The following is a 72089-nucleotide window of genomic DNA, read 5'->3' as shown; positions in this document are numbered from 1 at the left end:
AAATTCCACTATAAATATCATAAAATAGAATAGATATTAACCATATCTATAATTTAATATCGTTTATTTCCTCCATGAGTAGTGCCTATTGAAGGATTAGACCTTGAAATGTGAATTTATTCAGCCAATATTTATTGGTCAACTGCAATGACCTAACGTTTGTGCAATGTTCACTACTAGCTCTGTGCTCCCTCAACTCAGAATTAGCAGCATATTTTGCAAGCTGCTGGAGTAGGTGTGTGCAGATCACAGCTCTTGGACGATATTTAGCCTGACACTTGTTTTAGTACAGGACTTGAGCTAAGAATGGTTTTAACATTTTTAAATTCTTGAAAAATCTCAAAAAAGAAGAAAAATTGTGATGTGCAAATTACATGAAATTCAAATTTCAATGACTATAATTAAAGTTTTATTGGAACATAGCCACACTCATTTTGCACACATTTTCCATGGCGGCTTTTACACTACAGTGACAGAGTTGAATGACATAAATCACATGACCCTGAACACCTAAAATTATGATTTGGCCATCACAGAACATGTTTGCTGACTTCTTACTGGATACTGATTTTGGTTTTTGACCAAAACAACATAAATTATATTATGAAACTAGATTTCTTGGTTAGCATACAAAAATAAAACTTTTGTTATATAAACCTTTTTGAAGAAGCATTCTATATTTTGATTTTTTTTGCTACCAGTAAAAACTCAGAAAGCATGTCCCCATTTTTATCTTTGTGGCTACACATTGGCAATGTGGCTTTACATTTTTGCATTCTGTACATAAAGTCCTTTAAGGTTCACCTTTAAAAAATCCAGTTTCATTTTTGTAGGAAAAGTTATCCTCATAAACCGTGTCGACTTGCCAACTCGAGCTCATTGATTCGCCTAGTTTCCTAACCTGTATTTATCTCATTCTCCAAGATTACAGAAAATATCTTTTAAAATACTGCAGCAATTATATGTGTTACTTTTCAATGTAAAATGTCACACTTATTTGAACATGCATATTTTCTTTACAGTTATTTAGAAAGTTATTATTCTTTTATTTCCTAAAAAAAAAATCTACATATAGAAAAATGCCTTGATAGCAACTTCCAGAAATAGCTGCAAGTAAGAATAGCCTAAGACAGTTTGGCTGGTGGGAAACCAGATAAAAAACTGGTTTTTAAAATTTATTATAGCTTATCTAGTGCACCTCAAAAGTTTAAAAGATCTGCTTTTCTCTAGTGTGGCATTAAGTTTTTAAAAAATAAATTTACCAGACAACTTCTATAATTTCAAGCTAATGATGTGTGATTGAGGTCCAAATGTTAATCTAAGCTTTAATATTACTAATTAATTAACCTTGGCTACAGCAGCTCTAAACTGCAAAGAAAGGGATTGTTGGGTGACTTACCTGAGAATAAAACAAATCCATTACCTGGGCATAATATCTTTTAAATTAAATGGTCACCCAAAACCTAAAAAAGCTTCGAAGCATATCAACATAAAAATCACTCTCAAAAGCCATTTAATTCCCTCATGATACAAAACCCACTCAGATTAAAAATAAAACAAAAACAATAACTACAAAAAACCCCTCAAACTTTAAATGCTTGAAAATTAATCTGATTGTCTGTATATACCAAGTTCAATCCATGAATAAACTTGATAGTAATAAGGAATTCCCAGAAACAATTTTTTTAAATAATAATAAACAATAAATGCTTCTGCACTATTTTGTCATGTGTTCAATTTACTATGTGTGTATAACTAGGGAAGAACAATCAAATAAGTAACTTCTTTACTATTTTCTATATTTTAATATTATTAGTTGACTATGAAAACCTCCTTGCTATCATTATTATTATTCCACAAAGTCTAAAAATCTGACCAAATGCATTAGCTTAAGGAAGCTTAAATGGAGAAGTCAGAAATATTACAGATTACTAGCAATGTGATCATGCCCAGTTAGTCTCTCTTTCTGAGAATAGTATACCAGAAAACTGCATATTAAGTATCTCAGGGATTTTGATACACACATAAATTTCAGATTAACTGCCTTAAGAAATAAGTGTTAATATGTTTTTTGCATTAAACTTATTATTCTTCAAAAAAGTATCATTCTATAAAATGCCATTATAGTGTAAAACATGGTATCAATTACAATTGATCATTGAACATACAGTGACGATATAAATTAAACTGTTTATAATACATTGGTGGATTTGTAAATGTTGGGGCAAACTGGTGAGAACAATGCAACACTAAAAGAAAATAATGTGTTGCCAGCTTGTGGTTGCCATCTAGGAAATTTATTTTAGCCTTGCAGAATATGATTTTTAAAGAGATGATGAAAACAGACATTGGTTAACTTGAAATCTCTAGGCTTAAATCTAGGCACTTTTTTTTACACACTGATGGGCATCAACACGGAAGCCAAAGATAATTTGTGAGCTATACCTTTATAGTTTAATAAGTGACAGTTTACATCTTGTCATTGTCATTTAATAGGTAAGATACTACTTTTGTAATAAAATGTATTTACTTTGCTTGTTTCTGAAACTTTGTAGGAGAAATAATTAAAATATGCCAACTCTTTTTCCCCTTGAAGAGCATTATTTTAATGACTGTGTACACATATATTTTTTATCCCCCAAATAGTTTTGTGATTAGATAAGAACATTGAAATTCTAATAAACAGAGGCTCTTATATTCTGAGCGCTCATGTGATGAATACTAGGACTGACCTAAGAGCACAAAGTTCTTAGGCATGCAAAACTGAAGGACCAAGATCTTTGTCAATAGGTATTATCAAATCAGGAAAGACTAAGATCAGAGATTCAAAGTACCAGAAGTTCACTATAAGAACATCTTAGGAACACAGGCCAGGGAATTATGATATTTTTTTCCATTTCCTCTCTCACTTTTTAAAGATATTTTTTATTGATTTCAAAGAGGAAGAAAAAGAGAGGGAGATAGAAACATTAATGATGACAGAGATTCACTTATTGGCTGCCCCCAGTACGCCCCACACTGGGGATAAAGCCCACAACCTGAGCATATGCCCTGACCTGGAATGGAACCGTGACCTCCTGGTTCATAAGTGGATGTTCAACCACTGAGCAACACCAGCCTGGCCTCCTCTCTCATTTTGAACCTACCCAACCCTTCTTTCACCCTGCCATTCAACAAAAAATGGCTCTGTAAGTAAGCAGGAGTGTGCATATAGAATCAGTATTATAAAATGTAATATTATAAAAACATATGTACTACTTAGAGATGCTGTAGAGCCCAGATCCAAAATGTACCTTCAATGCCCCCCTCTCCACTCAACCCTACTAAAAAATAAATTCCATGAGGAAGGAACACAGTCAGATTCTATTCTGTACCCCAAGTGCAGAGAAAAGAACCTATCATATAGCACATGATCAATAATTATGTATTTAATTACAGAATATATATATATATATATATATATATATATTTGATTCTTTGGGGTTTTTCAAATATTTGGATTTATTTTGTGTAGACATTCGTAGACTTCTATTAAAGGCTAGTATTGGAAATGAAAGCATTAATCACAATAGATGATATTTTACTAACTGCCTAATGTGTCAACAATGTGTGAGGAACTCTAAAGGTGAGAAGTTTGTGTGTTCTTTCAAAGCCATCACTTTGATAAAATGCTCATCATTGGGAGGATACTGATGAACCCAGAAGCCATTAGGTACAGTGTGGTAACTGCTACAATAAGAACTGGAGAGCGCAGGTGGATGGTGCACCTTTGCCAGAGCTGAGGGGTCAGGGCTTCCCTGGAGGAAATCACTTTTCGATTCAGACTTGCAAGATGAATAGTAATTAGCTAAGGAAAAGGTTATTTATGGTGGCTAATGCTAACATGGAGGGAAATAGTAGGGAGCTAGAATTGAGACAGTTAGCGTTTATATTGGTTTAAAAACCCTATAGGCCATGATAGTGAGTTTGTGATGCAGACCGTCTGGAGAGCATACCAGAGTGGTTGTGTTGAGCCCATTAGGATAGATGCTATTTCAACAACACGGGGATGACAGGGTTTCGGTACAAATCACTAGGACAGCAGTCATGGAATGAAAAGAACTAGAGAGTTTTAAACCAGATGAAGTCGCTGTGTACTCTGTAAAATATAGTTGAATATCAATAATTTCATAGGATTTAACATGTAGTATTGATAGAATTTGTTGATTTCTTGGCAAAATTGGGTAGATAAAAGGAACAAACAATAATGCTGAAGTTTCTGGCTTATAAAATGCTGGTAGTGATGTGATCACAGAGGACATTGATAATTAATAAAGCCTTGAAAGTGTAATTCTTTGTTTGCAATCTTAAATTTACCAATGCCGTAGCAAATATAATAAACTAACAAGACATTCAAGCATTTTCTTCCTCCTTAAATTATGTGGCTTTTACAGATTTCCTTCTGGTTTCCTGTTTATGGGATTTATATTGCTGAGAAATGTAATGTGGTTTGGAGAACTGCCTTACCTTGTTCAGATGAGACCTACTGAAGAAAGAGTAAATTTGATAGTTGTTGTCACACACACACACACACACACACACACACACGTCAGTAATTGTTACCTATCGAACATCAGTAATAATTTAATAATTAAATGTCAAACATGTTTTTCAACAAAATTTTATGAGATATTTTTGTATGTTACTTGTCATTTTTTAAAATTATGGAGTGAAATTTAGTACAAAATGAAGAGCACATTATCAGAAATGGCAACCACATACATATTTATAATTTTATATTGATCTACCCTATGCTGTTAATTTCTAATTTCTTCAACAAGGGGTGAGTTGGAATATTTCATCTAATAGTATCATTAAAGATGTAAATTAAATAAAGGTTAGGGCAAATAGAGATTCTGTATTTTCATTAATTTGAAAAGATGTGATTAGAGAGCAATTTCATAGCATTGTAAAATCCATTCAATAAAATGTTTCAAATACATACTAATTTTAACAGTTTAATGTTTTGCCTAATCGAATTTAGCTTATTATAGGTAATTCAGTTTCCATAATACTCCTTGTTAACACAGCACCACAAAAGGTATCACTCCTTTGCTGGAACTGAGTGCTACAGTGGAATCTGTGTGTACCTGTCAAGCTGTCTTCCCCTCACTGGAGAGCCTGTCAGAAATAATTATTTCATAGTCTCATGTTCACAGAGGTGTGAACCACAGGTTCTCTAGCCTTTTGTATGTCATAAATTGTGCAGACACGAAATGTTTAATAAAAGTAGTATGGACACACACCTCAGCAACACCCCCCAACAGCTTTTTTTGTTTGTTTCTGTATTTTGTTCTGCTTTCTTTTGATTTATTCATGAGTAGGTCCTGCAACTTAGATAATCTACAGGTTTTAATAGATATAGCAAGAATACTTTACTAGTTTTCTAGAAATACACTTATAAAATATAAAGTTAAATAAATTACTTTACTACATCAATGGATATTTTGTAAGCAGGATCCCTAATATAAAGTTATTGAAAATGCTTATTAGTAAGAGCCAAAACCCTCAAGCTTATGTTTAAATGAAACATATAGCATAGGTTTATTACCTTAATATGTGTAATTAAAAAGGAAATAACAATAATGCTCTTATGTTTTAATAATAAAACACTAAAATATGCATACTAGAGAAAACAGAGTTGTTAGTTTATATATTATTACAGTTTATACATAACTTAATTAAACATTTAAAGATAATCATGGATATTTTAGATTTTAATTACCATTTTATAGTATCTAAATTCCAGGTATCCTACAAAACTCCTCTATTACAAATAGCACTTAAGTATGTTTAAATTATGAAGAATAGTATCCACTTTTATGTAACTACAAGGAAGCAAATACTTTCTTATCTTGAGGATACATCTTCCATTAACATGTTATAGGGTTCAGTTTCAAGGCCAATAACTGTTATTGTTTGTTAGACTAATGCAACATGATCTTCAAGATAATTTAGATCTTCAGGATAATTCCCAACATGCTCATTCCAAGAAATATTGATAAAAAACGTAGTGGTGCAGCATTCAAATCAGTATAAAAATTATATATTTTCATTGAGAAAAATTTTAATTTCTATGCTAATTTCATGAGATTGTACAACAGATGTTCATTTAGCAAATGGTCTTTAATGGGAATTATAAAAAGATCTACCAACATATTTTATCTCTGCTATTGATTCCTAAAGTATTTGTTAAAAATATAGACACCTTGTTCTAACAGGGCTGGAATTTGATTATGGGTTTCAAAGTGGGGTCAGAATTTTTTTACTTTTACTTATTGATTAACCTTTTTAGATCTTTATTTTTAGCAAGCTTCTTGATCCTTGATAAAGCTGATAATTATTTAAGTGGCAGCACCAATACTTTAAAAAAGAAAAATAAATGTGCTGATTTTATTCTGAAATATCATATTTTTCTCCCAGGAAATCTCCTATCTCCTAACCCACTTGAGTGGATAAATGTCCCTCCCAACAGCTGAAACTAAAGGGAAATGTCAGAAAAAGGTTTTGTTTTGGTTTTGTTTATTTATTTATTGTTATATATATAGGACTCATGATTATTTTTGTTGTCCCATAAGAACTGTAACCAATAATTAGAGTGCTTGGGTTACAATTCAGACTCTGCTCCAGGTTAATTCTGTGCATTTAAATAAACTATATAACCTCATTAAATCTCATCTTATTTATCATTAAGGTAAGACTTATAATGATGTTATCAACTGGAGAGAGAATTAACATGTTACCATGTTTAAAGTAATGTGTAATATAGACAATTTACTTTTTTAGCATCACGTTTACTTCAATTGTAGCATTTATTATTTTAATGTTGTCATTGAGAAGCACATGTCTATGAAAAACAAATAACTATTTTTTGGCATATTCATAACCCTACAAAATAAAAGTAGGGTCAAAGTGTAGTTATATAATGAGACAAAAATGACTTACCTGATTGAAAATAAGTTATACACATACTGGTCATTTCATGCAAAAGAGGAAACAAGCAAACACAAAACACACGAAGAATAGGCAAACTTCTTTCCTTGCTCACAAATTGTCTTCTCGGTGACACATATGTATGGATAAAACCACACTTCTATTTTCCTATTCTCAGTTACTATCTGCAAATTTCCCTGCCAAAAAGTAAGTGTTAATTTGTTGCAAAACATGCTTAAAAGAGTGAAGAATTTTAGCAAAAATAATAATAACAGAGATTTGCCAGAGATATTGAGGAATGGCATGTCTTTTACCAATGAAACAAAATGACCTGTTTAAGGACTAACACCTGAATAAGGTGATATTAAAATCCAAGTCTTTTAACTCCTAATCCAAAGCTCTTTCTACTATTAAATCAAAAGAGCAAAATTAAAAATTAGCTAATTTGAAATGCCTTTCAATAACTATGCTGTTTTCCATGGCTTCTGTTACTGCAGCCAATGAAATTTTCATGTAGGCTCTTTGTTTTTATCACTGATATATTTCTCCTGTCCATCTACTGTTTATTTAAAATTTTATATTCTGTTACCTTCCACTTACCCACTGTCAATCTTCCACCTTTTCATTTATTTAACATTCATCCTTAAATCTCATATATTTCAAAATATATTTTTATAATACTTAGAAAAGTAGATCAAAACTATAAGATCTTAAACAAATGGTAATTCATATAAAATTTAGCCAAGTCAGAAATAATATGTAACAATAGGAAAGGTGTTAAATATACTTTGAAAGTTTAGTTACAAATATTAATGAATAAAATGGGAAACTTAAGGAATTATTTGCTTTAAAAAATGTACTTAAAATATTAAATAGAAATAAGATAATTATTGAAAGACTAGAAGCCTGGTGCACGAAATTTGTGCAGGTCAGGGTCCCTAGGCCTGGCCTGCGATCTGTGTGTGTGGAACTACTGGCGGGTGATCAGGGCCCCACTCACTCGCATCCGCCTTGGCCTGGCGCTGCCCACGTCTGCTGCCACCAACCCTTGGTTTCCCATTCCCCATTGGGCTATTGGAGCCTGCCGGCCAGGAGGAGGGATCAAGAGGTTGGACAGCAGGCCTTGATCGAGCAATCAGGACCTGCGGGCTGGAGGCAGCTCCTGCATTGAGAGCCTGCCTCCTGGTGGTCAGTGCACATTACACTGTCCAGTCAATTTGTATATTTCACTTTTATATATATATACAGATGATTAATAGCCAAGCACAGCAACGGTAATAATTTTTACACGTGCATTAATTGTTCATTACTGTCATAATAATTTGCCATAAAGTTAGAGGCTTCATATAACATAAATGTATTATCTTAAAGTTCTGTAGGTCAGACATTTGGTGGGGTTGGTTGGTATCTCAGCTTTAAATTTCACAAGTTCAAAATTAAGTTATCAGCAGGGCTGGCCTCTGAGGATAAATCTACTTTCAGACCATGCAGGTTGATAGCGGAATCCAGTTGGTAGGACTGAGGTCCTCATAGCTTGCTGGCATTTGGCTGAGGGTCATTCTCAGCTTCTGAAGACTGTGTGTGCTCCCTGGCTCACAGCTATCTTCATTTTCAAAGTAAGCAATGGTTGAGCAAATCCCCCTCATTTTCTAAATAGCCCCTGTTCTTCTTCCTCTGTTCTCTCTGGCTGATACTTCTGCCTCTCTCTTCCATTTTAAGGACCCATGTGGTGATATGGGGCCCAACCAGATGATTCAGGATAATTCTCCTCTACTTGATGTTTATAACCTTGACTCTTTCTGGAAAATCCCTTCTACAATGTAAAATGACATAATGCCAGGTTCCAGAGATTAGAACATGGGCGTCTTCAGCAGCAGCATGGGAGGTTGGCTACCAATATTTAGAAGCCAAGCGTGATTATTAATGACTAGAGGCCCAATGCACAAAATTCGTGCAAAGGCCTTGGCCCCAGCCCCTGCCCACTGCCACCGCCACCCTGCCCATCTGCTGCCCCTGGCTCGGCTCCCAACCACTTCGGCTTTGTCCAGAAGGAAGGACATCCTGAAGGATGTTCAGTCTAATCAGCATATCATGCTTTAATTATTATAGATGTCCAACCCACCTGACCCACCAGGGTCCTCCTGACACCTCTCTGACAGCCCTCCTCTGCACTCCCTCCTGGCACACCAGGCGCTAATTCAAGGAATTCCTTAGCTTCTGCTTCTTTCTACAAAGAGAAATGGTAACTTTTGTAACTACTTCATAACTAACATGCCTTGCCAGTCATCTGTCAGCTACAAGGTACTCTGGTGAATCACCACTTCGGAATTTTACTCTGAACAGATCTCATTGTCATACCTCAGGAGTGGCACCCACTTTTTCAAAACGACATGTTCAGCCAGAAAGGCCCAAGTTCACGCAGCTACGGCAAAGTTACAGCCCCTGCGTTTGTGTTAGTCACCTTACAGTTACTGTGTAATTAGTGCCACTTAATGTATGTTACCAAAAAATAAATATTTCAACACCAAACTAGGTGTAGTATTTTTTGTATAATTGGATTTCCTAATACTGACATTTGTCATCCCCACAGTGTATTGGTCTTTATAAAAAAGAAAGTATATTTGAAAATAAAGTCAGATGGAAAATGCCCCCTTCCCCCCAAATCTACCCACTCAATATAATTAAAGGGGGGTGATTCAACAGTTTTGTGGCTTGTTCACTAAATTAAGTATTTTCATTTCTCCTGATCTTTTCTAAAAGGGTGGAAATATCATTATTTGGGACCACTTCAGTGTCAAACACTGAACTTGTATTGATTTCTTCAGCAAGTATTAATTAGGCATTTCCTCTGTGGTAGGTCCTATTCTAGGCACTAGGTCCAGAGAGGTAAGGAAGGCACATAATGTCCCTGCACTCATGGAGTTTACAATGAGGTGAAGGAAACAATTGATGAATTTTCCTTATCATCTAAGATTATGTCAATTATAATGAATAAATTTAAACATCGGGTAAGAAAGACATTGAGGTGGGAACAAGGGTATATTTTAGGAAATGAATGAATCAGAACCTACGGAAAGAGAATTCCAGAAAGAGGGAACAGAAAGAGGAAAGGTGATAGCCATAAAGGAATTTGATCAATTCAAGGAAGTGCAAAGGGCCAACTTCTAACAGAAAATCTAGTGAAGTCAGAAAATTAATGCTTTTGTGGGGGAATTTAAATATGCCTTTGTTTACCTAAAGGCAACATGAGTGAAATGTCAATGACTAATGCCTGAATCTCTCCAAGATCCAATACTCCTTGAAGATAAATGACTTTTATTAAACACTAAACATTAAAAACATTGATCAATAAAATGTATCTTTATCATACCCCATCATCTACACAACACTGATTTAAAATGAAGAAGTAAACAGAGTATGGAGCCTTCAAAAGGAATGCTGTTGAAAACATTTAAATAAAACATATATTAAACCTGAAGCTTCCTCTAACTTCACTAAAAATTGATTTTATTATGACTAAATTATTTCTGAAGGGGTGTGTGTATGTGAATTCTGTGTGAATTAAAATCCATTATACTATTTTCCTCTTTTCTTGGACAAAAATTCATTAAAGCTTTATAGCTGTGTAATTAAAAATATAGACATTGGTGATAAATGAGCTGGAATTAAATCATGACCTTAACATTTATTAATTAGGTGGCCTTGAATCTTCCATGCCTTAATCTCATCATCTGTAAAATCAGGATGATATTAACTGACGAACATTTTTGGATTATTTTAGAAATGAGCCCTGGCTGGTTTGGCTCAGTGGATAGAGTGTTGGTCTGTAGACTGAAGGGTCCTGGGTTCGATTCCAGCCAAGGGCACATTCCTGGGTTGCAGGCTCGATCCCCAGTAAGGGGTGTGCAGGAGGCGAGGCAGCCAGTCAATGACTCACTCTCATCATTGATGTTTCTATCTCTCTCTCTGTCTCCCTTCCTCTCTGAAATCAATATATACTAGTATATTTTTAAAAATAAAATAATTTAGTGTACATATAAGTACTCAATATATTAACTAAGATGTTAAACATATGTATGTAGGCATTGGTTTTTCATATCTTGTTTAATTTAAATTTATACCATGTTATTTGAATTCTTATATATTTTTTAATATGTTTAAAATAATACAATTATAAAATAACAAAATAACAATTAGGTTTATAAAATGCAAAATATGTAGATGTCTTTGCCTATGCTAAATCCTAAATACATAATATTTAAAGATAATACGGCATCTGGATCAAAAAATTAGCACATTTTTCTAATAGACAATTATTTTCCTTAAAAGAGGACCCTGTTTGAAATATATATTACCTCTAGGAATTTGAATTAAAGGATTTTGGGAAAATATTGCAGCATGCACTTAAATTTACCTATACAATGAGTCAGAGGGAAAGATAAGGTTGTAAAACAAACCAATTTATGAGCAAATAAAGAGTACATTTCTGCATTCAGATATTTCTCCTTGGTCCCAAAAGACTAAAAACAATCTAAATTATAATTGCCTCTATGCACAAAACTCAAAGAAAAAATGGGTAGTTGGAAAGGGAAATCAATATTCTTTAGAGAATATATTATTTGGATAGTTAGAATGCTCTGCTTGAATATAGTGTATTTTATTTGTGATGCTTACGATTTTTCTCATATTTCTTTTGATGCTACTTACCCAGATTCTTCTTTGTTTCTCATTATTAAAATTTTGTTGGAAAATTCAAACTGTGTTAAGGTACTTTCAGAGGTTTATGTGGAGTATTAACATCAATCAAGTCTCACCTGTATTAGTATGTATGCCTTATCATATGGCTATTTCTTCACTGTATGCCCAGCCACCAGCAAAGTTTTCACTCCTGGAACTATGCTAAAAAAGGAAACTTCTTAAAATTAGAAAAATCTTTACTTCTTACAAGCATAATAAAATATAATTATATCATATCTGACCAGGGAGTAAAGAACCTGGTGCAATATTTTGACTCCTAGTGTCTCATTTTTTGAAAAATTTCTCTTTAGTGCTTATACTTATTTCTAATTATTTATAATATGATTTTGTATTCTAATATGATTTCATATTATTTCTAATATGAAAATATGCATTTGTAGAATACTATTATGAAAATAGAATAATTTTAAATGTTTAAACAATGTAAATGTTTTATTTTATTTTTTTTGAGTCTTTTTTTTTCTTTTTTTTATTTATTTTTTTAATTAAATCTTTATTGTTCAGATTATTACATTTGTTCCTCTTTTCCCCCCCCCATAACTCCCCTCCTTCCAGCTCCCACCCCGCCCTCCGCCCTCACTCCCCACCCACTGTCCTCATCCATAGGTGCACGATTTTTGTCCAGTCTCTTCCCACATCTCCCACACCCCTTTTCCCCCCAGGAATAGTCAGTCCATTCCCTTTCTATGTCCCTGATTCTATTATAATCACCAGTTCATTCTGTACATCAGATTATTTATTCACTTGATTCTTAGATTCACTTGTTGATAGATGCATATTTGTTGTTCATAATTTGTATCTTTACCTTTTTCTTCTTCTTCCTCTTCTTAAAGGATACCTTTCAGCATTTCATATAATACTGGTTTGGTGGTGATGAACTCCTTTAGCTTTTCCTTATCTGTGAAGCTCTTTATCTGACCTTCAATTCTGAATGATAGCTTTGTTGGATAAAGTAATCTTGGTTGTAGGTTCTTGCTATTCATCACTTTGAATATTTCTTGCCACTCCCTTCTGGCCTGCAAAGTTTCTGTTGAGAAATCAGCTGACAGTCGTATGGGTATTCCCTTGTAGGTAACTGAGTTTCTTTCTCTTGCTGCTTTTAAGATTCTCTCTTTGTCTTTTGCTCTTGGCATTTTAATGATGATGTGTCTTGGTGTGGTTCTCTTTGGATTCCTTTTGTTTGGGGTTCTCTACGCTTCTTGGACCTGTAAGTCCATTTCTTTCACCAGGTGGGGGAAGTTTTCTGTCATTATCTCTTCAAATAGGTTTTCAATATCTTGCTGTCTCTCATCTTCTGGTACCCCTATGATTCTGATGTTGTTGCGTTTGAAGCTGTCCCAGAGGCTCCTTACACTATCTTCATATTTCCGGGTTCTTTTTTCATTTTTCTTTTCCGGTTGGGTGTTTCTCGGTTCTTCACATTTCAAATCTTTGACTTGATTCTTGCGCTTCTCTGGTCTGCTGTTGGGAGTCTGTATAATATTCTTTATTTCAGTCAATGTATGCTTACTTTCTAGTTGGTCCTTTATCACACCATCGAGGGTCTCATTAGATTTCCTGTACATCTCATCAAGTTTATCGACAGACTCTAGAAGCCTCTTGAGAGACCTCAAAAGTGTGGTTCTGAACTCAATATCCTCCCTTGATAGTTTTGTCCTGTTTCTTTGTCTCTGCATTTTTTACGCTTTCTTGGTGCACCCCCTAGTGGTCTTTGTGCACAGTCTTGTTGTAGTTAAGCCTTGACTGTTGTAGTTAATACTAGAGGGATTTTACCTCCAGGCCAACTGGCTGTGAGAATCAGCTGTGTTTGCAGTGGGAGAACTTCTGTCCTCTAGGGAGGTGCTAATCTAGCCTTTGCCTGAGGCTATCCTTCAAATGCCTCTGTGCAGGGCTTGGGCAGGGCGGGTCCCACGGGATCAACAAGGCGGAGGAGGGAGCAGTTATGGCTGCTCTCAGTCCGTCCCCAGGGGCTCTGCCTCTCTGTCCCAGCAACCACTGCAAACCTCGGAGGGACCGAAGCCAGACAGTCCCGCTTCTCCCGTTTGAATCTGGGTCCCTAGAGACTCACCCAGATCTGGAGCTCAGAGTCTGAGGCTCCCTCCGGATTGAAACAGTCAACCGCGCCCTCCGCCACCAACCCACGCTGCACGCACTCTGCACCTTAGTATTTTACTTCAGCACTGGGCCTCCTCTGATTCTCGGTTCCTCCTAGTTGTAGAACTTCCACTCAGCCAGCCTTCCTGTGGTTCTGGATGATGTCCGTTCCATCTTTTAGTTGTATTTTTGAAGTGGTTGTTCGAGGCAGCAAACTCCTGCGTTAACCTATGCCACCATCTTCCAATGTAAATGTTTTAAATTCTAATTTGAAAGGCAGGATTCATGGCTTACATTCATTTTTGGTTTCATCTACGGAATATATATGCAGTCGGAAATATATTCACTCCACACTTGCCCCCTGCCCCTTCAAAAATCCAAGACAAAATGCATGTCATTGACTTTGCTCCAACCAATCACAGATCTTACATTTCAGAGGAGCCAAATAACCCCAAATCTAAAGAGATATCAACTCCTGTAGAAAGGTATGGGGAGCAAACACTGTGTTAGAAGGACAAAGGGCACATGCTGCTGGTAGGAAGAATTCTGCTAGAATAGTTGAATTACCAAGAACAGGCTGGCAGAAGAGGATGAAGCCCTGGTGGCTACGGATAAAGATACAGCCTCCTGCTGGCCTCTTTCCTGTGAACCCCAACAGAAGCTCACAAAACAGGGCGGTGAGTCCCGAGAATACGGTCTTGGAGGAGGACAGCCGCTGTTGTGAGAGGGACAGAAACTGCACTAGAACCATTCTCTACATCAACTCTGAGGAAAGAGAGTTTTAATCTGTGGGGAGATGAGTAGCAGACTGTCACCTGTGAGGCCCCGTTGGAGAAACTGGGATCAATCATGACAGACAGGAAGGGGCTGTCTGTCTTGAGGGGTATGTATGTATCTGAGAAATACCCAAGAGTTTTTTAACTCAGAAATCGATGTCAACAAGAGGATGAATTAAGAATGCCACAGTATTACTCATTAAGAGAACATTATATATGTATGTAGAGACAGATAGGAGACAGATGATCAATGGAATTTTAGGATTCTGTAATAAACTTCCAGTTTCTCTTCACTTAAGTCAAAATGCTTACTATGGTTAATACACAGTCTTGGAGAAAAATTTTCTGGTTTTATTAAAGAACTATGTTTTCCTTATACTGGCCAAATCTGTAGCAGTCCTAATTAATTAATTTACGGTCTCTTGTACCCTTGTCAACAACTTGGATTGGGCCCTTTGTCACCTATTGAGGTAACACTTAATTTAGCTTATAATTTCACTTATGCTAAAACTTCCTTTAAATTCAGTGCCTTCTTTAACTCTCCTACTGCTGGAGAGGTTTCTTTCCAGATGGGCACTATAAAGCAATGCCTTTCACTTATTTATTAACTGAGAGATATTTTCTCTCTCTTTTTACGAGGTATTGCTGCTCATCTCCAGTCTTTTTGCCGAAAGATCTTTATGCCTGTTCTCAGTCAAAATGCTCTCTTGCATCTCCAAAGGAGGATAATTTACGCTTATTTTTGTGGAAGAGAATCAGCAGAATTATGGATGGTATGCCATTTCCCTGTAGCAGCATATAATACCAAACCTTTCTACATTTAGCAGATGTCCTTTCAAACTTCTTAGTGCACATTCTCAAATTAATTATAAGACAGGATTTCCATGATGTTACTCTTATTCCAAGTATATTTGTCAGTTCTTTTAATAAATGTTACCAATGTGTCTCATTAGTTTTTTTTCTTTTAATCTAAATTTATAACAATATGGATGGCATAAAAACATGCTCATGTCAATTCAGTGTGGGGTGGAACAGGCAAGCATCTGTCACAGAGGACAGACAAAGGTTGGAAAAGTGGTACAAGTTCTCACATTTCTTCTCTAAACTCTACAGAGATACTGATATGGCCATTTCTAGTCTCTATACTTAGTTTTCCTATAAACACCTATGTTAAGGCATAGATTGTCTAAGACATGGTTTTTTGTTCTGTTTTATTAATCTTCACATGAAGATATTTTTCCAATGATTTTTTTAGAGAAAATGGAAGGGGGGAGGGGAAGAGAGAGAGAGAGAAAGAGAGAGAGAGAGAGAGAGAGAGAGGTGAGAGAGACACATTGATTGTTTGCCGCCCACATATTTGGGGGCAGGGATTGCACCTGCAAGCCAGGTACCTGCCATTGACCAGGAATCAAAATCATGACCCTTAGGTTCACAGGCCAATCTAACACTTAGCAACACCAACTAGAACTAAGACATGATTTTAGGAAAGAACATTTATATAAATAAGTTAATGTGAAAGGGCTCATTTTCTTTTCTAACTTGTGGGTTGAAAACCTGAAATGGGAGAATTGCGTCAAAGGACAATCGATGTGTGTAACCATCAAAGGTCTCATTTTCTCAAAACTTGTGGGCTCTTAATTGAACTAATTTTCCAACCATTTCCCCAATTTCTATAACTTCATACTTTTTAATAAAAGCCTAAGTTAATAAAATTGTGCCAATAGATAAAATATTATGAGGACTTATTTTTTAAGTTTATCTACTAATTTTTCTAATTCTATGGACATGAAGTAGTTATAATTTAATCTTATGGTTTGGAGATGATTTTACAATAAATTGTATGTAGTGTCCATTATGTAATTATAATAGTCAGGCCATTCTCTTATTCTCTGAGAAATTGTCTTCAGGATGAATAGAAAGTGCTATTTTTAAATTACTGATTTTTTAAAAATATATTTTATTGATTTTTTACAGAGAGGAAGGGAGAGGGACAGAGAGTTAGAAACATCGATGAGAGAGAGAAACATCGATCAGCTGCCTCCTGCACACCCCCTACTGGGGATGTGCCTGCAACCAAGGTACATGCCCTTGACCTGAATCGAACCTGGGACCTTTCAGTCCAAAGGCCGACACTCTATCCACAGAGCCAAACCGGTTATGGCTAAATTACTGTTTTTATAACTTAACTTTTTCATGGAATGCAGCCATATCTTCTCTAGATTCTGTTAGTATGAAATCTGTCATTTGTTGGGTGTAAAAAGCATGATGCAGTTCATTGCTGATTTATTATCTCCATCAAGTAATTTCCTCACCTCAGAGCAGTCAACCCCTTCCTTTTTTACCAATTACATTCAGCTGAGTCAAAAACAAGAATTTTATGGTTACTTTTACCAGTACCAAATCTGGTAAGGCTAATTAAATGTTCCAAATGTCATAGTTAATGTACATATACTTGAATCATGTCTTTAAATATTATTTTAGTTTTCATTTCATACTAGTTTACTTCCTCTGTAAACATTGATGTGCTAAGAATTCGTCAATGCAATAAATTGAACTGATCCCTCTTGGCTCATAAAATATTTACCTGTGTCTCAAAATGTCAAAATATTTTAGCCTGGTGTTTTTAAAAACTACGATTTAACATGCTGCCAGAAGTAAAGAATTAGTTTCCCTTCTTGAGGCAGATTATAAAAACAAACTGATATTTTTAAATTTATGTATTTTAAAATCCATGAAATCAAATTTCACTTCACATTTTCTGCTATCTTATGTAATTTATTTTATATTAATAAAATTATATCTGACACACTTCTTATTCTTGATAAATAAACTAAAACTCACTCAATATATTAAGCTTTGCTTAAGAGAAGTCATTCTAATTTGTAACAATTCCATATCTCCTTGCATTTATCAACAATTCTCTCCTCACCTAGAAGGCCATGCAGTGACTATATGCTATAGTAGGACATAAACTTTCCTTTCACTCCACTAGCATCTGTGTGTGTGTGTGTGTGTGTGTGTGTATTTTTTTTTTTTCTTTAACCCACTTGCTTATAATAGGCTTAAAGGAAGAATGGCTTCTCCGATATCAAAAGTCAGTGAAGCAGCTGACATAGAATTTCATAAGGTTTTGGTGGGTGGCACAGCAGTGATAGCTGCCTAAGTGGAAGCTTTGCTGGGTGCACTTGGCCGTTATCACTAATTCCAGGGCACAGGCCTCTCTGGTGCGTGGCCAGTTGTATAGTCAGGGAAGCAGAGAGGCTGCATAATGATGACTTTAATGATCATTTTAGGAGAGTGAAGAACTCTGGTTACTATCTCAGGGTGTAATGAAGAAGCATAAATGATTGCATATAGGTCTAGAAATATATTTGAAGTCCTGGTTTCAGAATTCTCTTATGAGTAACGTAAGCAATGTTTGTGTTCAACAGAAGAAGACACATGACGAATACATTTCTGGAGACTTTCTCAAAGTTAATAAGAGTATTTTATAGAATATACATGGTCAATTATTTTAATATTAGCAGTAAAATTTAATGAAACATATATGGTTTTAATGTAGTTGTGAATATTATATTTATTGTACATGTACTTTTTGTATGAAAACCAGTTCTTACATACTATGGATATCAACTTTAAAAATATATTTAAATATGATAATATGCCCAGTTACATATTTATAAGTCTATAATTGTTAAAATTATGGTTTTAAGAAAATGCTTTATTCCAATGTAATGCCTCCATAATGAATGTTTGAAAAGATTTATTTCAGCAATAAAAATAGATACTGAATTTGGATTACACATTTAAATTAATTATAGAATCTGAATACACATGTTGGAGTAAGAATATATTTCTTGAACTACCTTTTTATATTGAATAAAAAATTCATCTTTTTTAAACTAACTTTTTTCATGAGTAACTTTTTAAAGTTATCTTCATTGAGACAGTAGATGTGTGTGACAGTTAGCTTGTCAATCATATCTGATTGAAATTTAATCACCCGATTCTCATAATTCTCACTCATAGTTAAGACTTGCGGGATTACTTACAGATCCATCAAAAATTAGCCCAATGATCTTGAATAAGATATGTAATTTGAATCTCAGTGACTCATCCCTAAATCAAAAATGTTGGGATCTATGAAATATACAGACTGTGCATGTCCTCCCAGCTCTTTACTTGTGTAATTCTTCATCTGTGGATGCCATGTAGTATTAGAATTGAAAAATGTCATGATTCCAAAAGCATAAACCTATGTTGTCTACTTTGTCATTTTCTTTTGAAATTTCATATTAGTATTTAAGACTTGAAATAGACAATGTACCTAACACTAATAAGAGGAAGTTATTTAATAATGGTAACTTATTTTAAGAAAACAAAAGACAAACTTGAAGTTCTGTTACTTAGAGGAGGTTCCAGGCCCTCACCTCCTCCAACTACCTACCTACCTACCTACACACACACACACACACACACACACACACACACACGCATGCACGCACACACACCATGCATATAATCATGTGCCCAACATAACACAACTTCTAAGCTTATCCCCCACTGTAAATTTTATTTTGTGACTAGGGATATAACACTGAATTGTTAAAGCTTCTTTTTATTTACCTTATCATTCTTTAAGATTAAAAAAATGTTAAGTGGCCATGCTGTAGCTGCTGAAGAAAAGAGAGAACTTCTATTTTAATAACCTCAGAAAAATTAGGGAACTCTGTGCTTCTTTGTCCAAAAACTATACAAAGTTCTAGTTGCCAATTTTTGGTATCAGAAACTCCTACAACACTACATATTTGTAAATGTACATGTTTTTCCTTGACTCTCTGCCTTTGCTTATTCTCCTTTGATTTTTCCCCCTAATGTTTCCTAATGCTATGTATTATTTTGTGTTTAAAAATATGATCAAAATACTACGACATGTGATTTTTAAATAAAAACATAGGACAGTTTAATTATGAAAATCAAGAGTTCCTTTCACTATCCATTCACTCCCTAATACCCCACTGCTCTAGAAATCACATTGATTATTTCTGTTTTTAAGCCTACTGGGTTTCTCCTATGACAGATCTTTCGTTTCCCCCTCACTCCACATGACCATAGGACTCTGTGCAAAGCTAGAAGCTCCCCTCCCCAACCTGTCTTACTGCTAGATGAGTCTATGTGAATAAATTCAAGCCAATGGTAGAAGCAGCTTAGGGTCACATATTTTAAAAATCAAAATGTTTATCTTCTACTTTCCTTCTTCTTTTGGGGGGCGGGGGGTCTCACATATTTATTACCAAACTGACCTCTGAGTGCAGGAAAATATTCACAGAGAGAAAAATCTCATTCTTCCAACAATTCCCCCCCAACACGTCCAACTGTCCAGATAGTAGCGACCTTTTCAGGAACGTGTGGATGCGGGACGCAAGCAGCGAGACGCGGCGCTTCCTCACAGGCCCAGCTTGGTTCGTCTCCAGTACCTCCACTTGGCGTTGTACCGGATTCGGTTCCCCGTTTTCATCCAAATCCACTGGGGAATGGGCCGGTTCTGCTTCTGTTTCTTGGCCAGGAACCTCTTGATCCTGAAAGTCTTGTGAGAAGACATAGGGAAGGAAAGTCAACCGCACGCACCAGCCCGCCGCTTGCAGGAGTCCACCGTCAACCGTCAACCGTCCTACTTTCCTTCTTTTTTAAAAAAATACATTTTATTGATTTCAGAGAGGAAGGGAGGGAGAGATAGAAACATCAATGATGAGAGAGAACCACTGATTGGCTGCTCCTGCATATGGCCCGGCTGGGAATCTAACCAGGACCTCCTGGCTCACAGGTCTATGCTCAACCACTGAGCCATGAAGCCTGGGCTTCCTTCTTTCTTTATTCAGAAAGAGAACAAAAGTTGGGCTAGTGAGCGAGCTTCTATCAAGCAGAGGAGGAAGGACCTTGGGGGAGCACAGGGAATTAAGAATAAAGAAACGAGTCTCTGGAGAGCCTCATGGAGTGCAACCTGACTGTCCCCTTACCGTAGACTATGCTAAGAGACAGAAGTGCACTTGTTAAGTACATTTAAGTGTCTGGATTTTGAAGTTTTATTGTTATAAGAAATGTTCCTATATTCAAATTAATGAGGAAATGTACCTCTATGTAAAAGATATGATGATTTTTACTATCACTACCATATTATTTTAGAGGGTCTTTTTTTTACTAGAATTAACCAAATATTTATTTTATGGTTCTTGGTTATAGACTACAAAAAGCCTGAGTTTACTTAAAATACAAGTAAATGAAACATAAATATAAAGCAGATATTATAAGATATTAAAAATTATTCTTAATTTGGTCTATATCAATGGCATTGTGTTTAGAAATAGTAAATGTCCAATTTTTTCATCCATGTACACTGGTTGGAATGAAATCACATAATCTCTAGAATTTGATTTGAAATTCAGGGGAAAACAGGTTATTATGTTTATAAGTGAGTATATGAAATATATAAAAATGATATGAATACATTATTCTAATAGATTTAAGAATGTGTATAAGTTCCTAGGAAAAAATGCAATTTCCAAAACATAATGCACAAATAAATAGAACCTACATGTTCCCTCTAACCACCAGCATACCTGAATTACAAGTAAGAGTCTTCCCACAGAGGAAACAAGCTTAGACCTATTTCCTGTTGAGTTCTATAAAATTATTCAAGGAACATATAATTTCAGTTTCGTACAAAATCTTCCACAGAATCAATGAAAGATGCTAGTAGAGAATAAACCAGAATACATAAAATTTTATTTATTCTTGTGACACACTCAGTAATTGGAGAATAAAATCAGAAACATTTTTTAAATAAAAATTATTAGTAGCACTGTCTGCCAAATAAAGATAGTTATAAAATTTGTCGAACTGCACTGAGTTGGTTCAGCTATTTAGTAGCAAATAAGAATTGGAGTAAATCAAAGTCTCCATACGTCATCTCAAAAAATCTGTAATTCATGTGAAATTAAATTAATGAACTCTCTACTTCAAAAACGATTTGACACTTTGGAAACATCTCAAATGGGGTGTGTGGTTAGGAAAGAACATTTACAGGGGCTTAGAAACTAGAATGGCTAATTTTAAGGTAGACCTTGCAATGTAAGAAACTAGTTTGATTTGGGCAGAGCTTAACAGAAAAAACATAGCTTTGGATTGGTGGGCAAAATGACTGGAGAATCTTGTAGAAAGCATGGATGACCAACACAGTTTTCAGAAAAGTTCAGACATGGAAACTGGTGCTTTTGGTAGGTGAGTTATTTTTGTTATTTTAGACTTATCTTCCTGGAGTAAATAAAACTTGAAGTGATCAGTACAATTTGTTTTAGGTCTTACCTTAAACCTTAATTTTCTTAACTAATGAATGGATAAATGGTCAATTCTACACATCAGGTTTTTTTTTAATCACATATAATATGAAAGTGATTGATGAAGGTTTTAAAAAATTAATTTTATTTAAATTAAGAGTCTCTTCGGCCACTTATATTGGTATAGAAGGTCTTTAATTTGGTAGAAGTCATTTTCTCTTTTCAATGGATACATTGGGAAGACAAGGTTTAAATATGATATTCATGCAAAGGTCATAATAAGTATATGTCCCTTAAACCATGCACAGATGATTTACAATCTTTTCAAGTGCTGCTTTTTCTAAGATTCCTAAATTTCATGACTCAAAATTTGATGACAAATATCTTCAATTAAATTTTACTAAATGGTTAATAACAGCTACTGATATGATTACAAAATATACCTATAAAACAGTAGCTCTTGTAAGCTGTATTTTCTAAAAAGAAATAAGCATTTAAAACCCATATCAATATTATAGCATTGTTTAATACAGATGTTAGTCACCGAATTAATCCTATATTGAGATCACTTCTGTGTAGACAAGAAAAACTTTATTTTTCCCCTGGCTAATGAAAATAACTTCTAATTGTAGTCTGGTTCTTGTTCTTTATTTTGAGATAATGAAGGCTGAGCTACATTTTTTATAAAACTTAAACAATTTTTACTTGGAATTTATGTGACCTTTAAGAAAACAGTGTATTTACAGGAAACTAATTGCAAGCACATAACAGTTTTAGGAGATGATTATCTTCGTGTACTTATATGGAGCAGCTTCTATTGAGAAAGGAAAATATATAATTTAATTAAAAGGACTTTGTTCTGGAACTTTTAAGACCTGACCTTCTATCTCCTTTATAGTCTGTGCTAAATTTCATCAGGTAATTAACCTCTTTGATCTGTGAAGTAAATATATCATATTATAAATAGCAATATTATGTGGTGATCCAAAAGAGCAGCTGACCTATGAAAGCTCCATTGCCTTTTCATATGAAAATCTAGGGCATATGAGAAGAATTATAACGCAATATGTTTTGCTCTCCCAAAGGTACTGCATGCTATTCATTTTGATTTGAATAACAAACTTTTTCTTCGTTTCAAACAATGCCTTTTGGGATACAGTCTATGATGCTTATGTAAAACAACTTGCGGAGGTTTTATTCCTTTAACATTTGCAAAAGTTGCGTTCCATCCTCATGAGTCTTCTGTTTTGTTTAAGGCCGAATAGGGTAAATGTTGGTGCAAACTAATTAACATCAAAAATACCAAGTTGATCAGACAGTAATTCAAAAGCAAATACACATGGTCTTGTTAGAGTTACATAGATTTTACTCTAGTGTTCAATAGGTAAAAAACGTATTCTGCAAGTATGTGTTCAGCTTGGATTTCTTAAAATTATACAATTATTTTATTTTATTTCTTATTGATTCTCAAATTTAATAAATTTGACGTATTGCCTTTCACATAATTTGAAAATGTTCTCTTGTTTTTTATTTCTAGGTAAAGAATATTTTTTTATTGAAGTAGTTGAAATACAAGTAACAATTAGCAAGTTATGTATTCTTATTACATAACTTTCATTACTAGCAGCATGATAAAAAAAAGACAGGGTAAAACCATCTTTTTATGTAAATATCAGAACAGCATCCCCTTTATCTTTTGCCTCCTTTAAGTGTGTTTTATTTGGCACTAAAAAACAAACAAACAAATATTTTTAATTCCACATGTCACCAAGAACCAATGTCATTTAAAAATCAAGCTAAAATACATTACTATATTATGTTTTAAAACATAATATAAGTATTTTTCATTTATATCTGCAAATGTTTCTTGATGGGAAATAGAGACTTGAATTTTTTCAGGGGCACTGCAGTTTTATGGAATAGTAAAGAGCCATTAAATCTTAGATATCAGAAATTGAATACTTTTCCTATCATTTACTATATGCATAAAGTTTATATATCATTTAGTATCCTTAAATTTCAGTGACCTCATCTAAGAAAAGTAGGCCATATCTACCTCAATGAATTATTTTTTTATGCATAACTAGCAAAACAGCTAAAATGGCTAATATATTACTTGGTAAATAAGAAGTTCTCAGATTGTAAAGAAGTGAAAAATAGTATATTATTATTTTAGCAACACTGGCAATATATGATTCTATCTCCCTCCCCTCATCCTATGCATATAGCCCTTACTCTAAATGTAATATATATATATATATATATATATATTAAAATTTTACTTTATATCAGAGACATTTCCCCATGCTTGGACTTAGTTATATTTTCATAGTCCTATAATATTTAAATAGGGAAATAAAAAGTCCACCTATGTGATTTGAAAAGAGAGTGGTTTGTACACAGGTGTTTAACACCACTCATCTCAAAAACATTCAAATGCACACACACATAAATAAAAATTACTGAAGGATTATAGAAGGGTTGTGAATTCCATTAGAAGAAACTTGAATATGCAGCATAATCTGAAAAATCCCTACCAGACATACTAAAGATGTACTTTTGATGAAATTGTGATATATTAAGAAGTAGTATAGAAATATAATCAAGACCTGTGATTCTATAATTTAGAGGACCAAGAGTTATAGAAGAAACTAGAACATTGGAGAGGCAGGTGTACTCAGTTTGTAGAGCTTTCAATGTAATAGACCCATAGATTTTAAAACGGAACCTGACACTTGAATGTCTACACCCAAGTATAAACGCATTGGACAGAAAAAGTCTGTCGATGCCAGAAAACCACATTGACCTGAATTGCCCCAAATACTCTAGACTTAGTGTGAACTAACAGAGCAGTTTCCTGATTGGCAGCAGTTTCCAATGACAAGGCAGGGTCTTGACCTGCTGGTGCATATCTTTGCAAACTAACAAACACCACAGCATTGAGGCTAGACCTACTCACATCATACACCTGCTGAAATAGAAAACTGAATTTAGAAATAGAGTTCTTAGCAAATGCAGAAAAGTAATCAAACAGAAAGAAAGTTTCAAGTCACCTCTCATATCAATTTATATGCTGAATCACAGAAATGGGATTATGTGCATCATTTGCTGTTTGAGCTGAAAATGTGAGTTCATTTGTCACAGATTAATGATGGGAAGAAGCAATAATATTCATGCATAACTTACATATAGATATCTGACAATGACAGGCTTTTGCATTCAATGATAAACAAAAGAAAACAACAATATGGGCCCTATAAAAATATGAAATAAACAGATTAAGTAGGCTGCATTTTGATGTATGACTGTACTCATTGATTCAAAGAACATAATTGAATTATCTTTTTCATTAGGTATTTGTGATGATTAAATTCTAGAATTCTCCATTAATTTTAGTAGTTCGACATAATTTATTAGTAATTTAGAAGACTTAAGCTAAGTATGTGTGTGTAAAAGTATTTGTGTTTACCACATATTTATATTTTATCTGTTTCCAGAAGTCTTTATGAAACCCAAACTGATCTCAGCTAATTTTTCATATACATTATATGCTTAAATGAATTCATAAATAATGCTTTACTTAATAAATATTTTTTGTGTGCAAGTAATGTATAGTTCAAAATGGCTTCTGAGTTTTATAGGATAAAAGTCCAGAAGTGGGAAGGGGAAATTTTTTTTCCTTCAAAGAAAGCAATTTTAACATACAAGTACATAGTGAAGATATTCTTGAGAGGATGATGTACCCCACACTTCCCCATAATTCATCCATATAAACCATGAATTGCTGACATAGAATTCAATTGAAGAAATAAATTTCTAAAAATACATATTTTTTTTATTGATTTTAGAGAGGAAAGGAAAAAGAGATTGAAACATCAATGATGACAGAGAATCATTGATCGACTGCCTCCTGCCCCTTCCACACTAGGGATCCAGCCCACAACCTGGGTATGTGCCCTGACTGGGAATCAAACCTGTGAATTCCTGGTTCATAGGTCGATGCTCAATCACTGAGGCACACCAGCTGTGCAGAAATAAACTTTTTTTTTCATAATAATGTGGACTGAGTTTGACATTGAGCATTTTTGCATCAGCAAATTCAAAACTATTTATGTCATAAGGTTTCTATAACTTCCTATATTTAGGCAAACACCACCTCGCAGGAAGTTGGTTTTAACTGCCTTATACATTCTTTCTGTAAAAGTTCTAAAGACCACATTTTATGAAATATCTTGTTTTATTTATTTTAGTTTATTTGTTGATATTAATTTAAATTCAAGCATTTAGGTATATGATAACTAAAGAAATTTAGTAATGTTTTGAATACATTATAAAAATTTATATTTTTTAAAGTAAAGGCTTACCGAATATCTACTTGAATTTATTGATGACATATTATTGTTGAGTACACTTGATAACTTTGTTGACGTATTTCCAAAACTTAATGGATATTATAAGTAATGGTTAAGCTACTAAAAACCCTAATTTGCTCTAAAAAGCACTTTATTCGAGTTCATGACCAAATGGACCACAAAATTATTGAGAGCACTTGTCAATGATCAAAACAGAGTAATCTTTGTAAACATCTGAATGAATATGGCCTTCAAGTACAAGGCATCTAGGGGACACCCAGCAATAGAAAGTGAAGCAAACACATTAAACAACACTTCTGCTCATCAAGACCTTACTTAACCTTTTTCTGTTGACCTAAGTTAATAATCACAAGGCCAGCTAGTTTATTGACTACATAAGAGGCACATTTCTCTTTCACCATAAAAAAATAACAAACAAAAGATCATATTTTAATGGAGTTATAGGAAGTCTTTTACAGAGATAACAGAAGTTCAGCATATTATTTATACTAATTTCAAAGTGGTTTAGTTTGTCTTATGATTATTGGACAACTTCAATTTTTTTCTATTATTTGAACAATTATGATACATTAGGCCTTGCTTGAAAATATTATATTTGAATATTTCATTACCATCGAATTCTGAACAGCTTTGGTTAATGTTTATCAATTTCCTCTGTGGTTTTCACTGCTTTATGATTTTTATTTTTGTGTTTCTTTTCCTACTTATTTTCATAATTAATAACAACCAATACTTAACTCCTTTACTCCTTTTTTGAAGAGACATCTTCTAGGTTCATCGGGTTTTTTAAAAATTCTTTTCATACGTTTACTTCTGTCTTTGTCCTTATTTGTTTTTTCTCTCTGTTTTGATTTATTTGTGTTGTAATAACTTTTCGTATTTCGTAAAATAAATGCTTACTCACACATTTTTCTTGATTAACAGTGAAAGTATTTAAAACACTATTTTGTATCTGGTGACTCCTTCTGCCACAGCTAGTTTCAATGAGACATGTCGAATTGAAACCACTGGGGGCAGTATTCTAAATTAGGAAAAATGCTTAAGTTGTTTCATGTAACAGTAAAAGATAAAGGATAAATAACATGAATTGTTTACACTGGCCTAAGTATTTTAGTTCCTATATAGATAAACAATTATACTATTTAGCATATCCCCATGAGAAAATTACTGTTTCGTACTTTATTCACTGATGACAAATCTAAGGCATAGGTGATGTTAATTTTCTGTCTAAGATCACATTTGACCATCACTCCCAAGTGTTTTACTCAGTGTGATGGCTAATCTTATTGTCAACTTGGCTAGGCTATGTTGCCTAGTTGTTTAGTCAAACACTAGATGTTGCTGTGAAGGTATTTTGCAGATATGATTAACATTTGCAATCTATTGACTTAATTAAAATTACCCTCAATAAAGCGGGGGGGGGGGGGGGGGGGGTAAGTTAAAGCCTTAAGAACAAAAACTAAGGTTTCATAAAGAAGGAATTCTAGCCCTAGCTGGTTTGGCTCAGTGGATAGAGCATCAGCCCACAGACTGAAGGGTCCTGGGTTCAATTCCATTCAAGGGAACATGCCCGAGATGCGGGCTCTATTCTGAGTTGGGGGCATGAAGGATGCAGCCGATCAATGATTCTGTCTCATTATTGATGATTTTATCTTTCTCTCTCCGTCTCCCTTCCTCTCTAAAATCAATAAAAATATTTTTTTAAAAAAAGAAGGAATTCTGCCTCAAGACTGTAACATACAAATCTTACCTGAGTTTCTAGCCTGCCCTAAAAACTTACCAGTCCCCACAACTGCATGAGCCATTAGTTAAAATCTCTTTTTTTCTCTCTCTCTTTTTCTTCCCTCTCCCTCCCCCCCTTCTCCCTTCCCTTCCTGTTTCACCCACCCATCGATTGATAGAATCATCCATCCATCCATCCATCCATCCATCCATCCATCCATCTATCATCTGTTCTATTACTCTGGAGAACCCACACAAATAACCTCAGCTAACCTTTTTTTCTTTCAGCTTCCTCAATTCCCTTGTTAGGAAGTTATGCTATTCATATTACTTAACTAACAAGATTGCAAATGCCTCCACTACCAGGAGTTTCCATCTTTACATGATCCCATCCATATGCCTATATGCTGTCCTCTGAACTTACTCATAAATAGCACATCTGGGGTTCCAGCAAAGCATACAGCAAGAGTTAAATAATGTATATAGACAATATTCTACATTTTGCAACACTTAACTTTATAAGCTCCTTCTTCATTTTTAAAATAAACTTTAAGAAATGGACTTTCCATGTTCTCCAAAAACTACAAAAAATGATATAATTTTATTTATTTATTTATTTATTTATTTATTATTTTATATTTATTATTTTATTTCATGATAAGTGAAGGTTACCAGAAACCAAATTTTTCTTGTTGGGAATTAAGTTATAACATAAAACAAGGAGTCTATGATTGTTTATTTTGTTTGTTCATTATTTGGAAAGTGGACTAACATAGAATTCTTGATATTCTTATCTTTTAATTGTTAGTATTTGTCCTCTTTTCCTATAACAGAACACTTTTTAAATGTAAGACCAATTTAGCTGCTAAAGGAAATAAATGAACAAGTAATTATTTGATAGGTCTAGGAAAGAAAGTTCCCCTAATTTACAAAATAAAAAAGGTAGGTAATTGCGATTTTGGAACAGCTTTTTCAGTTATGATGAAAATTGGCAAGTGAATGGGATTTCTGGTCATTTTATTACTGTAGATAGAGGTGTAAAACTCAGGATTAGTTTGGTAGTTCAATTCATCTACTTAAAGTAAAAGAAAACTCATCAAAGTGAGCAAAAATGCATTTGAATATGAACACATTTAATGTAATGGTCTTGAGCTTTTAAGACAATAAGAATATTAAAGAAATAATGTCAACTTCTCTGATCAAGGTCCAGAATAAATGCATTCTGAGTATTTAAAAAATTTATAAAAATGGTTGAGTAAAACAGTATCAAAGGCCAAGTGTCATCAAGGCCAAGTTTATCTGATGATCAATAAAAGATAAAAGCCATCACCATGATGGACTGAGATTGCTAAAGATCTTCAAGAACCCAAGGTTATTCAGATGCAACTTAAAAAAATAGATTAGGAAGAAATATAATACAGTATAATAGTAATTTAGAAAAAATCTTGCAGAAGTATCTTTTCCTCATCATGTTTTTTCCTAATTCATTCTATATGATGTATAAACATTAAGCAACAAAATTAGCTATATGGGAAATAGCTTTTATATAAAATATATTATGTTAAAAGTGAGTATTTTTTAAAATCACAAAAGAGTATAGGCAAATGATATGCTTCAAATGTATTTACAATATATATTTTTATAAAATATTATGAAGGAAATGTTATTCCCATGAGGCCAGGTATTTAATTTAATCTCTTTAATTCACTAAAATTTGAATTTAAAATATTAATTGTATTGAATAAAAATGTTATTATTTTTACATAGTCATGTATTCTAAATATGAAAAAGGTATGCATTTTAAAAATGTCAACCTGTATTTAATGCTAAATAAACTGATAAACAAATTAATCTTCTTAAGAAATTTAAAGACTGTTACCCTTAGAATTTGGCTATCAATTTTTAAGTGGTTAAAAGACACACACAAGAAACCATACATATATAATTTTTCTACCTTTATAAATCTAATAAATTCTTTTAATCTGAGCTTTGCTTAAATGTACGTTTTAATATGACACTTTGATTTGTTTTAGTAAGACAGATATTACTTTCTTTGTCTTAAAAAGATATTGGCTTTTACCACAAATAACTTCACAAATAACCTGTAAATGTATTCATAGATCAGAATTCTAATACAAATAATTTTTATTATTTTAAAAAAGTGAATAGAATATTTTAATCTCTGAAAACGATTCTCTTATTTGCCCCTGTTATCTACTTTAAAGAAGAATTTGAGTGTCTCTGAAAATTTACATTTTAGAAGATTTCTGGATAGAACCCTAAGGGAATGCTTTTCTCTGCAATTACCCTTGTTTATCTTCCCTTTGATTTTATTTAACATATTATCTGACAACAAGAAAAGATCCATGACCTTAATCTTGCTGATCCTCCTATATCCATTAGGCAAATGCCTAATTTAACAAATGAGTCTTCAGCTTTGCCCTAAAACCAGAAAACTCATTTTTCCTAAAACTAATCAATGAAACAAGTTTAGAGAATGAGATTTTTCTTTTTTGAGAGGAAGAAACATAACAAAGAAAAAAAAAAAAAAGAAAAACATTATTTAAAGCCAATGTTTAAACATGAAAACCACATTTTAAAACTATAAATCTAGATACTATAAATATTCTGAATGACATTGGAGTATCAGCCCATTTGGAGTGCCTCCACTATTGCATGAAACTTGTTTTTGTTACTGGCAGATTAACAAACCAATAGATAATACAATAGTGCTATAATAATTGCAATAGCCTACAATAGTATCTGATATTTGGGACATTTTTTATAAATGTCTGTTACATGTTATATGATGTAATATCACCTTTAAATTACAAGGATGACATATGCTTGATAAAAATGTTTTTGCTCCTACTCATTTAATTAAAAAAAAAACTAAAGAAATTTTACTTTGGTTATATTCTGAATAAGATAACATTTTAATTTGTTTCTCTATTTTCTAAATAAGCAGTGGCTTCAGTGGTTTACATATAACCTAATTTTTCAGAGATTTAAATTTTAACAAACAAACAAAAAAAATCACTGAAACACTATGTAAAAAACCACACCTAAAATAGCATTAGCATAGGAAGGTGATCAACACACTTCTCATGAAATATAGGGCTTGTGAAGCTATATACAAATTACAATTAAATAAGCAAAATTGTCGTATCAGTGAAGAATCAAGAACACATTTTCTAGAACTAGAAATTCATAAACTAAAATAGCACTTTGTGTGTATATCTTCCATATTGTTTCAGTAATTATTTCTAATACTCATTCTTTTCATTATGGTTTTTTCTATGTTCATTAGGTCTTTTTGGTTGTTCAACTAATAAAAGATGGAAGGGGCATTTATTTACTGATGCTCTGAAAAATGCAAACCAAGAATTTCTTTGTCAAGATTAAACTTCACTAAGTATTAAAAATAGCCAGAGGCCTACTGAGAAAAGGAGGCATTAGGATAAATTGGGTCTTATGGAAATTAGAACTGGAAATTTTTGTTCATGATCCAAAGCTGCACCAGGGATTAGTTTATTATTCTAACTATATACTTACCTATAAATATAATAATATTAAGAATAATAATTATAACAAAGTATAACAACAACAACATTAGTAGTAGTTCATGGATTTCTATGATGGGACTTCACCTTTACAAATTCTTTATCTGATTTTAGACTCCTCCCTGCCAAATCAAAACAAACAACAATTACCACATCAAGAACTGCTCATTTCCCTTTGAATTTCATGTTGACACTCTGGAAGAAACTCAAATTGATCTCTTCTTCCCAGTGAAGTTCCATTTTCCTTCGTGGGCAAGGATCTTGCAAAATAGCACTAAATAAATCATTTACCAACATATGGGTTGAATAGTTAGGTCAGGTCTCTTGATAATCCACTGTGTGTATGATGAAGGGGCCATGTGGTAGAGAAAATTATAGGGCTGTGGGCAGAATGGATTTATAAAAGAATTTAAATCAATGTTTGCCTCCCACTACAGCCAAAGCATTTAAATGTTATGCTATACTCTCTTTCTGGGAATGATAATCACAGTCACTGCAAGTTTCCACCTAACAACTGGAAGAACATCATTCCTGAAACTATAGTCCTGATCTCTTTCAAACAATACTCCCTTATATATTCCAAAAGTCTCAGTCTAGGTGCTCTCAAAACACTCTATTTATAAGTGTGTTGTGTGTGTTTCTTTTTTGTTAATCCTCACCCTACGATATTTTTCCCATTAATTTTTAGAGAGAGTGGGAGGACAGAGGGGAAGAGAGAAGAGGACATCAATGTCAACTGGTTTCCCTCCCGCAGGAGCTGGGATCAAACCTGCAACCCAGGAACCAGCCCTTGACAGGGAATCAAACCCATAACCCTTTGGTCTGTGTTGGACAGTCTAACAATTGAGTTAGCCGGTCAAGACTATTTAAACGTGTTTTGAAAGTTGAATGTCTTCTGATCATATCTTTTTTAAAAATATATTTTTTATTGATTTCAGAGAGGAAGGAAGAGGGAGAGAGAAATAGAAACATCCATGATGAGAGAGAATCATGGGCCGGCTGCATCCTGCAAGTCTGAGCCCACAACCCGGGCATGTGCCCTTGACCATAATGGAACCTGGGACTTTTCAGTCCACAGGCTGACGCTCTATCCACTGAGCCAAACCAGCTAGGGCTGATCATTTCTTTACACTTATTTTTTTCAACAGACTGCTCCTTGAAAAGAGTTAATTTTAATATATATTGTATACTTACATCTTCAATAATTAACCTCCATCTGGCATATAGACAATTGCTATTTAAATGTTTAGTAAATGAATTAAAATTTAATTTATTTAAGGGAAAATCTTTTAAAGTAATTTGTTCAAAAATAAGTATTTAACGGATTTACTTCATTATTTTAGGGCTTTATTCATACATAAACAAAACTTCCCCAATGTTTAAAACATAGTGTATACTCTATGTGCATTGTTAAGTCAATATGCTAAGAATGGTAGCATCTGAAGAAAAATAGATATTTTATGCCCTAACTTAAAAATTGTATGGTAAATGTGATTTATGTATTTTCTTGTATAGCTTCCTGAAGTGGGGGGCTGTGTATTGACACTGTGTCAGTTAACATAACATTTATTCCTCTTGATTAAGTGACAGGCATACTGACTTTCTGTGAGGAATACAATAACATTTTATTCATATGTATTATTTCTAATTTTTGTGCAAATATTTGTAGAAGTTATTATCTTCTAATATGGATGAAAGCATATTAAAGTTTATATACGGGGTTTTTATTACTCATTGCATTGTAATTGTACTATGTCTAATAAACTTTAAAAATGAATTTCCTGATAAGAATGAATGATGATACCTAGGTCTTACAGGTTTTTTAACTAAAGACTGTAACCTTAAACTTGATATTTAAAGACTTTTTAAAAAGAACAAAAACTGATTTTTATGACAGACAATGCTATTTTTATTTTCTCTTTTAGAATACTTAAATTTAAGTGATTTTGTGTGTCCATTTAAGGTTTCCAAATAGATCACACATTCTTTGAAGTTAGTCTATAAGTTTAATATTCTTCCTTTTCATGACAACTCATTTCATCTCTCTATATTTAACACAAAATGAGCACACAAAAAATGATTGTCATTGACATAACATCATCTGGACATCACCAAAATAGGGAAAAATATGTTCTTATAGGATTGTGAGACAAAACTACTGGGGGAAACCACAAATGGTGATGAACTCTCTGTTTTATATTTATATGTCTTGAAAAAATCCACCGTAAATATTTTTTAAATGTTTTTAGGCAGTATGTAGTTTTACAAATCAAATAGTGTTATTATTCTATGTCCTTTAAAGACTAATAATTTAAGGGCATTTTTCAAAATCTATGTTTATTGATTTCAGAGAGGAAGGGAGAAAGAGAGAGAGAGAAACATCAATGAGACAGAATCATTGATCAGCTGCCTCCTGCAAGCCCCCTCCTGGAGATCGAGCCTGCAACCTGGGCATGTGCAGAAACAAATCTGATCAGAAACAAATCTCTACTTCCTGGTTCATGGGTTGATGTTCAACCACTGAACCACACTGGCTAAAGGACATTTTTAATTGAAATATTTAAGGAAGCGGCATAAAATGAATCATTTTGAGCAGAACTGGAGAAGATTGTCAGAGAGAAATTGAAGCCAACTGCCCCTATCGTCCTGTGTATTTCTGCTAGTACAGGGGAGTGTACGAGTAGGTGGGATCTGGTTTAAGCAAGTGTATTGTGCAGAAGTTGCCGACTGTGCAGTTCTAGTGTTACACATGCATTTACAAGGGTACAGGCTTTTCAATTTACAGCGGATACCTCTTCCATTTTTCATTTTTTCACTACTCTTCAACTATGGCTGCTTTATTGACAATTATCCTTGTCCTTGCCTTATTACTCACTTTCTCATTGTGTTGATATTATTTTATTGCTTTATTTAAGACCAGAGAGAATATTACACTTCCTTTATATTATGCGCTAAGAATAATTGCATGTGGTAGACCCCAGAATGGCAAATCGGAAGGACATTTTCTAATGAATGGGGAAAAAAGGGTATGTCCTAATAGAGCCTCAGTGACTAGCATGATTATTAGGGAATAGATTGCCAAAAACCTCTTCCTACATATAATTGATGAAAAACCCTTAAAATGAAAAAGTACAGCAGCCTCAGAAGTACCACCAGAAGAAGAAGGAGAGAAGGAAAAGGTTTGTTGGAATAATGATTACTTTCTCATACAAAAAAAAGGATTCAGGAAGTTCAACACCTATGCATAGCCTGAGAAAGCACTGGTTCCTTAGCCCATGGCTTATACTTGCAGGCAAGTGACACTGTCAACTGAGGGACAAATGACCAAAACTTAGAAAACTGAAGCATGACTTGAAAAAGAATGGCTCTGTATAAACACTGAATGAATAAGACTCAATAAAATATGGCACCAATAGCAATATGAAATCTTATTGGCCCAAGGTTTTTATATACTAGTATTTTAAAGAACTGCTATAACAACCATTAAATTCTCAGGAAATGCTATCAGACTCACGTTTCTAGACAAACGTGATGTGACTGAGAAGGAAAGACTGGAGGGAAGCTAGGTGCTGTGGAGAAGCTGAGCATGGCCAGCTGAGAAGGAACAGGCCACAGCCTGGGAAATGCGTTTGTGAAATGACTGCTCCTGTAGAAAGACAGTTATTCTCTGCTCCCTGAAAGTTCACATTCTGTCAGTTAGCTTTTCCAGAAGACCTACATTAGTATGGTAATGGCTTCTTTATTTTAAAAAAAATATTTTTTATTGATTTCAAAGAGGAAGGGAAGAGGGTGAGAGAGATAGAAACATCAATGATGAGAGCGAATCATTAATCACATTCTCCTGGGCTCACCCCCCCCCCCTACCCCCTTCCTGGGGATCGAGCCCACAACCCAGGCATGTGCCCTGACCGGGAATCAAACCATGACCTCTTTGTTCATAGGTGAACACTCAAGCACTGAGCCATGCCAGCTGGGTAGCTTTTTTCTTTTTTTTAAGTTAAATTTGCTGGGGTGACACTGGTCAATAAAATAATATATATTTCAAGTGTACAATTATATGATATGTATTTGCATATTGCATTGAGTACCCACCACCCAAAGTCACACCATATTCTGTCACCACATATTTTACCACCTTTACCCTTTACTACCTCTTCCTACCCTGTAGTAATCATCATAATGTTGTCCATGTCTATGAGTTTTTGTTTGTTTTTCTTATTTATTCATTTGTTACTTCCCATTTTATATCCCAAATATGAGTGAAATCCTATGGTTCTTAACTTTTTTGTCTGATTTATGTCACTTAGCATGATATTCTCAAGGCCCAGGCATATTGTGGCGAATGGCAGTATTTAATATTTTCATACACCCTGTTGTGTGTATGTATTACACACACATTTTTCTTAATGGCCTTTTTCCAGAAAGTTTTTAGTTCATGAAAACAGGTATTAATGCATTCACTTTACTCTATTTTGGCTTACAAAATGTTTCATATGGACACTCTCCTTTTCAGGTAGTGGGGAAAACCTTTACCTCTTAATCATTATGTAATATTGAATAAAGAAAAAAAACACAGAACAATAGTCAATGTACTCTATTATACTTTATTATTTAGGTAAAGTATTATTATCTTTTCAAGAATTTTCTGAGTAAAATTCAAGACTACATACAAATCTGAAAGTTAACTAGAGTATGAAGATTTTATATATTTGTTTTATTAATTGCTAGTTTAGAAAAATAAAAATTTCAGTGAAGCATATAGTCCTATTTCTTCTCTTCACCCCAATTTTATATTTACTAAGGAATCATGGGCACAGATACACGATGGAACACACTGCTGTAAATGTTTTCCTCATGAATTGAACTAAGCCAGCATTTGCTCCCTACTTTTATAAAATAAATTCCAAATAACTAACAAATAAAGGGAGTATAGTTATTATTGTGTATTTGACTTACTCACCCTTGAATTAGACAAGCAATTTGAGAGACTAGAGACTTTTGATGTTCCACAATTTCTAAAACGTTTTTTAACTGCTAAAGATTTTATGCTCACTAAATTTAATCCACCCAAGGCAATGCCCTTTTGACCGTCACAGCCTTTATATTTCTCTTCATAAAGCTGAATAATTTTTGCTAATATTATATTTAATGTTAATCTTTTTTTAAATTAATGAGGGACTAAGGCACGTTTTTATGGATTGGGGATTTCTGTTTAAATTTCTTTCTAAGCTACTTCGCTTTCCAAAGTTCTTTTCTAAATTTTATCTTTGGTACCAAACTGCAATAAAGTTTTTATAGATAATTTTTTGAACAATATATTGTGTCTGAACAGTTTTGTTCTTGTACATTTCATGAACATTTCTATCACAACTTTTGGAGAAACAAATTAGGTTATCTATGATATTATAACATACTTATTATATCACACTGATATATATTCAGGGACATTTACCTCAAATTTAGATATCTTTAGTGTATATTAAAGACTTAGGGGAGAAATACCACCATTGAGATTGCACAAACCATTTTATAACTTACAGTTGCAATATACTCCAAAAGAGAATGGTTATTTTCCTTTCAAAATCTTGTTAATTTTTTCCATCAAATAAATTGTCACTTTTTAATGACTTCATGTACTTTTCCAGAATTTGATCCATTTTTCTCAAAGAAAACAAAAAGTGCTTTGAAAACATGTTAAATAGTAAGACTGTGACAAAATTGTCAATATTTTGATAAAATTCAATAATTTAAAAGTTACTTTTTATCTTATATTAGAAATATGGGAACTGTTTATGTGGTCATTGGATATCTTTGTCTCTGTTTCCACATCATTTAATAAGAATTCAGACTCAAAATATTTGACTTGGCAAATATGAGGACATAGACACTAATGTAAAATACTATTCTATTCAAAACCATAATCATCATGCATTGCTACTGTGCTAAGGGCAGTCACTTAGGCATATGTGTATAGCCATGATGTTGATTCTTATGATTAAAGCTAATGTAAATAGTTGTCCAAATCTATGGAATGTGCAACACTAAGAGTGAACTCTAATGCTAAATTATGAACTTTGATTGATAATGATGTATAAATGTAGGTTCATTAATTATAAGAAATGTATCACTCTGGTGGGTATAGTAAGAGTGGGGGAAGCTCTACATGGTGTGAGGACAGGGGTTATATGGGGAAGTTTCTTCTTTCAGCTTACTTGGCTGTGAACTTAAAAGTGCTCTAAAAAGTAAAGTCTATTGTCCAGCCCACGTGGCTCAATAGTTGAGCATTGCCCTATGAACTAGGATTCCCAGTCAGGGCACGTGTCTGGGTTATGAGCTCGACCTCCAGTAGGAGGCGTGCAGGAAGCTGTCGATCAATAATTCTGTTTCGTTGATGTTTCTATTTCTCCCTCTCCCTTCCTTTCTGAAATCAATAAAAATATTTTTTTAAAGTAGAGTCTGTTAAAAAAATCTAGTATAGGTATAGTTTAATATATTGTAAGTATGAAATAATATTAATCATACAAAAATATTTTACATGAGAAAGTATAATACCTCAATATAAATATCTGCAGTAGATTCCTTTCAATTTTAGTAGATTCTTTTCTTATATAAACCATACATTTACTTTCAGTATGTGTATATTATCTGACAGTATGAGCAAAATGAGGTATGCATTTCCCCCTTGAAAACTAAATCCTCCTAATATTTTCAACATAGCGTTTTCCAAAAAATGTTGTCACATATGCTTAAGCAGTCATTATATATTCAATTGCAGTTGAGGTTATTCAGTCAGCATAACAACATCTTGTCAGCAACCTTGCTGATCTGTATAAAAGCAAATAAATACTGTATGTTGTGGTATTATCTGAGAAGAGCAATCTTGCCCAGGACACAGAGGGATCATTGCTATGTTCCTTCAAGTGCTTTCATGAAATATTTACGGAGCAGACAGACCAGAAGTGGATTTCAGTTTAACATCTACTCGCAACTTTAGCTGAATTAAACATAAATTAGTTTTTCGAGGTGGATTTTGAAAGTATGATTTTGGCTTTTAATGATAAATCAAGACCGTCAACTATTAATTATTTGTAATAAATGGGAAAAACACACACTGACATACATAGTTCTAATTAAATAACGGATGCTGTATGTGTGAAATGGTTTTACATTCTTTAAAGCTGAGCCTCCCATCTCCACACCACAATGGACGCAGTAGCAGAGTAATTGCAGACCCTGTTTAAGAAATGCAATACAGAAATAGACACAGATTCATAAACAGATAAACTGGAACCTTTATTAAATCTGAAATTAATTCTGGAGGAAAAAGTATGCAAAAGATAAATGGAACCAAGTAGCTCTGAAATCTCTTACAGACAACTAAGGAGGAAAAAAATCATATTTATGCATTATACATTTTAATAAATTAATTATTTCTAAAACAAAATAAACATTATTTCCATATTATTTGAGGAGGCATATTTATAAGGAGAAAGAAAAAGAAGGAAATAAGAAAATAACGCACTTTATCTGATTTTCTGGTTCACAATCTATACTAATAAAAGGGTAATATGCTAATTACACTGGACATGTTCTGGACATCCATCTGGACATCCTTCCAGACAAAGCCACGGTGGCAGGGGCCAAGGCAGAAGCGGTTAGGGGTGATCAGGCTGGCAGGGGAGGGCAGTTGGGGGCCATCAAACCGGCAGAGAGAGGCAGTTAGGGGTGATCAGGTAGGCAGGCAGAGGCACTCAGGGGCAATCAGGCAGGAAGGGGAGCAGTTAGGGGCATCAGGAATGCAGGCAGAGTGGTTAGGGGCGATCAGGCTGGCAGGCAGGTGAGCAGTTAGGAAGCAGTAGTCCTGGATTGGAGGGGGTGCCTGCCAGGCTGAGGGACCCCACCGTGCACGAATTTTGTGCCTCTTGTATTAAAAAAGGGGCATATTTTTCTTTTACTATTCATTTCTTTTTCAGCCACCTCACACACAATTAAATTAGTTCATATTTAACCGTTATCACATTTTGTATTGTCTATTCTGGTATTTGTACATGAAGCTTTCAAATTTGCAAAAACATTTTTATTTGTTCTGGTTTCATTGTAATTCTGTACTGATAAAATCAATAAATGTGTTAGCTGTGGTACAATTTAAAAAGAAGAGTATAGATATGTTTTTTTAAGCACTCTAAATATCTGTGATGTTTGTTTATCTCCTTGGAAATTAATGAAGGATTTTATTCCTCCCAAAATGATGGTCATATAAGTCGGAGCCTGTGCAAATTATCAATATCTTATCTAAATTAAAATCTAAATTAAATCTTATTTCTCTCTATGATCCACCTTCTTCTTGGTGAGTGTTCTATTACTATAGTGAATTTATTGTTGTTCTGAAGACTATAGAGAAACAATAAGAACATTGAAAAAATTACTCAGAATAGCCATTTAACATCCTATTCTAAGAAAAAAAAATTATAAGAACTGGCATAAGAACAAAACAAAGGTAAAAATATGAATTAGAAACTCATTAGGGTTGCAAAGCAGAGGAAACCATCAATAAAACCTACATAATAGGAGAAAATATTTAAAAATCATATATCTATAAGGGGTTAATATAAAAATATACATATAAATTCAAAACAGTAGCTAAAACAAACAAACAATATAAAAATGATATAAAAATGGGCAGAGGAACAGAATAGACATTTTCCCAAAAAATATACAGAAATGGCCAACAGGTACATGAAAAGGTGCTCAACAACACTAATCATCAGGGAAATGCAAATCAAAACCATAGTGAACTATTACCTCATATCTGTTAGAATGGCTACCATCAAAAAAACACACAAAATATAACAAGTGTTGGTGAAGATATGGTAAAAAGAGAACCCTTGTGCATTGCTGGTGGGAATATAAACTGGTGTAGGCACTATGAAACACAGTACAGCTCTGGCCAGGGTGGCTCAGTTGGTTGAGCATCCTTCCATGCACCAAAAGATTGCTGGTTCTGTTAGGGTCCATTCGCATCAGAGCACACGCTTGGATTGTGGGCTCTATCCCCAGTAGGAAGCGTGCAGGAAGCGCCGACCAATAGTCTCTCTCACATCTATGTTTCTCTCTTCCTCTCTAAAATCAATAGAAACATTTTAAAAAAAGAGAGAAAAGAAAAACAGTATGGTAGTTCCTCAAAATATTAAAATAGATCTACCACCACATGATCCAGAAACCCTACTTTTGAGTATATATTCAAAGGAAATGAAGACAGGATCTTGAAAACATATCTGCACTCCCATGTACACTGTAGTATGATTCACAAAGCCAAAATATGGAAACAATTTAAATTTCTATCAACAGGTAAATGAATAAACAAGAAGTGATAGATAGTGCCTCTATTTCTATATTTTGTCTGTGTATAAAGACAATTGAAATTTCAATTTCTACATGACAAAGTTTACTACATGTTAATAATACACTATAAAGTCTATGATAAAGCAATTAGATATTATAGTAAGACTGTAGACTTTTTTTCTTCTAACTAAGAAATCACTCATAGCTTTAATATTTTCACCAACTGAATATGACTATATATACATGAAAGAAAGTTACCTTTATTCTGTCCATTCCTTTACAGATTAGTGTGAGAGAAAAATAGTCTTTGGATTATAAAACAAAACAAATCATAATCTAAATATATCTGTTTATCATCATCCTTTCAACAAAATAACAACATAAAGATAACAGGTTTAAATAATATCTACATTTCACATATTATAAAATAAGAATAAAAAGGATATATGCATTTTAGTGTGATAAAATTTTTAAATATTAATCAAATGCTATAATTTACATAACTCTACACATTAAAAGCCTGTAGTTATATAATCTTTTAAATTGCTATTCAAGCAGGATATTCCTATTATTCAAAAACATAGGGAACATTATGCAAATAGTTAAGTAGAACAGTAAGTTAACTTCTTTATAGTTCCTGAAAAATATCAGAAAATATTTATCACTTAAAGTTTGGAATATTTTTGTAGACACTGTATATTTGGGGATTGCATTTTATGACTCAACTTTTTGAAATGGATGACTGTATTTCCAACAGCTGCACTAGTATTGAGAAAAACTAATAATAAAAGGATCTTTTGGCAAACCACTTCTGTTAAATGGAGAATGCAATGTGCTTGGCATCTGTAATTTAAGTAATTTGTAAGAAAACACATCACTTAGCCAGCTGTAGATTCTACTATTTCATGATTAAGATTACAATCCATTAATCAATTTTTAAACATAAATACACTATTGTTCAAAAATAAATAAAAAATTTAAACACACTAGAATCAACAAATATAATTAAAACAATAGTCTCCTGCATTCATTTATTCATCTTTCAGCTGTTTGGTGAAATTGCTGAAGCATTGAGACAAGCAGCTAATATCACATTTAGTTTTGTTTATTGAAATAATGAAAGTGTGTTAATGACAAAGTATAAAACACATAATAGAAATTAATGTTCTGTGAAATAAAATTTTGTTTGAAAATCAAGATGAGTACAGTAAAAGCTTGTCATTAAATGAACATTTTATAATGTACATTTAACAATTATTAAACCATTTCTATTGAAATGTATCTATAAATTAAACACCATGAAAAATGACAGTGATATATTCAAGAAACGCTTTAATTCATGAAATTAAACTAATTTTAAATAATACTCAAAATGTGCTTTGTATAACCACAGAAAACAAGAATTTTAACATCTGTATATATCCTATTAGTCCTAGTCAGTGTCTATATCCATGTCTTATTCTAGTATATTTAATTCTTATATCTAATAATTCTTTTATAAAAGTTTTATTTTGATTAAAATGAAGATAAATCTTGATTACCTCATATATAATATATACAGCCATTGTGTAGTGCATTCACATATAGAGAAATTTGGGGATATATACAACATCATTATATATGTTATTATTGATAACAAAATTTGGGAAGATATACAATATCATTAGATTTTATACATGCTGTTATTGATAAAGCATATTGATATATGCTGTTATTGATAAAGAATCTGTTTCCAGATATTACTAACTTTAACATGTTTGAAATATTGTCTAAGGTGGAACTGCCACTTGACCCAGTGATCCCACTTCTAGGAATATACCCTAAGAAATCCGAAACACCAGTCAGAAGTAATATATGCACCCCTATGAGCATAGCAGCACGATTCATGGAAACAACCCCACTACCCATCATTAGATGAGTGGATAAAATTGGTACATTTACACCATGGAATACTATACAGCAGTAAAAAAGAAGGGTCTCTTATCCTTTGAGACAGCATGGTGGGACCTGGAGAGTCTTTGCTAAGTATAATAAGCCAGTCAGAGAAAAATAAATATCAATTATTTCACTCATATGGGGAATCTAATGAACAAAATAAACTGATGGCACAGCAGGGGTGGTTCAGTGATTGAGTGTCAACCTATTAACTAGGAGATCACGGTTCAATATATGGGCAGGGCACATACCCGGTTTGCTGACTGGATACCCAGTGGGGTGGGGGTGGGGGGCATGCAGCAGGCCACTGATCAATGATTCCTTCTCATCATCAATGTTTCTGCCTCTCTCCTCTCCCCCTTCCACTCTGAAATCAATAAAAAATATTTTTAAAATAAAATAAAAATAAACTGATTAACAAAATTGATCCAGAGACATAGACACATGGAAAAGACTGACAAATCTCAGAGGGAAGGTGGGGGTTGAAGGATAGATGTGAGAAGAGAATAACCAAGGAATTTATATGCATGTATGCATAGCACATGGACACAGATAATAGTGTAGCTAAGGCCTAGGTGGGGGTGAGTGTGGGGTGGAGGGAGTCAATGGTTAAAGGAAAGTGGGACATCTGTAATACTTTCAACAATAAAGATAAATAAAAATAAAATATGTTAACTTATCAACAGATAAATCTTTAGCAAATAAGGAAAATTATACAATTTTATCAGAAGTAAAAATTAAATAAATATTATTTACTACTTTCAAATTAAATATTTTATGATTTCAAGCATCAAAATATGCTTTTAATTCTCACTATATTTCTAATTATCTGAAGAGTTAACAAACATTAACATTATAAAGTATCTGTTAGTACCAAATTATAGAATACTAGAGGCCTTGCTCATGAAATCATGTACGGGTACAGTCCCTAGGCCTAGCCTGCGATCAGGGCCATCTTCTCTGGCTGCTGGCAGCTGCCCCACTCCTCGCTACCACCAACCTTTGTTCCCCGTCACCATTGGGTGATGGGAGTCTGCCGGCCGAGGGGAAAGGACCTAGAGGTAGGCTTGTTAGGGCCTGCTCGCTGACCCCACCCCTGCTGTGGGTCACCCTCTGTGTGTGGGGCCACCAGCAGGGCAGTGGCCTTCGCCTGGAGCCACCCATATCCCCTGCCACCTACCCCCGGGTCCCTGTTCACCATTAGGTGATGGGAGCCTGCCGGCCCGGGAAAGGGACCAAGAGGTGGTTAGTGCACCTCATAGTGACTGGTTGAGCAGTTGTTCTGGTCTTTCTGCTGTTATGGTCACTAGGTTTTTATTATATCTACTAGAGGCCCGGTGCACAAAATTTGTGCACTCAAGAGGGGGGGTCCCTCGGACCGGCCTGCACCCTCTCACAGTCTGGGAGCCCTCAGGGGATGTCCGGCTGATGGCTTAGGCCCACTCCCTGTAGGACATTAGTTGGACATCCTTAGCACAGCCACATAGGTGGGAGAGGCTCCTGCCACTGCCGCTGCAATCTCCAGCTGTGAGTCCAGCTTCTGGCTGAGCAGCGCTCCCCCTATGGGAGCACACTGACCACCAGGGGGAAGCTCCTGAGTTGAGGGCCTGCCCACTGGTGGTCAGTGCGTGTCATAGCAACCAGTCGTTCTGCCATCAGGCCAAAACCAGCTCTCTGACATCCCACTAGGGGTCCCAGATTGAGAGAGGGTACAGGCCAGGCCGAGGGACCCCACCGGTGCACAATCGGGGCTGGAGAGGAATGTGGGAGGTTGGCCAGCTAAGGAGGGACTGTGTGAAGGCTCCAGGGCATGTTCAGCTCATCTTGCTCAACCCTGATTGGCCGGATCCCAGCAGCAAGCTAACCTACCAGTCGGAGCCTCTGCCTCCTGGTGTTCAGTGCACATGATAGCGACTGGTTGACCAGTAGACTGTCTGCCCCTTGTTGGTCAGTGCACACCATAGTGAGCAGTTGAGAGGCCTTAGCATTTCATTAGCATATTACGCTTTGATTGGTTGAATGGCTGACCGGACAACTGGACACTTAGCATATTAGGTTTTTATTATATAGGATATCCATTTTCACCTGATTTCTATTAAATATTCAAAAAGATTAAACAAAAATAAATGTTCATGTTACTAACATGAATTTTAATGTAAAATTGTTATGAAGTTTGAGAATTAAATATATAAAAAATTAATTCACTAATCAATAAGCTTCTAAAACAGACAGTACCAGGTTTTTTAATGAAAAATAAAATAAGGGAGTTAAACAAACAAAACAAAAAGAAAGAAAAAAAGCTGGTAATGAAATGAAAATGTATGAATGAACACAAAAATGTAATTTTCACTTTGCAAAATCAATCAACATTGACAAAATGTATTTATTCCTTTAATGTTATAATTAATTACTATTTTTGTATGTTTTCTACCATTTTAAACTTATTTTTGTTTTAACAATAAAATCTATTTAACAGTAATTTTGTAAATATATTATAAATATATATATTTAGCAATGTAGTGTTATGATTTTCAATGTTAAATTGAATATTATTAAAATACTAGAGCCTTTTGCACGGATTCTTGCACTGCAGGGGAGGGGGTTTCCTTGGTCTGGCCTGCGGGGATTGGGCTGAAACTGGCCTGGTACACAGATTCATCCAGGGCGTGTCCAGCCCATCTCGCCCAGTCCCAATAGGCCAGACCCCAGCAGCAAGCTAACATACAATTTGGAGTGTCTTCCCCTTGTAGTCAAACGAACAGTCGGAGACTTAGCATATTAGCCTTTTATTATATAGGATTGTCACATGAGATTCCAGAATATGAAGACAAATTAAAATTAGAAATGAAATAATTTGTGTGTATTCATCAATCTTTGTATCATTTCTTTACTGTTATTTAATACTGTCATGTAAAGTCCCCATATTAAATTAATTTTTCTATATTCTAGAATAATAGGTTAGTGAGAGATCTTTTTGTTCCATCCCATCTTTCAGTAGATGAGTCTAGGAGTCAGATAGGGGAAGGACTAAAGCCAGATTGGAATTTGTCTGTCCCTCACTTTTTTCAGAGCACTGGAGATGGTTAGGGGTGGGGGTTTGCACTGAAAAGAGGGAGTAGAATAGACTGCTAATTGGTCTCCTGAGGCTGGAGAATAACGGTGAAGATGCTTGCTTTTTCAGGTCACTTGCAGGACTAACTGGATACACAAAGGCAGAAAAGGAGGCAGTGAAAAGGAGGCAGGAATTTTAGGGGGATATAGGCAGGTTTAGGAAATTTTAGAAATTAAGGGGGTCCATGGAAAACACATAGGGCTACAGAACTGGGAGAAGTTACATTTCCATAAGACAGGGGAGAGACAACAGTTACATTTTCACAATACAAGGGAACTAGGAGAAACCAAAAGGTCTATATTTACAAAATAAAGGAGGAAGAAAGCCTAGAAGGAATAGGAGAACAATAAGGGAGGAGGGCATCACATCCGTTCCTTTGAGCTTTGAGCTCAGGAGTTACTATAGTGACCAAATCAAAGGGAATATTGACCAATCAGAGGGGATATCAGACACAGGGACTTGCAGCCTTTATAAACCATGGAAACAGGAACTTGGTGGGACTCTTCCCCCTCCCCACGTGGGAGTCTGTGCTGAGAGATTCTTTCCCTTTCCCCACGTGGGAGTCTGTACTCGTTCTTCAATAAATCTCCACCTTTGCTATACCATCTTCAGTCTGTGGATTCATTCTTTAACTCAGACGGACAAAGATCACATATCAGCAGGAGGGTCTCTTCTCCTGCACACACATGCACGGTATCCCTACATTGGTAACTATTCAATATTTTGTTTGCTTCAATTTCCAGTCTCTTATCTCTTCTATGATTAATACAGGTTTTAGTTCTTTCCAGCAGCTTCTTAATATGCTGAACCAAAGGTGGCAGCCCCAGCAGCTGTCTTACAACTTTTTCATAATCTTATTATTAAGCCTACCATGCTGATTATAACTACTTGTTTATCCCCAAGTAGTCTTTCAAGTCAGAGACAACATATCATTTGAGCTCCCAAGTACTAGAACTGGATAAAAATTAGTGTAAGAACGCAATAAAAGTTCATTCGTTAAATTGATAAATCAATGACCACCTTGTGACCTTCAAGAATAAGGAAATAGATCAAACAGCTCAATAGAGAAGCTCAATGGCCCAAAGAAAACATAGAATATAAAAATATAATTGAATTAAGTTCTTCATGTGGGCTAGAACCATTAAAAACTTAAGGAACACTGTTGCAAATTAATTGTTTCTTAGCGTAGCATTGTATCTAAAAGCTACACCACTGAGTTGGTAGTTTTCAACATAATCTCAAGCAGGTTACTTTAATTAAATCATAAAATTTTTTAACACTTCAATTTTGATCATAACAAAAATATATCTATGATAAGAACTTTTATATCAGTTAACTAAAAGTCTGTGGTTCATTGTCACAGAGAGAAAACACACATGGGTAGCAGAAAGCTACGTGTGTGTGTGTGTGTGTGTGTGTGTGTTTTAAAGAGCAATCTCCCGAAATTATGTAGACCAAAAAATTATGAGACATAGCTTTCAATAAAGTTGACCAGGCTTGTAAAAACTGTATTTGCATGATACTCATAACTTGGAATTGCAATTATTGAAAATACAATAGTCTCCGCTTATCCACGGTTTCACTGTTTGTGGTTTTAGTGACCTACAATGAACAGTGATCTAAAAATAATAAATGGAGAGATCCAGAAATAAACCATACATATGTTTTAAATTGTGAACCATTTTGAGTGGCATGATGAAATCTCCTAAATTCTGCTCCCACCTACCAGGATGTAAATCACCCCTTTGTTCATCATATGCAAGTTGTGTATACTCTCTGCCTTTTAGGCACTTCGGGGCCAGCCTGATTATTAGATCCACTGTTGCAGTATCGCAATGCTTGCTTTCAACTAACTTTTATTTTATTTAACAATGACCCAAAGCCATTCACATAACTTGTTATATGTTGTTAGAATTGTTCTATTTTATTATTAATTATTATTGTTAGTCTCATACTGTACCTAATTTATAAGTTAAACTTTATCATAGGTACATATGTAGAGATCAAAATTGTAGGTATGTAGAGTTCTTTATTATCTGTGGTTTCAGGCATCTACTGGGGGTCTTGGAAGGTATAAGGGGGGACTACTGTAATAGTAATAAGTTGTATCTGCACCTGGGTGAGCTTGCTGTAAGGTGTGCAGTCGAGTTATACTTTATACTTTCTGAGTGTGCAGAAAATCTTAGAATTCAATATGAATATGACCATGGGCTCATCATTCAGTTAGAAAGAAGGAAAGGGGGAAAGAAAGATTCTTATTATGGTGATAAGAAAAAAGAAAGGTTTATTATTCATCAGAAAAAGTCGTGCTATTAGAGAAGTCCAGTGACCTATATTCAGTGAGACTGCAACAAGCAAATCTAGCTTAAAACCAGAACACATTGAATTCAGATAAAAGGCGAAGCTTTAAAAATCAAACTAACAATATTATATAAAAAATCATATTGAACATATATTTTTTCTTTGAGGGGAAATATTATTTAAAATATGATTTAAAATAAAAATTAAATAATGAAATAGACATTTTGAATGTAAAACTGAGGTTCATATAGTATTTGTCCTGGTTCTGAGTTTTCTGACTCATATCTTGAAACTGCCTTTTGGTGTATGTGGATCTTCATATGTACTTTTTCCAGAAAAGATATATGTTAGGTAACCACTACCCTATATTTAGAAATGAGCCTGCACTCTTTAAAAAAAAAGATTTTGGAGAGAGAGAGAGGGAAAGGGAGAGAGAGAAACATTGATTTGTTGTTGCACTTATTTATGCATTCATTGGTTGCTTTTTGTATATGCCCTGACTGGGGATTGAACTGTTACCTTGGCATATGGGGATGACTCTCAAACCAACTGAGCTATCTGGCCAGGGCAAACTTGCACTCTTAATGTTGTATATGTATATGTTGTGCATGGTCTCCTTTCATACATAAATAAATGCCATATTTTAAAGTTTTATTCTGATGATGATGATATTTTCTTCTAATATATATGTGACTTATTTGAAAATATAAAATTAGTTAAAAGTTCAACAAAAACAGCCGCAATTAATGTTGACATATCTTTTAATGGTTATAAATTAGCAAAATTTTTAATAATTAATATAGAATGTGAGAACATATTTCATTATATATAAATAATTAATATATATTAATTAATTTTATAATTAGCTAGAGGCCTGGTCACAGAAATTTATGCACTCGTGGGGGGGGGGAGTGTTGTCCCTTAGCCCAGCCTGCCCTCTCTCGAAGTCCAGAACCCCTCAGGGGATGTCTACCTGCTGGCTTAGGCCCACTCCCTAGCTTATGGCTGAGCAGAGCTCCCCCTGTGGGACCACACTGACCATCAGGTGGCAGCTCCTGCATTCAGCGTCTGCCCCCTGATGGTCAGTGAACATCATAGTGACCAGTCATTCCTGGTCATTCTGCCATTAGGGTCAATTTGCATATTACCCTTTTATTATATAGGATGTATATATATATATATATATATATATATATATATATATGTTTCAGATGATTTGATACATGGATATGACCATAACTTTCTCCTAAAAATTTGAAATTAAAACAAATGAGGTTACTTCCTGAAGATTAAATACAGAAATTTGAAAAAAGACAGATGTTATTTCATATTTACATGAGTAAGCAATGTGACAAAGTATAACTGAAAAAATTGAGAATACCCCAAATTTGAAGTAACATTTTATATTACTACTTCAAAAAAACTATGATGCATTAAGTATAAAGTCTGTAATTATTTTTATTATATTCATGTAAGATTATGTGGAACATAAATATGTTAGAGAATAGATAAGGAAACAAATATTTTTAAAATTGCTTGGATTAGCTTCTCTTATTTTACTTTAACCTTTCCTTCCCAATATTTATGCATGTTTATTTTCCCAGAATTAAACAAAAGAAAACAGAAGCAGACAATTCAATCTCTCAACCCTATTTATCCTGACCTTCCTCTTTCCTTTAGTCAGATTTTGTTGAATAAATATTTACAATTGGAACGTAATTTTTGGACTGGAACCCAGATTCTTTGTCTGCCAGAGTCAAAGAATGAATCCACAGACAGAAGATGGTATAGCAAAGGTGGAAATTTATTAAAGAACAAATACAGACTCCCATGTGGGGAGAGGGGAAGGGTCTCACTGAGTTTCTTTACCCTACAGCTTATAAAGGCTGCAGATTTGGTGCCTTGATATCCCCTCTGATTGGTCACCATACCCTTAGACTGGTTACTATAGTAACTCCTGAGCTCAAAAGTTGAACCTCACATGGGACCTGTGAGGTTCTCTCCCTCCCCTTCTTCCTTATTGTTTTCCTATTCCATTTGGGCTTTCTTCCTCTCCTTCTGGATGAAGGGCTTCCTTCCCTTTATTTTGTAAATATAGACCTTTTGCTGTTCCCAGCTTCCTCCTTCTTATGGAAATGTACCTGTTGCAGCTTTTCAGCTCCCCTATTCTATGGAAATATACCTTCTGCTGCTCTGCAGCCCTGTGTTTCTTCCATGGTCCCCATAATTTCTAAAAATTCCTAAAACCTGTCTTTTTTAACCCCAAAATTCCTGTTTCACAATCAATTCAATTAACTATCAACCATCTACTTTGCTTTAACAGCTGTTGCAGTACTTGAAACTTATCATTTTAAAACACAAAATTAATAAAGAATAATTTTCTAATAATCAGACAGTACATTAGATTGTAGTAAGTGCCACAGAAATTAAAGAATAGTCAAGGCAGGTAACAATTTACATTAAGGAGTCATAATAGGGTTTATAAAGGTGCAATATTTGAAAGGATATTTCAAGGAGGTGAGAGCTTTGGTTGTGTTGATATCTTTGGGAAGAACATTCAAGGCAGATAGAATCACCAAGAGAAATGATTAGAGGCTTATTAAAAAACAATAAGGAGTCCAGAGTACTTAGAGTGGAATGATTCATGACACTAGAAAAAATATCATGTTTACACAGTTAAAAAATAAAAATAAATAAAGTTGGATTCGAGATTACAGCTTGGCATGATGCAAAAAAGAGGTGACCCATGATAGAACTGGGACTAAATCATCATAGACCCCTGCAGTCTCTTCCTCTTTTTCATAGTTGTTTGTGAAAAAAGCACACGCTATCCTACAGGACCAGGGAGAACAAGAAAAGAATCATTAACTGCTTAAATTAAAGAAAAATACCCCCAGGATGATTTATATTGTCCATTTCACTGTCAGATGCCTGGATGAGATTGGCCAATGATTAAAACTAGTACAGCACTTTCTAACCTCTAATAAGTTAATTACCTCCACTTTGGTATAGCATTCTTGTCTCCTGTGTAAGTGACAAAGCAATAAACCCTTTATAGTCCACTGAATTGCAAATGTACATTGCTGCTTTCTGCGAAGTTGCTACTTTGAAATATTAATAACTACCCACTTCTGCTTCTTTGATTTAACTGAGCACTGAAATCACAATGAAGATTTAAAAAGAGACACAGACACCCAAACACCCCCACAAAGCTACTGGGTCAGAATCTCAAGTTAAAGAGTTGTCTGTCTGAACTTGATTCTCAAGAATAGCCAGAGTCGATAATGGCTGTCTTAAACAGCTAAGACTGAAAAACTAATCTTAGAACAAAGATGATAGAGGAGAGTGTTTGCTGTTACTAGCACAGTTTGATACCCATCAGCAGAGTCTGTGTCTAACTCCCTGCTACAGCAGCTTTTCTGTTACTCTACATTTAAAGGGAATATTAAATACGTCCACATGCATATTTAAATATTTAGAATGCAATTTTGTTGGTAAATTTTTCCTTATAACATTACAAATACTTAGACATTATGAAAATCAGAATGGTATTCAAAAAGTGAGCACTGTTTTATCTTTGAAGCAATAAAATAATAGTGAAACTTTTGTCTTAAATTCCTAGGATAAAATATTATGGAGTAAGTACCTAGAGTCAGTATGATTGATTTTAGGTTGCCTTCATGTTGATAGATTTAAATACACTTGACAAGAGAGAATGTTGATTCTTTTCAGAGTAAGTACAAAACGTAATAATAGCAATGTAATTGCAAGCATATAATAAAAGAAAAAGAAAACACAGTAGTGTAGCAGTAGTATGTATAAATTAAAAAATATTCTTTAATGCAAGTATAATATATTGTCATGAAATTCTGCATTTTAAGGATATAACATGATTGACTATAAGCATTTAAGTTTTCTTTGGCGAAATATAAGAATAGAGTAAGGAGCTATCAGAAGTCAAAGGAAGGCATGGGACTTAAACTCAGAATACCACAGTAGAAAAAAATTATATACACATAATGCATTTGCCATATTCTGTTAAGAGTTTTCCCATTCCAATTTTGGATTAGTAACAACTAATAAAAATATATCTTGGTTTCAATAAATATATTCTTTATTAAATAAATATTAAATTAACTAAATATATACTTCATTAAATAAAATTGAATTTGCTATCAATGATAGGGGATTTTTTGGACTGGAACACGCAATGTTCCCCTGGGCAGGATGGCTTCCCTGGGTTCTTTGCCCTTTGGAGAAGAAGAATGGAGTCAGGGATGGAAGATGGGATAGCAAAGATGGAAATTTATTGGACAACAAGTACAGACTCCCACGGGGGGAAGAGGACAGAATCTCACAGCACAGACTCCCATGTGGGGAGGGGAAAGAGTCCCATCGAGGTCCTTTTTCCCCAGTTTATAAAGGCTGCAGTTTTTGTGCCTCAATATCCCCTCTGATTGGCCACAATTCCCCTTTGATTTGGTCACTATAGCAACTCCTGAGCTCAAAAGTCAAACCTCACATGCAACGTGTGAGGCCCTCCTTTTTTCTTCTGTAAATATAGACCTTTGGCTATTCCCAGTTCCTTTGTCTTATGAAAATGTAACTGCTGCCTCTCCCAGCTTACTCGATTTATGGAAATGTAATTTCTGCTGGCTCCCTGCTCCCTGTCTTATGGAAATATAACCTTTAGCAACTCTGTAGCCCTATGTTTTCTATGGACCCCCTTAATTTTAAAAATTCCCTAAACCTGCCTTTTCACCCCTAAAAATTCCTATTTTATAAACACTTATCCAAACTTCAACAGTTAGCTGTCAATTATTTTTTGATAACAAATATTATCCATTATTACACAGATAAACTACACTTATAAGGCAAAAAGCTAATTGGTTAATGTTCATGGATGCTGATATAAAACACAACACACCTGGATCCAAGACAAATGACTTTACTACTTAGGGCAGAAGCAGTAGCGGGTTTCTCTTTTGTGCCATTTCCATATGTTTCTCAACCTCCACCCCCTACTCCAGGAGCAGTCCAGGTAGGCTGAGCCACCAGACTGTGCACACGGAGGGTTACATCATAGGAGAGACGCAGGGTGAGCTGAGGCAATCTACCGCTCTATTGTCAGCCTGTTCTTTTGTCTGGATGGGGAGGTGTTTCATTAAGACTGCAGACTGCAAGCACTTCCTTGAGAAATGGCCCACATAAAGAGGGGCCAGGAGTTTGCATTCTAGTCTGAATGTTACTTCCCATCCAAATGTGACCTCATTCTCCCCACAGCTAGCCTGTCCCTCCCTGTACTCCACTGATCGTGAAATGTTATCATTTCCCAGGTCAATCAAACTTGAAACCTAGTGGTCATCCTGACTCACCCTTCTTAATCATTCTCAACAGCTGCTTAATCACAAGTTCTATTTATTTTGTTCGTCAGTTTATTTTGTTCATTAGATTCTACATATAAGTGAGATCATATGGTATTTGTCTTTCTCTGACTGGCTTATTTCACTTAGCATAATAATCTCCAGGTCCATCCATGCTGCTGAAAAAGGAACCAAATAGAAACAGAGGCATGGATACATGGAACAGACTGACAGCTGTAAGAGGGGAAGCAGGGGAGCTGGATGAAGGAAGGTTAAGGGGTTAGCCAAAGAACACAAATGCACAGACACAGACAACAGTGTGCTGATGGCCAGAGCAGAAGGTGGGCGCTGTGGAATGGAGGTGGGCCAAGGGGAGTGGGGTGGTGGGGGCATCTGTAATAGTGTCAATGATAAAAATAAAGTAAATTACACAGTTATATTTATTCTACTTCCTCAATATTTCAAATCAACCTTATTTTTTTTTTTAATATCCCTGGGATGTTGCTGGTGCTCATCTCCCTTCCCCCCTCAAAAAAAGGACAAAATAACCTCTTCTACTTTAGAATCCCTACAATGTGACTTTTCTCAGAATAATACAACATAAACATACCAAAGCAGTAAAAATTCTTTTTAAAGTAGAAATCATTAGAATGTTATGGAAAACAATGCTTTGTGATTTCCAACAATGGTATTTAAATTTTCAATTTAACATGGAAACATCTTAGAATAAGTTATTTTGGTGAATTTCCAAATGAGGCACCTATATTTCTATAGAAGAACACTTTGGATAATTAGTTATTATTCAGCTTAACAAGTGATTTAACTTAATTATCTTATAAGTGAACTGCAAGGGATGCTAAGAGAACATTATCTTCAACAAATATCCATGAGTGAGTGTTTTCTTTTAGGTTAACAAAATTTGTATATATGGAAAGACATACCAAATAATTTTAAGCAATTATGTAAGTACATAAAAACCCTTAGCAATCTTCCTTTGCATTTTTGGATTTGATAAAATACAGAAGAATAATTTCAGATCTAACTACCACATATCTAATGGAAATTTGGCTGGGTGTGGAGGAATAATTCTTGGAAAGTACTCTTTCACAATTCACTGAAACAAGGCTATCATTAGAAAGGAAGCTGTTGAAATAATACTAGCTCCCTAAAAGCAATTAAAGCTCCAGAAGAATATTAATCTAGGGGAAAAAAAATTAGGTTGGTCTCTTTTTTAAAATTAAACAGTGTACATTATTTAAACATGTTAACACTAGTTAAATTCAATGAATTTGAATGTATGAATAAAAAACAATTATTCTGCCCAGCAGGCATGTCTCAGTGGTTGAACACTGACCTGTGAACAAGGAGGTCAGTGTTCGATTACAGATCAGGGCACTTGCCCGGGTTTCTGACTCGATCCCCAGTAGGGGGCATGCATTAGGCAGCAGATCAGTGATTTTCTCTCCTCATTGATGTTTCTACCTCTCTCCCTCTCCCTTCCTCCTTGAAATCAATTTAAAAAGCATTAAAAAAAAACTCAAAAATGTTCAATTGTCAATTATTTTCAATGCAGTAGTAAATTGAAGTAGCTTTCTGTGAATATATACAGAATACACATATTAATTTGAACATAAGTTTGTTCTTCTTACCTATAAGAATAGTAGGTAAATCACAAAGATGTATTTTAAATATATACTATTGTTTTTCCTTTTATTTTTAAATAAAGAGTTGCAGTGCAGCAATTTTCCCCCACATAATGCTCTAAATCTCAGGTTGTGAAGTTCACGTTTCTCATTTAAAGGTGTGAATATAACTGTTATAAATGGCTTAGCCATCTCCAGAATCATAGCACAGCTGTCTGAATTCTACCTATGGTGGTAAGTAGCTGTCTTTCTGAATCACCTCTTATTACTGACTGTGCTGACCTCAACTTTGTATTGATTTGGCCACCATTAGATGAAGAAGACTTCTATTATCTGCTGTCTCACCCACTGCTATGAGTTTTTAAAACATTTTCTACTATATCAGTAGAAAATCATTTCATTCTCTGAAGACTCATTTAACTTGACAGAAAGAATTTCGGAACGAGATATGGCAAGAAATGGATTCTTAGTTTGCCACTACAATTTAAAAAGACCAAGAAGTTACCTAGATTAACATCATCTGCTTATAGCAGAATAATTAGTATATTCACTATATGAAAAAAGTGTGTTTTATAAAATATATTTAAGAAAAAAAATTAATTATTAAAAACAATCTCATTTCAGTTCCATCTCATTGTGTTATAAAATATGAATGGCTACTTATAATATCACTAGAGGCCCGGTGCACAAAAATTTGTGCACTGGGGGTGAGGTCCCTCAGCCCGGCCTGTGCCCTCTCGCAGTCTGGGACCCCTCGAGGGATGACCACCTGCTGGCTTAGGCCTGCTCCCCGGGGGATTGGGCCTAAGCTGGCAATCAGACATCCCTCTGGCAGCCCGGGAGCCCTCGGGGATGTCCACTTGCCAGCCGGGAGCAGGCCTAAGCTGCAGTCTGACATCCTTAGTGCTGCTGAGGAGGCAGGAGAGGCTCCCACCACCACTGCTGTACTGGCAGCCATCAGCCTGGCTTGTGGCTGAGCAGAGCTCCCCCTGTGGGAGCGCCCTGACCACCAGGGGGCAACACCTGCATTGGGCATCTGCCCCCTGGTGGTCAGTGTGTGTCACAGTGACCAGTCATTTCCAGTCTTTCTGCTGTTAGGGTCAGTTTGCATATTACCCTTTTATTATATAGGATAGAGGCCTGGTGCATGGGTGGGGGCCGGCTGGTTTGCCCTTCAGGGTGGGGGTCGCCACTGGGGTGCCACTGTGTTGCCTGGCCAGCCTGGGTGAGGGGCTGAGGGCCGTTTTCAGGCTGGCCAAGCCTCCCCAGCAACAGAAAATCCCAGCCTCTCCTTTTTTTTCTTTTTTTTTCTGGGATTTATTTACCTTCTATAATTGAAACTTCTATAATAGCCTGGAGTGGAGCTCAGAGCCGGCCAGGGCTTGGCTTTCTCCATCGCCAGGGGCAATCCAAGGCTCCAGCTCCGTGGCCACGGCCGGCTGAAAGCAGGTATCTGGGGTTAATTTACCTTCTATAATTGAAATTTTGTTGCTTTGAGTGGAGCTTAGAGCTGGCCGCCGCAGTCAGGAAGTTGGCTTCCTCCTTTATTGGGGCAACCAAGCCTCCTGCTTACTCCAGCTCCTTGGCTGCAGGCCGCCATCTTGGTTGGGTTAATTTGCATATAGTCGCTCTGATTGGCTGGTGAGCGTGGCTTAAGGCATAGGGAAGGTACAGTCAATTTGCATGTCTGTCTTTTATTAGTGTAGATTATATTAATTTACATATTATAAGCTGTTTCTTTCTTCTAGTTTGCTTATAGGTGCTAAAGGGACTATCCCATCCTCAGAGATTCATAATGCAAATGTAAATTTAAAATAAATATGGTAGCAGAAAAAAATATTTGTTCAGACTCTTTAACACAGGCTAATACCTAGCCGGATTATTTAGCCTTTATTGAAAATGTATGATACCAATTAATAAATTTTGATTTCACCCAATATCACTAACCTCACTCATTTTTGTTTACTTATATATTTTTTTCCCATGAAACGTTCTTGACTATACCTTAAGAATAGCAATTTGGCCTGTTTTCTTGTTTCTTTACTCTTTTACCCCTGACTCTAAGCGTGGGGCCTGGATATTTTAGGTGCTCAAGACATTTAGGTGATAAATGAATATTTAAAAAAAAAAAAAAATATATATATATATATATATATATATATATATATATATATATAAACTATTATGCTAAGTGGTTAGAGCATTGGCCCATGCACCAATGGCAAAGGGCTGCAGGTTCAATTCCTGGTCCCCCTCCCTCTCTCCCTTCTACTATCTCTGACCCAATGGAAAAAAAAATATATCCTCAGGTGAAGATTAACAACAACAAAATGTATAAATAACCACAAAGACCCTTTTTAAAATAAATTCTATTTAAAATAGAAACCGGAGCATATAAGAGTCACTACTGTAACCTGTGAGAGGAGACTGCTAGCATAATTCTAGCCTGCTAAATGCTGAAGCTTCCACACAGCCTGGGGATTTATTACGCTCTCCAACATTCCGCTGGTTTGTCATTTTGAAGAAGAAAAGGGCACAAGCCCTATAAAGTAATATTTCCTCCCTCTAATTACAACTAATTTTATAGGTGACTTTGGCTTGTTTGTTCATCCATAAAATAGATGATTTAGCCTGAGTCACTGTTAGAGTTCTTTACAATTCTAAGCATTTCTAAGGTTTGATGTTCTTTATTTACTTGGCAAACAAATTCCAGTCAATAAATAAAATAGTAAAATAGGTGTTCACACTATAGCAAAACATGAGTGCAGTGACTGCTGAGCAATGAATTCTGTAGTCCCGCCATATCTGCGATTTCACTTTCTGAGGTTTTAGTTACCCTCAGTCAACTGAAGTCCAAAAATATTAAATGAAAATTTCATAACTAAACAATTCATAAGTTTTAAATTCCACATCTTTCTGCGTAGCCTGATGAAATCTAGCGAGATCTTGCTATGTCCTGCAGGGGACATGACTCAAGCCTTTGTCCAGCTTAACCATGCTGTGGACGCTCCACCTGTTAGTACCTCAGATGCTTTTCATATGATTAGATCAACAGAGCATTGCAGTACCATCAGGCCACCCTTATTTTATTTGATAATGACCCCAAATTGTAAGAGTAGTGATATGACAAGGTGGGTATGCAAAGAGAAGCCCTAGAGTGCTTGCTACTCATTGTCAGAAGGTCAGCAATAGCCCAAGGCTGTCTCACTATGCTAAGTTGTCCCCTCACTCCATTTCATCACGTTGGCATTTCATTATCTCACATCATCACAAAAAGATACTTTGAGAGAGAGGACATTTAGATAACTTTTATTTCAGTACATTGTTATATTATATTAGTTATTACTGTTAATTTTATTTGCCTAATTTGTAAATTAAACTGTATGGTAGGTATGTACATACAGAAAAAAAGCAGTTTATATAGGACTCTGTACTAGCTGTGGTTTCAGGCACCCACTGGGGGTATTGAACCATATCCCCTGCAATAAAGGGCAGTACTATATTGTGATTGAGGAAAGTAAGATGATATAGTGGGAAGACAATAATCTTTAGAATTAACCAAATATAAATTGAATCCCATATTTGCTTCTTACTTGCCATAAGATCTTAAATGAGTTTATTAAGATTTTGAGGCTGTAGATACTCCATAAAATGGAGACTAGACATAAATTCAGTTGGCTATCACTATAATAAAACAGTGTTAGTTTTCTTACATCATCTTTGCCTGCTAATTAGTGTAATGTATGTTGTACATGGTACTAGATCCCAGTAACTGGTTTAGTGTCACATAAGACCATGCTATCCAGCTATGTTGTTCCCCCATGGAAGTTCCTAGGGTATCCAGTTTTACATGAGATTTACCCATACAGTTCTCGGCCTGTTCAGGGCCAGGTGATTAACTTTTACCCTCACTAGGCTGTCTTTGGTAATCCTTTCCAGCTCCGTAGCTACAACCACGCGCAGACTTTCAGAACATATGTCCACATTCTCCAGAGAAACATCCTAGAAGCCTATCTTTGCTACACCACATTGTGTCATATTTAGCTTTTCCACAGTTTATTTTGTTTAGTCTGAGGCAAAACACAGTGCTTATCCTCCCTGAGATCAGGTTAAAAATTCAAATTTCCTTTTTCTCTGTCATAGTGCATAAAATATGTCTCACAGACAATTTAACAACTCAGGTATGCAGAGGACTTGCAAACATCCCCAGAGATCTTTTAGGGGTATTCCCTAAATAACAACCATCACCATTAGAAAAGGCAGAGTCCAGCCAGACCAGATCTGGCATCCCATAGGCCTTTCAAGAGAGTATCTCTAGACTCATCTCTAATAATTGTATGTATATTGAATGCTATTTCACCAATTATGTTTAATATACCTGGGCTCAACATCTGCTATACCTTTGGGGGAAGTAACAATGAACATTTGGGAATTCTTTTTTTATAAGCAATAATGTTTTATAGCTTGTAAAATACAAATGAAATAAATCCTTTATTTTTAATTACAGAAATTTATATCATACTAGCTCTAGGTGAGTTATATGTCTCTTGTTATGTGGCAGAAAATTACGGAGGCAGGGAATATATACAGGTATGCCTCCCCAAATATACCACCTTTCAATAAATTATTTCATTTTCACTAATTTTGTTTTAAAAAAAAGCCACAAAAATTATTTTTAAAAATATGGAGCATCAATGCAGGCAAAAGACAGACAGGAATTTCATTTTCCCAAGCAGATGTCAAAAACATTTAAACAGCTGTCAGAACAGTTCAAACTGGCATCAGAAGTGACCTTAAACCACGTTTAGTTTTTAAATGTTATAAAAAAAAAGAAGTGAAAAAACAACACAGTGCCATTATGCAGCTGTCTGAAATATTAAATGAAAGAATGAACATCTGTTCAATTGCTCTTCAAACTTTAATGGTTTGGAGAGAAATTCTGTTGTCTCAGATCTTCAAGAACATCTGAGGCCCACACGACTTGGCCACCTGTGAAAGGTCCCTGTAAGTGTACATTCCCACTTCAAAGTCGTCTCCTACCGTTCTTTGCCAAACATATGCCAACAAGCAACAGAACAAATTATTAATGATATTTATGATATTTAAGACCCTCTAGCAGTTTGTATTTTAGATTGGGAATAAAACCCTTTCAGCCTTTATTTACAGAAAATATGCACTTTCTTTTTTTTATGTAAGAACCGCACAATGGAGTTATCATTTTACTATATCTTAACATTAGATATGTAAGATTATTTGTTTTTATAATTAGCTATATATATGGTGCAAGAGTTTTAAAATGCAATGCTCTTGAATATGGTTATTTCATTCAACATTTGTAAGAAAATCACTCCTTTTAGAATTGAAAATTAATCCTGCACCGAGAAATATCAGGTTTATGTTAAAGTATTATTTAAGGAAACACTACCTGGCTGATATAAGTAAAATGCTTCCAGACATACATTTACCTAATATGAACATGTTTTTCCTATTACATGTGTATATGTGAGGGAGCAAGTATATGTATGTGTCTCTGTGTGTATGGTAGGTTTTCTATATTCTAGCTGGTGATATAATACTCCAAATCTAATATGGAAAATCTGCAATAGTCCCTGGTTGAACAGATTTAATATAGATCTACTTGTGTATGTTAACATGGCTACATTTCTGTTGCCAGGAGCTTCTTCTGTCCTGAAAGTATCTTCCAACTTGATCTTGGACTTTCCAGACCCCAGAGTTTCCCACTGATCTTAAGCATTTTGATGAGAAACTGTAGAAGGTTTAAAATCCTTTGATGTCAGATTGCAAAATTCAGTTTCTTCATTCTATTGGAGATGTCAGTCAGTGGTTCTTAACTCTGGTTTTGCATTAAAAATGCCAGCAAAAATGCCCTAACTGGTTTGGCTCAGTGGATAGAGCTTCAGCCCGTGGACTGAAGAGTCCAGGTGTGATTCCGGTCAAGGGCACATGCCTACGTTGTGGGCTTGATCCCCAGTAGGGGACATGCAGGAGGCAGCCAATCAATGATTCCCATCATTGATGTTTCTATTTCTCTCTCTCTCTCCCTCTCCCTTCCTCTCTGAAATCAATAAACATATAATTTTTAAAAATGCCAACAAACATTTTTTTAAATCCAGATACACAGTCTATACCCCAGCTCAATTAAATCAGAATCTCTAAGTTATTTGCCAGAATATGTAGGTGGTTAAAAATGTGATAGCTCATTAGCAGATGATTTACTGTCTGCACGTAGAGCCCAGTATGGATTCATTCTTGGCACCTGTGATTAAATGCCATTTGGAACACATATCCACAGGACATCTTGGAGGATATGGTTTAATGTAAATTGAATATATATACAGTTTAAGGAGAGTGATGGATTGGGATCTTAGAATGGCAGTACAGAAATATTTGATAATGTATTTGCAAATACTGTTTTATTGAAACCAGTGGTATTTGGCTCTATGTGTTGTCAGTTTTTCTTGGCACTTCATAATTTCTTGGCACCGTTTAAGGTTTGAGTGGAAACAATTTAGAAAACTGTCACATCAAATTGGAGAAAATTATCTAAACATAATATAGTTAGAGCAAAAAGATGCAACAATTTAAAAAATGTGGCAGCAATAACTCTCATTTAAGAACAAAATGGTTTGACCTCAATGGAGTTTTACTATATGCCAAACCTTGCCCTGACAACATCAGTGGTAAGAAAGCAACATTTCATACCAAATATTTGAAGAGAATGAAAATAGAGAGCTAGGAAAATGAAACGTGTAGAAATAAAAGTATACTAAGCATACATGTATTAGGCACAATGTGAGATGGTCAATTGATGACCAGAAAGGAAATGTGTCTAATTCAAATTACATGAATCTATCATCTACCATACGGCTTATAGTAATTATTATTGTTTCTCAAGGTTTAGTTTTAATCTCTTAATACTTTAAGCTCATATATGATTACAGACTATGTTAATATGACTACTATATGAAAAATTACAATATTAGGATCTCTCTTCCATGTGCGGACGTGTGGAGGAGGTAGCCATTTGCAAGTCAAGAAGGCAGTTGCCCAGAATCAAACCTGTCAGCAACTTGATCTTGGACTTCCCAGACCCCGGAGTTAACATTTACAAGCAGTAAAGACCCTTGTGGAGGAACCACAAGATGGAAGGAGCCTAGGTCCCTGAGTCACTGCGTGGAGCTACCCAGGAGAACAGTCCTACAAGAAACACCAGTGATGGACTATTAGGTGCCACCGGAAGGAAAGGTTTCTCCACAGCACCCTCTGGGGAAGGCCAGGCCCCCCCAGGGCTGGTCAGGGGCCTTCCCAGAAATCCCTGAGCAAGTGGTGAGACAGAATGAAACAGCAACAGGAAACAAATTATACTGAGATGTCTCTCAGCAAACCAAAGGGGACTGTGCACAATTCCATGTTTTTGCCATTACTCCTGGAAATGGGGATCGATTTTTCATATGAGTTTTACAGCTGCAGACTGTACGAAAACAGACTTAAACAATTACACAATTTCTTCTGGAAATCTCTTGAAAAACTATGTAAGGTAAATGTAGACATTATTTTTTAAAGTTTACTGAAAAATAACTTACAGTTTGAATGTTCTATGAAAAAATAATTATGGTGCCTGATTTTATTGAAAATACATAAATTCCCTTTAGTCTATTATTTTTCCTTAGTATCATTAGCCAGTTATAAATCTTGCCAAATAAATGAGACAGATCTTTGATATTTTGACTTCTATCCAGACCAGACAAAATAGGGCACAAGTGTCATTTGATTATAATTTGATTGTAATGCAATAAAGAAACTAAAATCTAAACAATGACAGCTTAGGATTTTGTTGCTTTTAAAAATGAAGTCCATTATTACTATATTTAAATGTAAGCATTTTAAAAGAAAATGGAAATTAATATTTAGAGGGTAAAATAACAATTCCTATAGTATAGTTTGATATTTTGAGAAATACAATTATTATTAATAAACAACAGTGGAAAGAGACATAAATTAAATTTTAGGTTTGTAGTTAAAATATTTGCATGTAAAATGAAACAAAATCTTATTAGGAAAATGCATAACTTTTATGTTTTGTCTAATTAATTGTGCAAACTTTTGGCTAATGTCAGAAACCAGATAACATTCTATAAATTTGGTAATCTTGTAGTTCACTAATGAGGATTCATGGATAATAATAATAATAATAAGGTAACCTAATTTTGTCTCCACTGTTCTGCCAAAAAGAAAGTTAAAAGATCTTGTTAAACATTTTTAGCACCCTACCAATAATATAGATTTGTTTTCAGAATTAGAATATTTTTGGCTAAGCTTATTGCTTTCCTCTTTGTGAATGAAACTTTACTATTTCCTTTCTCTATTGCTTTTCAGGATAGATGCACTATTTTCTTTCCAAAATATCCCTCATCCTTGACTTATTCTTATCCATAAAAATGGCATTTAGAACCTGTTAATGTATTACCAAAATGTATCCCTTAGTATTATGCCACTTTTCTTCATTTTTATTTTTAAATAAGGACAGTGGTCCTTGTGCACTTATATAAAATAATTTAATCTTTTAAGTATTTATAATTCACTAAAAATAGTTATTGTGAATTTATATTTAATGTGTGCTTCACTCAATGTGGTGGGTGGAGAATATAAAAGCAAGTAGACTATTCGAAGGGACATACACAGAATAAATGAGTTGGAAAAGTAATGTGTCTTAAGAAGTTAACAGAAAGAGAGATATGGGATTCAGTAGAGAATAGTGTAATTTTCTTATTTTTAGGGTAGGCTTCTTAGGCAACTCAGTATCTGATCCTTGCTTTGAAGTGTGCAGAGGATGAGGGAAGGTGGGTGTATACTTTGAAGGCTACTGTGAGAGCACACATATAATCTTGAGGGGCATAGTTTATTTTGGTTGGATGAAATAAAGAATAAATCCAAAAAGATATTTTATTGAGAGAACGCAACTCCTAGATTGAGACTTTTCACATTATTTATTGAAAATAAAAGTTATAAAATTTATATTAGAAAGAAAAAAACTGGATGATTTAAGCTCTGTTGTATGAACATTCTGTTGCATTTGGGTATTAGTTTCACTTTGAAGATTGGGAAAACAATGAAGTGATATTACAATAGCCTGGGCATAATGGTTATGTTTGAAGAGAAATGGTCTGAATCAAGAAGAAGGAATAGACTGAATAGTCCTGGGGGAGATAGACTACAGATAGGCATAGGAAGCAAAATGACTTATTTCAAAACTGCAATCTTTGATGATTTGGAAGATATTAAGATCTTAAAATAAACATGTGAGTAGAAAGAGCAGTTCCGGAAAAGAAGACAAGTTTATTCTGAATGTCAGTTTGGACCTCCAAGTGGAGACCTTTAATTTTACTTCCATAAAATCATTACTTGGAGGATAAGAAGCTATAGTTGTAGTTATGGATACAGAGTTTGTATGCACACAGGGAGATTTAAAACCCTGAATAACATGGTCAAGGGTAAAGGTGCAAGGGAGCAAAGAAGACATAGGAGAATCATACCTTAGCGAAAACCAACTTGAAAATATGGGAAAAGGGAAGAGGGTGGGGGAGTAGAAATGGCTAGAGAGGACCAAATATATGGTAATGGAAGAAGATGTGACTTTGGGTGGTGGTCACACAATGCGATAAACAGATCAGTTATCATAGAAATATACACTTAAGACCTATGTGATTTTATTAACCAACTAACCAACTAGAGGCCCAGTGCACAAAAATTTGTGCACTCGGAGGGGGGGGGGGGGCCCTCAGCTGGGCCTATGCCCTCTGGCAGTCTGGGACCCCTCGGAGGAAGTCCACCTGCTGGCTTAGGCCCAATCCCTCAGGGATCGGGCCCAAGCTGGCAGTCAGACATCCCTCTGGCAGCCCGGCAGCCCTCGGGGGATGTTCACTTACCAGCAAGAAGCAGACCTAAGCTGCAGTCTGACATCCTTAGTGCTGAGGAGGTGGGAGAGGCTCCCGCCACCACCGCTGTGCTGGCAGCCATCAGCCTGGCTTGTGGCTGAGCAGTGCTCCCCCTGTGGGAGCTCACTGACCACCAGGGGACAGCTCCTGTATTGAGCATCTGCCCCGTGGTGGTCAGTGTATATCACAGTGACCAGTCATTCCCAGTCATTCTGCTGTTAGGATCAATTTGCATATTATCCTTTTATTACATAGGATAGAGGCCTGGTGCATGGGTGGGGGCTGGCTGGTTTGCCCTGAAGGGTGTCCCGGATCAGGGAGGGGGTCCCCCTGGGGTGCCTGGCAAGCCTGGGTGAGGGGCTGATGGGTGTTTGCAGGCTGGTCACACCCCCTTCAGGGTGGGGGTCACCATTGGGGTGCCTGGCCAGCCTGAGTGAGGGGCTGATGGCTGTTTGCAGGCTGGTCAATTCCTCCTCAGTGGGGACCCTCACCCCATAGAGGTTTGGCCAGCCTGGGTGAGGGGCTGATAGCTGTTTTCAGGCTGGTCACACCCCCTTCAGGGTGGGGGTTCCCACTGGGGTGCCTGGCCAGCCTGGGTGAGGAGCTGATGGCTGTTTGCAGGCTGGTCAAGCTCCCCCAGTGGGGACCCTCACCCCATGGAGATTTGGCCAGCCTGGGTAAGGGGCTGATAGCTGTTTTCAGGCTGGCCACACCCTCTTCAGGGTGGGGGGTCCCCACTGGGGTGCCTGGCTAGTCTGGGTGAGGGGCTGAGGGCCGTTTTCAGGCTGGCCAAGCCCCCTGGCGATGGAAGCTCCCAGCCTCTCCTTTTTTTCTTTTTTTATTCTGGGATTTATCTACCTTCTCTAATTGAAACTTTGTAGCCTTGAGAGCAGTTCAGAGCAGGCAGGAAGGAAGCCTCCTGCTCGCTCCAGCTCTGTGGCCACAGCCAACTGAAAGCAGGTATCTGGGGTTTATTTACCTTCTATAATTGAAACCTTGTTGCTTTGAGTGGAGCTCAGAGCCACCGTGGCAGATAGGAAGCTTGGCTTCCTCCATCATTGGGGCAACCAAGCCTTCTGCCTGCTCCAGCTCCGTGGCTGCCAACCGTCATCTTGGTTGGGTTAATTTGCATATAGTCGCTCTGATTGGCTGGTGGGCGTGACTTAAGGCATAATGAAGGTATGGTCAATTTGCATGTTTGTCTTTTATTAGTGTAGATGTCGTCTGATAGATTTAATTTTTTTTATTTTGTTTTATTTCTTAAAGTATTACAAAGAGTATTACATATGTCTCCTTCCCCCCCGCCCCCCTTGACATTCTCCCAGCCTCTCCTACCCCCAATGTCTTGTGTCCATTGGTTATTCTTATATGCATGCATAAAAGTCCTTCGGTTAAAAGTATGGGGAAAAAGAAGATAAAGGTGCTTCGAATGTAAAAATCTATATATTTTCCTGAGAATTTTAGATATACATGAAGCTTTAAATTATATACCCTTTCTTGCTTTTAAATTGCAATTTGCAAAATCAATATATTTTGGTAAAAAGTCAGTTTACAATGCCATCTTTTTCTTAAGTTCAATTTAAAGGAAAGTATAGAAAATTACTAAATTGTACATATCAAAGTTTTCCCAAAGAACAATATATTTTCATTACAAGTACCTATGGTACTGTTATATTGGAATTCAGTGAGTTAGACAGAAGGTGCCTAAAACAGAAGCCAAATTCGGAGCCCTTTATTAAATGCCAGCGGCCATGAGAGGACTTGTGTCTCTCCAAAACCTTGCGGCTCCGAATGAACTTAGGGGTTAGCTTATACAGGCAAAAAAACCCCACAAAAATCCATGTGCTGGGATAGGTCAGTATGCTTAGCAGATATCTTGCAGAAAGCTTGCAGCCTTGAGCACAGCTCAGATAACCAGAAGACACCTGGCATGGGAGGAACCAAGGATGGACCAGACCCCCACATGGGCAGAGTGGCTTGCAGGACCAGATAATTAAGAGGGGGCAGTGACTAGACTATAGGCTGATAAAAATGTACATTAGGTTACTGGCACAGATTCAGATTGCTAGCCCCTCCCCCAAATGTCTTATTTTCCCCATTATTCGAGCAAGTGTGCTTACAGAAGCTAGAAATAGCAGAGTTACTTTAATCAGGGAGACTATCTGGTTTAGTTATTTCCTGGAATTAACAGAAAAAAGCACCATCTGTGTTTAGTGGAAATTGTTAAATGGCAGTTCTTACAAAATGGAGGTTACGGGAACAAGATGGAGTTCCTATGGTTCAGATGGAGGGTGAGGAACAGGATGGAGCAGGTCTTTTCAAGGCCCATTGTTCAGTACAAAATAAAGATTGCAGTATATAGTTGTGTGTTAGTAAAAATAAATGGTGGCTATAGATTAATCTATATATAATGAGTGCCCTAAATATTTGACAAATTCATTAAGATATAAAGATGGAAGAATTCATTCTAAAGTCAAGCACTGAAATTAAACATAAAATGAGAATAATATAATTTTCACTTACAGGAACCATGATCATATTATCATAAAATTAAATTTTCCCCAAGGTAATGTAATTTCTACTGAGAAAATGTTCAATAAGAGTATAGTTAGTAATATAAAAATTTCTCTACATTAAGGATTATAAATTGAAAAAAGATGATTGAATTTCTGTTTTAATAATGGAAATTCAGTTCCAAACATGAACAAAAAGCAAGTAGTTGATACTAGGTTTGCTTTTAAACTGTACAGTTTACAAAGCCTTTATTGAGTTTTATGGCTGAAAATGCCATTTCACATTTAACATTCCTGATAGAAATCCTTTACTATATTCATTCCACCATGGACACCCTCTGGTCAAATTTCTTCTGTCAAAATATATTTACTTTTATCATGAGCTTGTCATTCTACTATATTAAAATGAAAGAAGTGAATTGTTTAGAAATCATGAAGTCTCTTGGAAATACAATGGTCCTACATATCTTGTAACTCTTTTGTTATTAAAATGTTTTTAAACCATTATAGTTTCTAAAATACTGCAAAACAAGAAAAGTGAAAGAAGGGAAATTTGAATTTGGAGGTAATAAGTTCCCTCTTATACATTGACAAAACAATTTATCCTGACACTAGTCAAGTTTATACAATCCATGTAAGGGTCTCTTTGACAGTGTTAGAATTAACACTCTTACATAGAATATTTGTTTTATGAACTGTGAATAAAGGAAGAAAAAAATTGGAATGAAATAGCTACTTAACAGGATGACCTCAAGAATCCAGAAGGGTAACTACTTCAGCTGTGTGCACTTGATCCAGGCAGAGTCTATTTTTCAACAAATAGATAATTAGGAAGAAACATGAAACAGTGAGAAAAAGAGTAGTTTACCCAACCCGACCAGACAATGAGCCTGGATAACAAAACACTTGACAAAAATTGCCCTGTTTGACCATTCATCCTGGCATGAATCCAAAAAATAATGCATCATATGCCTGATGTTTTAAACTTTGGAAAATGTATATGGTATAACATTAAGTTTTAAAAAAAGTAAAAGTATAAAGAGCCCCCACAGGGTATTTCTCAAAGGAGAGAAATTCCAATTTGAAGACTTCCAATGTTATAGTTTCCAATATTTTAAAAATATTCAAATTGTAGATAAATATAGTTTTAAGGAGACCATTATATTGAGTTTTTAACTTATGCCTAACATTCTGTAATCTATATACAAAGAGTTTTGAAAAGGAAGAATTTATGACTCTGGTGAAATTTCAAAGCTACATACTCCTCCATAGACACAATCATATTTCACAGTTATTATGGTGACTCACAAATAATATGAATTTCTCCTTTTTGAAATTTTCATTAAGCAGTAGTACTTTGTAATCTCGTATATTCTTAACTGGAATATCCCCCATGCACGAAACAAGTATTCATGTCCATTGCTCTTTTAAATATCTCTCTCTTGATTTGTTGTGAGGTCATTCATCCAGTCTTACAAACATACCACACACAAGCCTTTATTTCTTTCATCTCATATTCAATCCATCAACAGATTGTGTCAATTTAAACTCAACAGGTCTTCTTTAATATACATCTCTTCTCTCCAAAGTAATTTTAATGCCTTAAGTCAGATCACTTTGTTTCTTATTGAAAAAAACAAAACTGTAAAAATTGTCAAAGAACAAATGAGTAAATTAAAAAATGGCAAACATTTCACAGAATTGATAGAATACATCACAACATTTTGGCCCAAGAGGTTAATTTAATTGAATATACAGGTAATACAAACTAACATGCCTTTGAGTAGTTGCTTTGCATTTGTTAATTTAGAAAAAAAATTTTAAAAAAAGATTGTGTTCTTATAGTGATATTGATATACTCACACACCTTTGGTGCAACATATATGTTTCAATTTATTTGAAATTTCGTGCAGCAACAAATTTAAGAGCCTTAAAATTTCAGATCTTTTAATCTAGTGAGCTCTTCTCACTTTCAATAATATATTCCTAGGAAGTGTTAGAGATACAGAGGGATATATATTCAAAGAGATGTTCACTTAAACCATTCTTTATAAACGTGAAACAATAAAAGACAAATTATAAGCAAAATTAAAAATACAAGAATAAAGGAGTAGCATAATTTTTCTAGTTTGGTTTACAAATGCAGAGTATGAATGTTTACCTATAGATGAAGCATAGGGGAAAAAAAAGCATAAAACTGAGTTTGTACTATTAGGAACAGTGAATGCAAGATGCTAAAGTCCAGGTTAATTAAACTAATTAGATTTTTTTAATGTTCTTAAATAGAATGCATAAAGTCACACTTTTTTTTGCAAATTTTAATTTTCTATGCTTTGAGTACTTAAGAAATAATTACCAGTTAAATGCCTTTTTGACAAGCAAAACTTTCACATATATTTTGGTCATCCTATACTATAATAAATTAAACTTACAAACAAGGAGTATATACTGGTATTATTTGAAATATCCTTACTATTTAAACTAACAATTCAACTTATAAGAAAAAATAGAATTTGTCCTCCAGAATTGTTTCTAATGGCAAAATATTGGAAAGCATATATCCCATGGTGGAATACTGATTAAAATAGATACAAGTGCAACAACATGATAAAGTAATAAGTTCTCATCTAAAACTAATAGGGTAAGAATATCTAATGACATTGAAATATTTCATTACATTTTCTTAAGTAAATATTAAGTAGTATATCACATTCAATTATAACCACATTCTTGTTGAGTAGAAATATAGGATTTTTGAACATGGCTGTTTGGATGTGGCTGACCATTTTGCTACACAGCACTGTTAACAATAGATATCTCTGACCTGTACTCTGTGTCAAAGGACTGTGCTATCCACAAGTCCAGCTACGTAATTTATAGACTCCAAGTAAAATAAAACTGCCTGACTCCTTGTACAAAAATTATTAAAAATTTCAAGACAGCAAAGCATGAAATCAAGCATAGACCCTTCCGAGTACTGGACCTTGTGCAACTGCACAGATCACGGTCCCATAAAGCTGTCGCTGGCTACCTTATATATATCTGTCATATTTACTCCCATAATGCTGGCTGGGTTAGCACTGATAAAAAGTTTGGGCCAGAAAAAAATTTTCAAAAAATGATGCCGAAAGCCTCTGAAATTAGGTAAATGTAGTGATACAAATTTACAGATTCAAGAAATTTGTCAAACCCTAAATAGAAGAAATGCAAAGAAAACCACAGTTGTACATATAATAAGCAAAATCTACATTTAAAGCAAATATCATGAAATATTACTGTTAACATTTCTCTTTCTCCACAAGGATCCTGAATTTATCGTCGTAGGAGAAGAGTCAGGGTGTACATCCGCCTCCTTGGCAGGTCAGCTATGCTCGTGTTTCAGGCCTGGAACTGATTTCCAAGCCAGTCTTTCCTTCTACTGCTGTAGCTGAGCAGTTCTTTTCTTTAATTTTTCTTCAGAGGCCTTCTGGCTTTAAGAGCCTCCATGAAGTTGATTTTTTAAAAAAAAATATAATGTTCCTAAATCATTCAATTTCATTCAAGACTTTTAAAATTGTTAACAAAAATTAGTTGTCTACAATTCTCAAATTGCACTTGAACTATATCTTCAAGTGCTAGAGCTATTAAACCCCACTATTTCACTTTCTTGTCTAATTCATTGCAATTCTTTCTACTCTGATGCCACAGCCCTTAATCGGTTGTCACCATCCTCACACTAGCAACCAAGGTCTTCTCTCCATCTGAGTAGTGGGTGACCCACTTCCAGAATCCCAGCTTGAGAGTCCAATGTCAATACTTCTTCTATAAAGCATCCAAATGTCTCTTTGGAAAGCAGGGAATAAGAAAAAAAAAACAAACTTGGCTATAATTAGTGAGTCTGTATGATAATCCCAAGAAGCCGCATTGAAGAATCAGGAGAAAAAGAAGAGAAAAAGGCAAACTAGAATTCCATTATCACGGGCACTGCTGTGGGCAACATTACTATTGCTACTGCTGGTTCATTTTTACCCCCAAGGTGTTTATCAAATAAAACCCAGAATTGTTCACCTAAAATAGAAAATTCTGGATCATGTATGACTCCCATCCCTTTGAGAGTTTCTCTCCTGGGTGCTCGCTGCGTTTTCTGGTTATCCTTGTCAGTGGACTGGATGGTTCACTAAGCTGCCTCTAAATCAGAAAGCAGGACGCGCGGTGCAAACTGAAGATTGAAAGTTAGTACCATGAGGTGAATCTGATCTATCAAAACACTGACACCACAGCTGAAACTGAAATTAGGTGTGGGCTGGAAGGCTGTGATATGGGTCACCAACAGCAACTACTGCAACGTGCTTT

General features: G+C 35.1%; 1 protein-coding gene across 1 annotated transcript; it reads right to left on the bottom strand.

Annotated features, from left to right (window-relative positions):
* Positions 1 to 20046: 20046 nt before the first annotated feature.
* LOC139011709 (large ribosomal subunit protein eL39-like) lies at positions 20047 to 20202 on the bottom strand. Its single transcript, XM_070417205.1, has one exon. The coding sequence runs from the start codon at positions 20200 to 20202 to the stop codon at positions 20047 to 20049; it is 156 nt and encodes a 51-aa protein (XP_070273306.1).
* Between the last annotated feature and the right edge of the window lie 51887 nt (positions 20203 to 72089).

Source organism: Myotis yumanensis, unplaced genomic scaffold, assembly GCF_028538775.1.
Source record: "Myotis yumanensis isolate MYYU_CA2020_CCGP unplaced genomic scaffold, mMyoYum1.0.hap1 SCAF_5, whole genome shotgun sequence".
NCBI lineage: Eukaryota > Metazoa > Chordata > Mammalia > Chiroptera > Vespertilionidae > Myotis > Myotis yumanensis.
The sequence above is the reverse complement of the archived record's forward strand: the minus strand, read 5'-3'. Positions and strand labels throughout refer to the sequence as shown.

What these genes read in the sequence shown, in the direction of transcription:
- LOC139011709 (XM_070417205.1), bottom strand. Translation starts at nt 20,202, where the DNA reads ATGTCTTCTCACAAGACTTTCAGGATCAAGAGGTTCCTGGCCAAGAAA.